Raw genomic sequence first — 71390 nt, 5'->3', positions numbered from 1 at the left:
GCGACGCTTCTCACAGGAGAGAATGAAAAAAAATCTTTTTCAGGGACGCTGATTTTTCTCCTTGGGGGAATTAAAAGCACTTATGGGGAGTGACCTTGTGGTGCAACGGTAGTGCATCTGATACCACATCAGAAGGTTGTGTGTTCAAATCATGTAGAGATTGGCTGATGTATGTTCAGGTTCAGCTGGTGCCGAACCCGGAAATTATACCATGCAGTTTGGTTTTATCTGTACACCACATAGATAATCTAAATGAAATAACAGAGCAGTACAGAACACGCATTCAGGAAATTACACAGCAAGTCATTTTGAACACGACAAGAGAAAGGGCACACTACACATCCGTGAAACATCACGTCTGACTTTAGAGACAGTTACATCACAGAATGGAAGTTTCAGGCCCCTTTTTCATTACAGGTTCAAACTAACCTGAAAGTTACAGAGTTTTAGGTCACTTTTGTATTAAAAAGTGTCTGAAGCCTGTAAATATAATTTGCCCTTTTTTAAATTGTGGATGAAATCCAATCCCATGTACCAAGACCTTACAGTATATTCATGTTAATTAAAATGACTAACGCTATTGGACATTAGCTGGTGCTTTTTGTAACGATTTGCTATTTCATGCTGGAAAGAAGGAAACCCGACCAACGTTTGCTTTCAGGTGCGGTTCATTCACATAATGGACATCTATTTCTGAGTAGCCTGATTTAAAAACACACGAACCCGGTAGAAGTCGAACCTACAATCTCACGATGCAAAATCAGACGCGTTATCCATTAAACCACTGGCCAATCATGTAACTGAATTGCACCATGGTAAGTTCAGCGCTGCAACTAGTAATACACCATCCCATCTAAAATTTCTAAGTGAGAAACGTGTTTTCTACATTTTTATCAGTTTTAAAATATCATCTCTTTAATACAGACAAAGGGTTTGTGTGTCACTTTGAAATTCTGAAGAATTTAGAATTCAAAAAAAAGATGTTTTCTTGAACAACGCAGTGAAATTATCACATCTTTCACTCTACTTCTCTCTTGTAGTAAAGCAGACCTTGCAGTGTGAGCATTTACTCCAGTAAATTAGGTCATGTATCATGTTAAATCACTTCTTCAAAACAAAACATTTCCTGGTGCACGTTTTCTCCATGAAAAAAAATACATTTTTCCCTTACATGATTTCTCGTTTTTTTTTTTACATCAGAGTACAGAAAGAAGAAAAAAGGGAAAAGCAGTGTCGCAAAAAAACTCCATCGCCCTTGGGAGATGTCAAGCTCATCGGATATGAAAAGTGCCCAATAAAAGCAATTTCTCTTCATTTATCTTAGCTTCAGGGCTGCTATTGTGTGTAGAGGAGGCAACTTGCTCAGCCAGCAGACTCAGCGCTTACTGAATACAGGTATGTTTTGAGTGTCATGCTGATCGTCTTATAAATGCAAAAGAAACTTTTAAAGCTGATAAAGTAATTTGCATGTGGCTACAACATCCCTGGAAGAGAGATTTTATCAGTTGCACATAATCGATATTTTTTACTTTTTGTTCAGCACTGGAAATCTATTTTTTTAAGTTTTCTTAAGAAGATCTCATGAAGTATTGCCAGGACCTACCTTTAGCACTCAATAGCGATATTAATGGAGTAGAAATGTAAGATAAATTGATGATCTGAGCTAAAATAGTCCTTACGCGCCTCCTGTAACAGTGTTCGTATTCATAGCAAGTAATATTCTTTTTCAACCCCAAACGTTGCTATTGCATTAAGCTTTGTGCGACCATTGGAGGTTTCGGTAGCTTCTGGAGAGCGCACTTTTCCAAACTGAAACCTATAAGAACATTATTCAAGGTACACCATGTCCCAGAATCGTTCATCGGGACTAGGATTAATATCAATGGAAAGTACTTCAAGATTTAACTGAAATATTAAAAGAGTAGGAAAGCATTTAAAATAGAAAAAATCAGTTCAGATGATATTTAATTTTTGAGAAATGGGCACATACTGTACATCAGCTCAGTGAGCAGTGCGAGGTGCTCTCCTGGAGATGATGTTAAATTAGTTAAAATCATGTGATAGTTGAAAAAGCTTAATACTTAGTGAAACAGCCAGCACAAATGGTTGCGTTTGTGATTATGTCACTTCTCTACTATAGCAGCGTTGATAAAAGACCCTCTGAAAGCAGTAAAGCACTGCACAACTGAATTCGTTGCTATTTGGAGAAATCCACAAACTCGTGTTTTTCATGTGCTTTAAAAGACAGCCATACTCACCGACAAAATAACGACACTGCAGCTGATTTTTTCCGAAGCACAGTTGACCTTTCTGAGCCAAATGATGAAGCTCACCCAGTGAATACTATAGCAGAAGGTGGAGGAAAGTGCAACTTTGTAACTACTGCAACCACAGGGACAACTGCAAGAAGCAGAATCAACTTCCCATCGAATGGTGTTGTTGTCTGAGGTACGCGATGTGAACGTGTGCAGAGAATCCCACAATCTCTTCAAAACTTGGACAAAGTATTTCTGATGGAGTGCTGTGCGCAAAGATTGAATAAGCTTTGCTCCTGCCGATGATTCTGCGTGAAAAAGCACAGCATTCAAGTTTCACAGAAAAATGCACCATGCCTACAAAACCAATTTAAAAAACAATTGCGGCACACTACGATTCACACTGACTCAAAAGTGATCATGGCAGATGTTGTTCCCTGCATAATGCTGAAGGGACCAAAGAGCATTGCTGTTGGGAACACAAAATGAGGCTTTTTTATGCCTTGATGTTAAGCTGACAAAGACTATCTTGAAACACCTAGTTCAGTCTCTTGACAGACTGTCAAGCAAAGCTTTTACCCATTGAACTCGCAATAGAAGGAAGGTCTTAACCCACCAACACTTAGCAGCGGCAAGATTCAAACCTAACCCAGCGAAGAAAATGGAGCACAAACCCAGCACTTAGACCACCCAGCCACACTCCCAACACCTTACTCTTTTGGAGAACGTCGGGTGGGTTCAGCTCTTGTTGTGCGATGCTTGGAAATGACTGCACCTTCGTTTTCCGAGATGTTTCCTATCACTTCTTTGTCAGCTCTGAATATAGTGCTTCTTTGGAGCAGGCTTCAGACCTTTTATTTTATTTATAAAGGAGGGCGCATTCAGAAACGTGTAATTCCTGTTTTAGAAATACTTTGGGCGGTGTGTTTTATATAACGCACAAACAGTATTCTGATTGTATACTGTAGACCTGTGTAGCAATCATACTGGACGTGACTGGGATTCTGAAATGTTTCTTGAAAAGGTATTCATGGCTGCTTGAATCTATAATAAAAAAGTGACCCGAAACTTCCTACCTTCCAATCACTGATGTAGCTCTCCCTAAACCTGTATGTGATGTTTTGCAGATGTGCAATGTGCCTTTACTCCTGTATTAAAACTGACCTCTGTTGTTGGGCGGAGTTGAAGGAGAACTAACTGCACAGAAAAAGTATGTAACAATAAAATGTTTCTACACTTCAAAATGTCCCTTTAAATCCCTGCTCACACACGTCGGTGTGGGGAGCGGGCAGGTAGAGAGCTTTTACAGATGCTCATGATGTTTCTCATGGGGTGTTACCTGCAGTAGCATCTCTCTCCACGCCTTTGGAAAGAAAAGAGTGGCTCCAGTGCAAGGTATGGTCAGAACAGCTGGTCTGATTGTCTTAGAAAACAAGAAATTAAAATCAACAGGGAAATTGAACAATACAGAAATCAGTGCAGTATACAATAGGAAGCAGTCAAACAAAATGCTCAGCAAAAATCGTAGTTGAGTAAATTGGTGGAAAAAAATATTTGTAAGCAAAGGAGAGCCCGCGCTGCGCGTGAAACACATCAATCGTTCAGCATTTCTGAAACATTTCATTGAATTGACAAAGAAGAGCCTTTAATGAACTATTCTTTACCCCTCTGTTCCTACTGTATTTAATACCACCATCTATTGTCTCCTCTAACTGTGTATTCTCATCCTGCTTATCTTGTGTATTTTTTTAACTTTATTGGTTTCATTCTGTAAAGCGCTTTGGAAAGCCACCTTGAAAGGCACTACAGTATATAATGTAAAGATTATTATTATTATGATTAATAATAATGAACAGTGCATTTAACACTGAGCACATGCGGTCCTTCTTTGCAAAGGATTGCAAAGGTTGGGAATTAGCCTTTCACTCGTGTTGTTGAAGATCGTATCCTGGCTTTGTTGCAGGAAATGTCTGGATGCCATCACCGGATCAAGGAGAGGATCAGGGTTTTGGGAAGTCTTTTTGATGCCTGACACTGTGTGTTGTAACGGGTGTCATTCTGGACCTAAACAACAGAGAACACTGTTGAAATCGCTGAACTGCCTAGCGGACACTTTGTCACCTTCTTCTGACCTGTATTTAATGCGATTCTCTGAAAACTTGGCACGTTATATCTGCTACCTTTATGGAGGGCACACTCATAAGAATCATAGATTCGATCACAAGCATCTAAAAATGAGCATGAGAAAATGACATCACGCTATAAGGCTGAATGGCACAAATTCTCCTGTTACTTCTGCAGCAAATGTGTGTTTTTTGCTTCTTAACACTGAGATAGTTGGAGATATTTGGCAGCAGTGGGATTCCAACTCACACCCCCAAAGAGACTAGAGCTTTAATCCAGCTCTAAATTAAAAACTGGGTGACTTGTAAGGGCTGGTAGGAGAGGAAAGGTATAAATGCTTCTTTTTTGGACAAAGTCTTTATCTTTACTAAAAGAAGGAAAGAAATATTTGATTATTATTTTTTCACCAGTTGTTTTGATCAAATTATTGTAACGCAGTGCCATATTAAGGTATAATATGTACATGAACGTCATGTCTGAGTCGATGATGGCAGCTGAGTATCACTGGAGGACAGTTCATCATGAGTGGGTAAGCCTGCATAATGAGGGAGAAGAGATCGGCCTCTCTGACGCAGTGTCCAGTGACACTAACCTTCTGTCCTACTGTTCTCTACTTATGTAGAGGGTGAATGTTTATTTAGGTGAATGTTAGGTTTCATTCTTGTAAAATATTTCCGAGCACTTTTTTTGTTGCTGAAAATTAATCTTGTGCATTTGAATTAATTCCGATATTGTCACCTAATTCTATACATTGTTTCATCAGACTAGAACATTTAGAGGAGCTCAATTGCATTTATGAATTGCATAGTGATATTATTTCTTTCCATTTAAATACTTTAGTCAAAAATGTAGAGAAGGTGCTCCTGTTTTCACCATTATAAGAACTGTGGTGCACCAGTAATATTTACTCTCACAAAAGTATTGTAATTGTATTGTTCTGTTCTGTAACAATCTTGAGTGACACAAACCTTCTGTTTTACAGCACTACACTTCTCCAGAGGCCAGTTCAGCACACAAGGATCCTCAGTCAAACAAACACTGCAATCGCTTGATAAACGCCATTTCTCATCCTTTCTCTTAGTGTCGGTGCTACTATTGTATGCAAAGGAGGCGACTTGACAATTAAATCTTAAAGAGAGTCTTCATGGAGGTGTGCGTCGGCAAGCTGGGCAATTGACTGGGCTTGTGAAGAAACCAATCTCATTCAACAACCATACAAATTGCACAGCTTAAGGCACATGAAGCGAAATCTGTGAGCTGATTGACACATAACAATGTCACTTCACATTATTTGCAAAGTTGTTTTGCTTGTCTGACCACCTCTTCCTACTTCACAGTGAGCACATATATTTCAGTTTCTTTCCCCCATGTGGAGATGTATCCACTGCCAAAACTGCTGTCTGATTATTTAAATTATCTGTAAAACTGTTACATGACTTCATCTAATTGTAAATTTATAAGACGGTCTATGAGACATTTGTTAGAGTAGCTGAATCCCAGGGCTCGTATGGAATCACACACAGACGGGTCTTCTGTGTGATCTGAGTCCCACTGCCCAGAGCTACAGACTGGTCAAATGGTCACTATTGTAGACACGACCATCGGACCATCGGCTACAAATAATCAATATACTGATCATAGTGTCACTACTGGTGTTTATTACATAAATACTATATATAAATAATAAGATAATTCCACACTCATATGTGTTATAAAACATTTATAAACATTTTGGGAGGCTGACATACAGTAAAGAAAGTAATACTGAAGGGCTGGAAGTCCTGGAAAGCGTTAATAGAACCTTCTTGCTTTCAACCTGGAACAGAGCCCACAACTGCCAGATCAGTGACCCCTGAGCCCAGTTCACAGAGAGGAGAACCAGGAGCTCTTTTATGTCTCTAAGAGGGCTGGGAGGAAGGAAAAAAGGGGGAAATGTGACATGAGTCCAGGCTGTTCTGTCTGATATTGTTCATGTAGCAGCACTGATTGTCTGAATATCTTCTAGTTCTGGATTGTGAGGATAGAGAGCAGTACGGAGTTGAGCTTCTGTCTGAGTGTGAGTCTGAGTTGTGAATCTGACTGAGAAGAGAATTATGATTTTTTATTCTGCCTGAGAATTTTTCCTGAGAATTTTTCTTCTTTTCCAAGTGGTGTTACATCCCCTTCAGATACTCTACACAGACTGCCAGAGAGAAGAGGAGAGAGAGATGGACAGATAAGAGCACACACAGCAAGAGACACATACGTCTTGATTTACTTTGAAGCAAGTGTTCATTTCTTTTCTGGAACAAGTTGTTTCTGAACTTCAAGAAATTCATACAACTTCTGAAAGATAAAATACAAATCTTGCTTCTCAGGACAGAAGAAATGCTGCAAAAAAATGCCAGTGATTTGTGAAAAGCAATGGGAATGTGTCCCTGTGCAGCTGTTATACAAAGGGCTGCTGGGTCAAACGCACTCAGGGACGTGCTTCAGATTGTGATGATGTAAACATAATCTCTGCTAAAAATTGAAGGGATTTGTTCGCAAACCCTCTTGAATGTTGCAGGAAATCTTCGTGTTTTACTCGTGTGCAACTACAACAAGTAAACAATTAAGTACCTAAGTCAATGTCCAAGAAACCATCCTCACGTGTGGAATTTTTCTTTAACTGGCTGTTGGGAGAATTCATTTATACACCCGTTGTATCCTTAGCAAAAATATTTTAAAATTAGAACACAGATTTGTTGGAGAACTTGACAATCCTTGACAATCATTATTAAATTAGCATTATACAAATGTGCGTTGATATTTTTAATATGTACCTTAATTGTAATGTATATATATAATTGCTTTGATATGGATGTTCATTTGAAGGAATTGAGGAAACTATGAAGGATCGCAGAACAACCAAAGATACATTTGGGCATCTGCTATTGGTAAAGATTAACGAATACAGTAAGTGTGAAGCTTGCACACACACGAGAGAAAAAAAATCAGCTTAAATTCACTTCATTAGACTGACGGTGTGTATAGCAGAGGATGGTTTCGATCCATCGACCTCTGGGTTATGGGCCCAGCACGCTTCCGCTGCGCCACTCTGCTGACAGCTGTCATAGTGTGATTCAACACAACTGCTCTATCTTTGCTTTCTAAAAGTGCGCCCGAGATGAAAAGTCTAAACGGTAAACGCAGACGTCACTTTGAGCACTTGGTCTTTTATAGTACAAATATCACACGCTGCACTACATGGGCGTGTCTTCAAGATCGTTGAGAACCAAACCTTCTGCTTTCCCAAGCTACTGATTTTTCCTCCTTAATTCACAAATCTTCAATGAGAATCAGTGAAACGAAAACCAAACACATGTGCACACTCGCGTCCTAGTGTGAAAGAAAAATGATGGAAGCATTTGAGAAATAAGAAGAGTAGTCTGAACAGCTCCAGTCTATCAACTGCTCTACAAAGTGATCGCTACTTCCACACCCAGTTTATAACACTGAAAATGATTCAGGAAGCACAGCAAAGTTCTAAAAGCAGTGGTTGAAAAGCGTCTAGATACATAAAATGACAATTTCTCAAAAGTAAAATCTTCAGCTTTTAAATATTGTCATCCACATATTTTCGTTTTTCTCTTTTTTACATAACACGCTTTCGAGAAATAGACTGTCTTGTAATGAAGGCTGCATTAGAAAATGTGTGTCTAAATTAAAATAGGGTTTATGACTTCTGCGTTTTTCAGCTTTCTTAGCGCTTGGGTCTCGATTCAGATATTGCAATGAAAGCAACAGGGGAGTAAGTTTTCCTTTTCTAAATCAAAGGTGATCTGCTCACAAGGAAGTATAAAAACTTCAGCGTTTACTTTTTGAAGACCGCAAATTGTCGAAACACTATTGCTTCATAAGCTAATAAGTAAGGTTTCTGAGCACGCATTGTATTACTAATGCTGTTATTAATAAAAAAAAAGCTTAAATTCACATAATGGAATTTGGACTAAGTAACTTAGAATTGCGACTTAGTAACTCACAACTCCGACTTTATATCTCACATTTGCAACTTCGAAATAGCCCATATTTCATTGTCTGTCCTTTTGTTATTGTAACGGATTCGGGTTCTAGCTAGCAAGACCTGGGTTCAAGCCAATACAGTGAGGCACGAAGCAGGGTGGGAGCGGCGAGGGCACAAGCCCTAGAACCCGAATTCGTTACAATAACAAGGACAGACAATGAAATATGGGCTTTTCGAAGTCGCAAATGTGAGAGATAAAGTCAAAATTCTGAGTTTTTATGTCGCAATTCTATGATTCTAAGTCACAATTCTGAGATACCATAGTGCGTTTTTTTTACTCCCTGGCGGAAACGGGCTTCCATAGGTTCTCAGTGCTGCGAAGCAAAAGCAATCTCTGGAAAATCAGACAAATTATTATCAGATCATGTCGAAAGCTGATCAGTATTTCTTTACTGGGAAGCAAAGAAATGCTTGTATTACACATTTTAATATGACATGCAATTACACATGAAAAATAGTAAAATTATTTTCATTGCGGTACGTGTTGATAGAACAGCCCCCTCGATAAAAGAAAGTGTGGACGGACGTGTCGCATGTTCCGTACTCTGTCTGACAGCGAGTTTAACACACTTTCCTCGGAAATTAGAAACTAATTGAACAATAAATTAATCTGAGCAAATTTTACACGTGTGGGTGATTTAATTCTGTCGAAATTGCGTGGAACTCCTCCGCTGAGGTCAGATACACACGGGAAAATGTTCAGACCGGGGTAAAGTTAGCTTGAAGTTCGAAAACGATTTTGGCACGCCTGTAGCGCTTTCACGAAATCTCTTAGAGTTACAAAAACACTTGCTTTGTGTATAAAATACATTGTGGATGATTTCTCAGCCTTTACCTTTTCGTTTTTATGACATTTTTTTGACCAAGCACGAATATGCTTTTGTCCATATCTCCGCAATGGAAGCACAGAACGCCTTCAAACCAAAAGCATTTTAAAGACCACGACTTGTGGATATTTCCACAGCCTTTACATCAATCTATCAGTGAGCTAATTATCTTTTTTTAAACCTCCGGTTTTTCATCGATGCGTAATTACGCACGAACTGGAACCCGGGGGACCGCTGTGTGCACACGTTCACAAAGCGAGAAATACTGTTCAATACGGCTTCATGCGAAAAACCCGTATATGACCATAGGAAGCAGAACAGCGCGGTCTCCAATTACCCAGACTGTAAGCACGGGAATAAAGCTTTGTTTGATTTCTGAAACCCTTCCTTTACGTCCTGTTTTCATTCAGGTAAGGGTCAACTATATTGAAAATACTACTGACAGCAGGAAGATTAAAATATTCTTTACTCAGCAGCTTATTAAAAACAGCTCCCATGATGTTCAAACCGATTTTTTACACAGAACACTGACACAGCTTTGTGTTCTGAATCTCTTTTTCTCTTGCTTTTATTTAATGTGGCACAATGCACTGGGATAGGGGTATTCTGTTCACAAACCAATAGCATTTAAACCACAGCACCCACAATGCTGCAGGTAAGTGTTTTGCACACTAAGCAGGTCATCTGACTATTCCCAGCTTTGTTTTGGGTTATGGAACCTTTATTTTTTTATGATTTTCTGAAGATAACACTACAGGTGGGACGGGTGGGTCGTCTTCATGGCTCAATAGCATTTCAAATACAGCACCCACTCTGCTGAAACCAAGTGTTTTACACACCAGACAGGCCCCCGGACCTCGTACAACCTTGCTGTGGCTGTGGCCCCTTTCTTTAATTTTTTTATGATTTTCTGAAGATTACACTACAGGTAATACACTGGGACAGATGGGTCGTCTTCATGGCTCAATAGCATTTCAAATACAGCACCCACTCTGCTGAAACCAAGTGTTTTACACACCAGACAGGCCCCCGAACCTCGTACAACCTTGCTGTGGCTGTGGCCCCTTTCTTTATTTTTTAATGAGTTTCTGAAGATAACACTACAGGTAATACACTGGGACAGGTGGGTCGTCTTCATGGCTCAATAGCATTTCAAATACAGCACCCACTCTGCTGAAACCAAGTGTTTTACACACCAGACAGGCCCCCGAACCTCGTACAACCTTGCTGTGGCTGTGGCCCCTTTCTTTATTTTTTAATGAGTTTCTGAAGATAACACTACAGGTAATACACTGGGACAGGTGGGTCGTCTTCATGGCTCAATAGCATTTCAACTACAGCACCCACTCTGCTGAAACCAAGTGTTTTACACACCAGACAGGCCCCCGAACCTCGTACAACCTTGCTGTGGCTGTGGCCCCTTTCTTTATTTTTTAATGAGTTTCTGAAGATAACACTACAGGTAATACACTGGGACAGGTGGGTCGGCTTCATGGCTCAATAGCATTTCAAATACAGCACCCACTCTGCTGAAACCAAGTGTTTTACACACCAGACAGGCCCCCAAACCTCATACAACCTTACTGTGGCTGTGGCCCCTTTCTTTATTTTGTAATGATTTTCTGAAGATAGCACTACAGGTAATACACTGGGACAGGTGGGTCGTCTGCATGGCTCAATAGCATTTCAAATACAGCACCCACACTGCTGAAACCAAGTGTTTTACACACCAGACAGGCCCCCTAACTTTATATAACCTTGCTGTGGCTGTGGCCCCTTTCTTTATTTTTTTATGATTTTCTGAAGATAACACTACATGTAATACACTGGGACAGGTGGGTCATCTTCATGGCTCAATAGCATTTCAAATACAACAGCCACACTGCTGAAACCAGGTGTTTTACACACCAGACAGCCCCCAGAACCTTATACAACCTTGCTGTGGTTGTGGCCCCTTTCTTTATTTTTTTATGAGTTTTTCAATATGGCACCATTAGACAGGCGGTACATGGGGATAGTACATCGTGCTCTTCACGAGTCGATAGCTCTTCAAGCACAACAGCCACAGTGCTGCAACCAGGTGTTTTACACACCAGACAGCTCCCCTAACCTTATACAACCTCGCTTTGAGTTGTTTAACATTTCTTTCAAATCACTTGGGTTCATCAATCATTTGATCATTTTTCAGCGTGGAATAAACCTATTACTTGTTCCTTGGAGCTGTTAAGATATGATCGCTATATTGACCATATACAATTTCTTGCATAAGGAATTCATATTTTGCATACACCGATCCCCCCGGAGTCCCAAGTGATTCTGGTTTTGGAAAGCTAAAGGACAATGAGCTTCACGATACCAGGGGGACAGTGGGTGGTCAAGTCTCCCCTAAACAATGGATCTTGTCAGATTATGATGTCAGTGCATTTAATAAATGTTGTTGAACTCTCTTTAGCCCAAATACAGAGGAGCCCAGACCCAGAATGTTACACATACTGACAGAGAGTGATCTCATTATGTGTGTTTGGATTTTAACAACTATTTTTATTGTTTGCTAGAACCAAAACAATCTATGTTAGACATTTTCATCTTCAGCCAAAAATACAAACCTGTGTACGTAGTGTGGTGCAGGTTCTTGTCCCATCCTGCTCTTGGTCCAGGTTGGAGGGTTGCACCGATTCTGAATCTTGTTAGCTGGAATGGATGGGTTTGGGGGTGTTGATACCAGAGTGGTCCAGGAGGGGGATTCAGGTGTCTCGGGGGCATTCTTGTTTTTCTATGAGTTCAGGTTGATTCTGTTGGTTCTGTCATGAATCTCCCTCACGCAGGCAAGCGCTCCCGCATTCCCTCGAGCTCTCCCCGTACCAAACGTGCACGCGTCTATCAGTCCTCTACTTAAACCCTCATCTGTCCTCCGGTCATTGCTCACGATTGAGATTCTCTCCCGGAGCTTACCTACTAACTACGCCTTTACCTTACTTTGACTTCTCCCCTGGACCTCGACCCCGCTTTTCCGACAACTGCTTTAGCCACTCGATTTTGTACCTTCGCCTGTTTTACACTTTCTCGGATCCTGACCCCAGCCTGTCTCTTCATTTACGCCTCTGCCTACCGACGCAACTTCTACGCCTTCCCGGACTCCGACCCCTGCCAGTCCCTCGACTACGCCTTCGCCTGTCGATTCTGTGCCTACGCCTGTACTACGCCTTCCCGGACTCGGGCCCCTGCCTGTTTACTCCGACTACGCCTGCGTCTCGCGCCAACCCTACCAAGGGCACCGCATTGGATCCCTATCCTCAGCAGTCAGCCCCTGCGTGACAGGTTCTGAGTGTCTTGGTTACATCCGTTTGTGTGTATAGATGAAAAAGCTATTGAAGAGCACCCCCACACCCCCCACCCGTCTCGGTGGAAGTTGCCATGTTCAAAAAATCCTAAAAAGATAATTAAAGTTGCACACAACAAAGCATGACTGTGAAAGGTCAGGAGGCCTGCCTAGTGAGCACAACACTTGATTACAGTCAAAAAAACAATTAAAAAATAAATAAATGTTCCACAACTCAAAGCGAGGTTGTATAAGGTTAGGAGAAATGTCTGGTGTAAAACACCTGGTTGCAGCACTGTGGCTGTTGTGCTTGAAGAGCTATTGACTCATGAATAGCACCCCCCAATCCCCATGTACCCGCCTGTCTAATGGTGCCATATTGAAAAACTAAAATTCTTATTAAAAAAATAAAGAAAGGGGCCACAACCACAGAAAGGTTGTATAAGGTTCTGGGGGCTGTCTGGTGTGTAAAACACTTGGTTTCAGCAGTGTGGGTGCTGTATTTGAAATGCTATTGAGCCATGAAGACGACCCACCTATCCCAGTGTATTACCTGTAGTGTTATCTTCAAAAAATCTTAAAAAATTAAAGAAAGGGGCCACAGCCACAGCAAGGTTAGATAAAGTTAGGGGGGCTGTCTGGTGTGCAAAACACTTGGTTTCAGCAGTGTGGGTGCTGTATTTGAAATGCTATTGAGCCATGAAGACAACCCACCCATCCCACCTGTAGTGTTATCTTCAGAAAATCATAAAAAAATAAAGGTTCCATAACCCAAAACAAAGCTGGGAATAGTCAGATGACCTGCTTAGTGTGCAAAACACTTACCTGCAGCATTGTGGGTGCTGTGGTTTTAATGCTATTGGTTTGTGAACAGAATACCCCTATCCCAGTGCATTGTGCCACATTAAATAAAAGCAAGAGAAAAAGAGATTCAGAACACAAAGCTGTGTCAGTGTTCTGTGTAAAAAATCGGTTTGAACATCATGGGAGCTGTTTTTAATAAGCTGCTGAGTAAAGAATATTTTAATCTTCCTGCTGTCAGTAGTATTTTCAATATAGTTGACCCTTACCTGAATGAAAACAGGGCGTAAAGGAAGGGTTTCAGAAATCAAACAAAGCTTTATTCCCGTGCTTACAGTCTGGGTAATGGGAGACTGCGCTGTTCTGCTTCCTATGGTCATATACGGGTTTTTTGCACGAAGCCGTATTGAACAGTATTTCTCGCGTTGTGAACGTGTGCACACAGCGGTCCCCCGGGTTCCAGTTCGTGCGTAATTACGCATCGATGAAAAACCGGAGGTTTAAAAAAAGATAATTAGCTCACTGATAGTTTGATGTAAAGAGTGTGGAAATATCCACAAGTCGTGGTCTTTAAAATGCATTTGGTTTGACGGCGTTCTGTGCTTCCATTGCGAAGATATGGACAAAAGAATATTCGTGCTTGGTCAAAAAAATGTCATAAAAACGAAAAAGTAAAGGCTGAGAAAGCATCCACAATGTATTTTATACACAAAACAAGCATTCTCGCAACTCTAAGAGGTTTCGTGAAAGCGCTACAGGCGTGCCAAAATCGTTTTCGAACTTCGAGCTAACTTTACCCCGGTAATGTTCAGGCGGCTTCACGGAGTCCCGCCTCAGACTGGAATCAGGTTCTAATTAGACGCTGAGAACAATCCGGGTCTCTGTATGTAATTGATTGTGTTGATTGAGCGGTAGTGTGATCAGGTGTGCGGTAGCAGGTCCTGCCAGTATAAAAACCTAGTCACCGCGTTCACATTTTATGCTCTCTTGCTTCAACACAGTTTTGTGGTTTACTTATTTTACTCCTGTAGCAATTGAGCGGGACGTTAATTTGGCGATGCGCTCGTTTCTCTTTATGCTGTGCCTGTACACAGGGGCCGGGCTCCCCGCACTGGTCTCCGCCGGGCCGGCTGGCTGGGACTCTCGGGAATTGGCGCTCCAGGCCGACCTCCCGGCTCCTGAAGACGCAGCCCAGTTGGAGGACTTGAACCTGGCAGATGCGTCCTCCGAAGACCTGTCTGCAAGCGAGAACGACTCGCAGTCCTTGGCTCCCGACTTTCGCCGTCTTCCCGTGTCCAGAGACGCGTACTCGCCCTACTTCGACAAGGAGAAGATGAAGACCGAAGCCAGCAGCCGCCCCTTACCCGCTTACATCAAGAGCGTCCTGTTTCCTCCCCAGCGAGGGCGGCAGCCGGCTCGCCCGGCCATCGGGGGCACCCGAGGAGTGGCTGTGTGGTGTGACTCCAGCAGGATGTATGTGAGGGTCAGTCGGCTCCTGTTCGGCTTCAGCTGTCGGCCATCGGAGGTGACCTTGGGCAACTGCAGCGTCAGCCGAACCACACGCAGTTACTTCTACTTCATCTATGGGCTTCACGAGTGCGGGACCGAGCGATCGGTAAGCGGGTCTTCATCTACAGGCAGTGTATCGATGTGAGCTGTAGGGCCAGTGTCGGGGTTGCCTTTCCTGGGAATATCCCTTCCTCTGTGACCCTGCAGGTTGTCCAGGGCCGCCTGGTGTACTCCAAAACTCTCCGCTATGCCCCGCCCTCCTCCAGTGCACCTGTGCATCGCTTCATTCCCTTCTCTGTGCCGGTGAAGTGCTCCTACAACAGGTAGGCAGGGCTCTGCTGCTGAGAAGCCGCTAGGAAAGTGTCCAGATGCCCCTCATCTCCTCTGTCCTGCAGGTTCCACTACTCCTACAAGGTTGGCTATGTCCCCACGTGGGCCAGGAGAAGGACCTGAAAAAACAAGCATGGCTTTGTGCTGCTCACCACCAACTGTAAGCTCCTTGAGCAAGTGGCTCCTCCTGCCTGCAGGGGGTGCTGTGTGCAGGTGTAATGCTGCCTCTCTTTCCAGCCCGCTGGGTCAGGCTCTCTCCTAAGGATGAGTACTTCCTGGGTCAGCCCATGTACTTCCAGGCCACTGCCTACTTTGCCACAGCAGAGCAGAGGCTGTACATCCACTCGTGTTATGTAACGGAGAAACCGGACCAGCACTCCCAGCCCCGTTTCCCTGTGATCGACAACTTGGGGTACGGCCCCTTCTGGGAGAAGAGGTGGGCAGGAGCCCCGAGAGCCTGCAGGGGTTCATCCTTGTCCCCAGGTGCATGGTGGACAGCAAGGCAGATGGCTGCCTGTCCAGGTTTGTCCCCTCCAAGCAGAAGGATGTGCTCCGCTTCACAATTGATGCCTTCCTCTTCCAGAAGAAGCTGTCCAGGAAGGTACTGCTCTCAAAGGCTGCTCAGCCTTCCTGCTCTACTGATCCATGGTCTGCTTTTCCATCCATGATCTAGATGTGAACCAGACTGTGGCAGCTGTAGTGCCTAGAGCTGCCAGCTTGCCTTCACTGATGGCAGAAGGTCCTTCTCTGTCCCTCTATTGGCCTTGATCCCTTAATGCTGTGACTTTCCCTCTTGCAGCATGAAGTGACTGAGCTGTACATGCGCTGTGGCTCCTGCTAAAGCAACACCAGGGACCAAGTCCTGCACCTACAACAGGGAGGCGAAGAGGTACTTCTGCAAGAAGCTTGCTGAGGGTGCTCTTGGACATGCCAGGTGGAGGCCTCACCTGTCCTCCTCTCCTCCAGGTGGGAGGAGCTGTATGGTGACCATGCGGTCTGTGCCTGCTGTGAGTCCAGGTGTGCTGGCAGTCGGAATGAAGGTGGGTCTGGTTCTCTATCCCTTGTGGATGCATCTCTGCTCAAGAGACAACCATGCTTGGACAACTGAGGAATGATCCCATGCTGGACAAAGAGACTGTTTAGATGAGTAGCATCACTGTGGGACTCTGGGTATAGCAGATCCCTCACTCCTGGGTGTTGCTTGTCCACAGGTACCAGGAGCCTGGTGACCAGTAGTCGGGTGGCTTTGGCACCAGTAGGGGGTCCTCTGGATGTGGGAGCTGACTGGACTGGTGATGAGGAGGGAGACCCTCAGAGCTCCAGTGAAGATGCTGAGAGCACCAGTGAGGATGTGGAGGGAGCAGAGGACTTTGGAGATGTTGGCCAGTGGACAGGTAGGGTCTGGCAGGAGGAGCTCCTGTAGGGGTGGTGTCCTGCAGTTCAGCTGGATTGTTCTCCTTCTTCCTCCCCAGGTGCCTGAATGAAGGCTCCAGCCTGGCCCTTGTGACTCTCCTGCCTCCACTTGCCTTGTAATGGCAACATCTCAATAAAGCTGTGAAAGACCCTTCTGCCTGCCCTTGTTTCTTTATGGTTTATAGGTTTGAATGGGGTGGAGTAATTCAAGGGAAGTGAGACCCATTAATCAATGGAAGTATTTGTGGGGGTTCCCCTTTCAAGAATGCTTCCCGTATTGCTGCCAATGAGGACTGAAAATGACTGGAGTAATAAAGCGTTGTAGTGGGGGAAGATGGCCGCACTATTCCTTGGGCAGGGCATTGTGGCTTTTTTTTTACTGAGAGAGAGACGGAGGTGTTCAATATACTGGAAATCCTCCTGTTTCCGAGATGGGTAGTGCTTATGGAGTGTGAGTTGCTACTGTAGTGCCCAGTAAGAGTGAGATCTGGTGTCCCATTCTAGGCTGCACAAACTGACTAAAAGAAACGCAAGGAAGGAGTTGTCAACAGGGGCTTGGTATAAAGTAGGCCTTCCCATCCTTAGCAGAGGAACAATACTGGTGCAAAAACATCAGTGAATAATTGTGCAGTTAGAATCTCTGAGGTCTTGTCTTATGGGTGTTGGTTTCACAGTAGTGGTATTGGACAGTCATGGGGAAGTATTAGGATTGAGACTGGAGATCCCAGTACTTGACTGGGAAGGCGGGTGTTCACAACCACCTCTACCACCAGCACAGACTGTGTAGATTGAGACTGAACGCTTACTACACAAAGCCTCTCCCCTGTTTCAGTGTCCCATGTCATGAATTTCAAGTGAATCCTAGTCTTCCTTTGTGACTACCTATAATTTGCACAAATCCTGCTGGCCCACTAACACTTAATTTTTAGCCCTACTGCACTGCCCTATTAAAGCTTCAAGGATTTAGGCTAAACTATTTTATATAATGGTTCCAAAGGTGGCTTCTCAAAGCACTTGACAGAATTACAATAAGAATACACAGGATAAAACAATTCCAATAGACAGAGGAGACCATGGATGGTGGTACTAAGGAAAGTAGAAGCAGAGGGGTAAAGAATGGAACCAGTTCAGTAAAGGCTCTTCTACAGAAGAAGGTGTTGAGTCTGAATTTGAAGGAGTTTAGGGAAGGTGACTCTGCTATCCTTGGGCAGAGAGTTCCAGAGCCTGGGGGCATAACAGGAGAAGGCCCTGTCACCCATACAGTGTAGACGGGCTTGGGGGACAGTTAGGAGACCAGAATTAGAGTGAAGGTTATGAAGTGGGGAGTAGGGTGATAATAGATTAAACTGCAACTGAAATGTGAAGGCACGTTCTAGAGTTTATGCAAGAAAGGGTAATGTTAAGCTTTTATGGGACGGGGGTACTGGCAGCACTTTTGAGGACTGTTGGTACAACAGCAGTGCTCAAGGATTCATTTCTAATACTGAGGACAATGGGTTATATACCCATCGTTATTACCAAAGGCTCAGAGACCTTTTGCTATATAAAAAGACTCCTTTCCACCACTAATTTATTCAGGTTTGGTTCATTTGGGTTTTATCAGTTAAACATTTAATGTTGTATGTCAGTTTGTTGATGCCTGTATATCACAGTGATCTGCACACACACCTTTGACTAAATATAGGCTGCCAAACCTCTCCAGCAAACTTCTGTATCACGGTAGGTACACAAGAAGTTTATTTGTAATAACAGGGTTGTTGTTGCCAGTAGTCAGATTGGGACAAGTGCAAGGTAAGAACAGCATCGCATTAACTGGAGATGATCCAGAGATTAGCATGCAGCTTTGTACGCCAGATTAATACCGATTTGCAACTCGCTCGTCTGCTGACTTTAGTCCCCTGCTCAGTAATCACAATGTTCCCAATTGCAATGAGCCCAAGGAAACAGCTGCTGCTCTCTAGAGGACACTACAGGACAGGACTAAGTACAATTCCTGCAATAGACTAAGCAGTTTAGTGCCAAACTAATGGAACACTGAATCCTATGGGACAGTTCCGAATGTAGTAACAGCTTAATACTGAAATAATATCGTAAACACCTCGTGATCTTAAGAATCTGTCGCTGTTAAAAAGTGTTATAATAATAAGCTAAAATTGTACTGCAGCCACAACACTTTGGACTTGCAGCTCCTGTCCTGATCATACAGAAAGATGTCATCACTATAATACCTGTTAACAAACATAGCGCCTGCAGTCTGTGAAAGAGAGCTCTGAGGTGAATATTCCTTGCAGGGAAGTTAACTGTAAACAAGGCAAATACATCACTCAGATGAGGAGTAACGACTGTCGCTAAAGAAAGTGAGCGAGGGTACACCTATAGTAGTTCATCCACAGAAATTCAAACATAAATTTGTGACGCACCAGAGTACCGCAAAGCTAGAAGCGTGCCTTCAACTGGAGTACTGTAGCACGACTGTTTATTTTTTAAAGTAATATTAACTTATTCCAGGCGTTCATCTGGTTTAAGAATACAAATCGATGCCTTCAAATAGACCTTTAACAGTCCTTTGATGTAGAATTAAGAAAATGGGGAATTATTTGATCCAATTCTCAATCCAGTAGTTTATGGACAGGCGCTCTCAGCGGACTGTGCGCAGGAGTGATGGGTGATGTGGAATTCTATGGGCTCAGTGGGACTCCGGGAGTCAACTCAGGGCTCTGCTGTAGATTCCTGTAGAACCGGTGTGAAATGATAATGTATCGTTGGCTGGTATTGTTAATGTAAAGTTTACTGGTACGTTTCGGCCAAAACATATTTTCTTTCTTCTTTTTTTCAGCATGGAATAAACCTATTACTTGTTCTTTTGCAGCCCACGCATGCTGACGCAGCTACCCACCTGAACTACAAATTGTATGTTGGCCGTTCCGTTACACTATATTGATGAATCGTACAAGATCATAGGATCTATAAGCCTGAAGACTTGTCTTGTACAGTGCCCTGATAAAAATCAAATTAATTACACTAATTTTTATGGAATCCCATTTCCGGTAGTGAGGCTTCCATAGTACACGGATGGAATAGTGGATGGTGGGCTTTTAAATTCTTTTTTTATTTAAACACCAGAAATACAAAAACGAAGAACGAATATGAAATAAGATACAGAAATAGACACTTCACATCCAGAAGAATTCACAATTATAAAAGCTGAAACTTATACTTTTTAAATATTTCCATTGTATGTCGTTTTTTACTTAAAAAAGAAACTCTTCTTTAGCTCAGCTGGCAAGGCCTGGGTTCGAGCCAATGCAGTGAGGCACGAACTAGGGTGGGAGCGGCGAGGGCACAAGCCCTGGAACCCGAATCCGTTACAATAACAAAAGGACAGACAATGAAATATGGGTTATTTCGAAGTCCCAAATGTGAGGTAGTCGTAATTACGAGATATAAAGTCGGAATTCTGAGTTTTTAAGTCGCAATTCTCAGTTACTAAGTCGGAATTCTGAGATACCATAGCGCGTTTTTATTTTTACTCCCTGGCGGAAACGGGCTTCCATAGAAATGGTCAGATTCAGAGCCATTGCAGTTCGTGCTAATTAGAACAACGCCAGAACTGAACCCTCAGCACCGTACTGACTACTGAGCACAAGATCAGCTGCTCGCCAGCTTTGTTTCGCACAGTTTTGCATTGCTATTGAGCTCAGAGCAGGAGCTGATCTTCAGACAGTCAGATGCGTTATACATTACGTCACTGGCCCTAATCTTATGGTGCTCAACTGCACCATAGTGACCTCAGCGCCACTACTAGTAATGCATCGCCCCCGGCCAAAATTGCTTAGTAAAAAAAAAATGGTTTCTATACTGTCTGTTTAAAAATATTATATCTTTAAAAATGACAAAGGGTTTGTGTGTCACGCTAAAGTTTCGATTCATTTCGAATGCAAAGAAAAAACATTTTCTTCCAAGAAATCATAAATTTGTCTCATCCTCCATACTATAATTCTCTCTTGTAGTAGTAAAGCATTTTGAGTCAAACCGAACAATATATTAAAGGAACAAGTAAAAGGTTTATTCCATGCTGAAAAGAGAAGAGAGAAAACACAACGTTTCAGCTGTGAAATCTTCTTCAGGTTTGTTTTCTCTCTTCTCTTTTCAGCATGGAATAAACCTACAATATTACTTGTTCCTTTGCAGATACACATGCTGACGTAGCTACCCACCTGAATATATTAAACGTTTCATCTATATGATTAACATAATGTTCTCCTGAATAACTACAGTAAATGACAAAGCCTTAGAGCCACAGAGAAAAACAAATTGCATTTAAAGTAATTTTAAAGGCTCGAGATAACATTGTACTATAAACGCAAATGTCTGTCTTCTTTGTGGCGCTTACTTTTTGTTACTTTAGCAAATTTCATGCAGTTTATTTCTGACACAAGACATAACAAGCTTGTGTATTTATGACAAAAAAGCAGGGCAACAATTTATATCGGCCTTGAAATTGAAATTGTTAAAAAGTGAGTTAAATGCAGATATAGTAAATATATTTTCTCATATAATGGTGTGTTTTTTTGTCTAAAAATCCTTCATGAATGGTTTAACAGACACTTTGCATAATAAAAAAATATATATTTACGAATTTTAACTTTTTATACAGTAAGGTTTTGTTGTGAACATGAGCCCTGTTTATCGATATCACCAACACAGTTCTGGATTTTATTCTGCCTTCCTATGGACGTTGAAATTTTCTTTCACACAACAGCTCCCATGTGTGGTAGCTTATTAGCGCCAGGGAGAAAAAGAATATTGTTGGCTTTTAAATGAGAAACCATTTGCGTTTATACAAAATCACAATGCGTTGTCCCAGACATTGGGACATCCTCTGTTTAAACACCTGTCGTTTTCTCTAATATTGGCTCCTGTGCTTCGGTCCATTTGAGAGAGAAGACACTGAAAAAGTCGTGTGAAAGTGGATTTTGCACCTGCGGTAGTGCTGTAGTGGTATCATACAGACACCCATACAAATCCATCACACGTTGGAAGCTCTGGAAGGCAACGTAAAATATTGCTCTGTCCGTTGGTGGATTAGGTATGCATGCTACATTTCAACGTAAAATGCAATGTAAAAAGATCAAATTTGTTTCAAAGTCGATTAATGTAAAAACCGATAAAGCTCATGTTTTTTATCTAGTTTTATCTATATCTATATCTAGTTTTTCAAAGGTCTTAAAAAAATGTTTATCGCAATTGTGAAAGTTAGAGAAGGTGTACCAGCGCGTGCCTTTATATCGCCAGCTTCAGTCTCGCCTGTAGCTGCGAGAAGGTTAAAAGCGTACAAGTGATCTGTCTTTCGTCAAAATAATTGCTGGAGCAGCAGGACGTAGAGTACCATCCAGCAGCTGTAGATGGTGCTCGGGTAAGCGCTAATTCTGTTTTCAGCACAGGGAGCAAGAATGAGCTCAGTCCGGCTCCCAGCAGAATCCATTCTGGTTTGGTTGCTGTCAGACTGTGCATCTGAGGCTTTTCGGATTGCAACGTGAAAAAAAAAGAACAAAAAACAATTGCTCACATCGTGTTACTTACACCAGAGGAAGGGAAGATATCACTTAAAAAAAATCAGAACTGAATATTTGGATCCGGGGCCTCATACTTATCAAATTATTAAAATAAGAATTATTTAACTATCAGATTGTGTTTCAGCAACATTTCATGCACAGTATGCCGTATTCAACAATAAAACAACAGTCACAACGAGGCCTTTACACCCAGTCTGGGGTATTTTCCCCTTTTATATTTTTGCCACTTTATATCGAACCTGTTATACTCCCAGAAGTGCGCAGTAGCTTCTACTTAATAAAAATATACAATTCACCACTGGTATAAACAGATGTGTGCCATGTCTGCCTTTGTAAGCATTTGTTTAAAAAATAAGTTCACAATATGTTAAAAACACAAAAAGCACAAACTTAATAATACAACGATACAAAATCAAATCCAAATCATAAAGCCAATTAAGTACCTATCCTTTGAAAACAGAGAACACCTTTATATCTAAAATAAAAATGTGACATTTGTATCTACTTTTGAATTACTGTACAAAGCAGACAGAGTAGTCCCTGAATTCAAAGATCAGATCTTGGCCAAAACAAGACAATCAGACGTGAGCTGAATTCGGAACAAGAGCCTCTGCTTCGTCGTTTATTGAGCTTTTGATCAAAGTCTGAGTGAAAAAAGATCAGCTCTTTTAACAAAATACACAAAGGGCACCTTCCTTCAAGCCGGAGTCAAACTGGTGACCTAAGGATTCCCTCTTGTTTCAACTACAGTCCTCCATTCTACCAACTGAGCTATCAACAGATGTCAGGAGCTGCTCTCTGGCACATACTGCCCAATGTAGTGAAATGTTCCAGATGATTTAAATCCCAGATCGACATCGTTTCCAACTCGTTTCCTTAGTCTTGTTTACCTTGAATTTAAGCCACAAACCAGGATTCTACTGTATAAACTTCCGGAGATATTACAAAATGTTTGATGGAGCATCAATCATTCCAGGCGGAAATTGACTCCTTTTTCTTTCTCGAGGGATCATATTAAACATTTAATTTGGATTGAGAAGAGGATCACCATGAGACACAAAACAAACAGTTTCATTCTGTCTTTATTAGAATCTGTATCACAGCTAATGCATGTAAAGCCTTTAGTATGCGAGAGTGAGAGTTCAGTTATGCCAGGGAGTGTGAGAAAAGAGAACTGAAATTTAGTAAATTAATATTTAAATAGAGTGTAAATCTTCAAAGTGTCACTGCAAAATTATTACAGGGGTCTACCAGCTGCCGGACGTACTTGTTTTGGGACTATTTCCAATAAGTACCGCATTAGTAGTTGTGTGTCCTTACTGGTATCTTTTAAACATTCGGTTATATACAAACGGGACAGAGACACAGTAATAATCCGATTTTAACGTGTCCTGCATTTTAACTTACTGAACAGATAAATTGAAATGTTCTGATTCAGAGCCCCTGCAGTTCGTGCTAATTAGAACCACAACAATACTCCTGAGTCCTGAGCACCACACTGAGCAAAGGTTCAGCTGAACTCTGACTTTGTTCAGCACGACTTGTTGTTGCAGTTGAGCTCAGAGCTGGAGATGATCTCCATATTCTACCACACTAACTAGTCCTAAACGTAGTACACAGTACACACTTTTTTAAAACAATTTAAAATATTACACAAAGGCTGTAAAGCACACTCTAAATCGATCCGAATATTTGATTTCCGCGATCCGTTTAGGCAACATTAGGCAACGTGGCGCTTCTCCAGCAAAGCATTTCTCAGTTTTGTGAACTACTGGTGCTTTTAACACACCAACATACGTATCTTGTTAGGATGGCCGAGTGGTCTAAGGCGCCAGACTCAAGTACTCCTGTCTTTCTATTGCTTGGGTGTTCCGGTCTTTGAATAGAGGCGTGGGTTCAAATCCCACTCCTGACAGCTCTTCCCTCTCTTGCATTTTTCCTGTCTTCTTGTGCTCGCTGACAACGACAGAAAGAAGAAAACGAAGAAACCGGCTTGCGGGCACATGATGGGCAGGGTAATGCTTCGTGAACACTTCAATGTGATTAGCAGAAAGTCAAATAGGCTTCGATTTCTCCCTTAAGAACTGTTTGGGGTGCCTGTAATCGAGTAAAGATTTACGGTCAAGGTATGCATTCAAAGGTGAAAGACCGAAATATAAATCCAGAAGAAGATGTATTAAAACATATTGTAACGCTTACGGCCGACAGGCACTGTGTAAGAGCCGGCGTACCAGAGCAGGTGATGTCACCGCCCTTCCCTGTGATAGCAGGACTACAGCTACTGGGCTGTAGAGAGATCTCTCTTCAGCTCACGGGGCTGGGTCGCTGCAGAGAGACGCGGGAGTCCCGGGTTCGAGCCTCAGTCGGGATGGGGCCAACCTAATGCGGCAAGGGCGCCTGCCTGAGCCCCCGTTGCGTTACAATATCGGTTTCCCCTGTATTTCATTAAATGTGGCATTGTGAAATCAGCCTGTAGCCCTACGGAATGCAGCCACTCTCCCGGTGACAGCGGCAGGAGCCGAGAGGATTAAATCAGAGCTCGATCCGAGAGTTTAAAAAATATGGGCAACTAGAACATAGATCATAGAACATTTTTATTAAACTTTCCTATCTGCTCGGCCTTACTGAAGTATTTTAGCTGCATTTTAGCTTCTATTTATATACTTTACAGTAGATAGTGTTTAGTAAGAGAAGAGAGATACAAGCGCTAAACCCCCACAATAGCCAAACCTTAACTAAAGCAGGAAGATCAGTTTCTGCTCGAGACAGCCGTTTTCTGAACTGTAAACCTTCAACACTGGCTGGAGACGCTGTGTCCGGACTCAGAGGTTGTATAAGAAAAGACTCGGAGAGCTGCAGTCGCGGCTCATTGCTCTGCGCTCCCCGTGCGGAATGCGCGTGTCCTCACTCCTTCATTACCTTCATACACTCCTCTCAAACCACAGCAAACTCATGAAATATTTCGGTGAACAGATACTGGGTCTTTCTTTCCGAGATATCATAGGCAGAAACAATAAACACGGTGAAAACAGGAAGGTATTCTGATCGTATAGAGAAATGCGCAAAAATACATTTCCTAAAATCCAATAAAATCTAGTTACATTCTGATGCTAATCTGATGTATCTGAATAGTTTTGGCACAGTTGTTACAGCAAAGAGACAAATAAACTTTTTTTTTTAATTTCATTCGAGCTGTAGTTTTGAAAATGTTTTTTTTCAATTCTCTAAATAATACAAACACCCGTTGTAAGCGTCTGACCATTGATATTCTTGAATTACAGTATAAGCCCGTACACACGCTGGCAGGCAGTTCAGCGAATATGATGCACCTGCAGGGGCCGAATATTAGACAGACGTACACATACAGTCATCGTGTGGAGTTTATTCCTCCTCTGCCGCAGTCTTTGCCTCTTGTCACATTTGTGCTTAATTGTCGATTTTTTGTATAGAACACCGAATATCTTGAGGAAGCCTGTCAAGCGAAGACTGATGGATTCTTGAGGTGCAAACACTGGTTCAAAATCAACAACCTCTGCTATTGCCGTTGTTTCTTTGATAGTTTCTTCAAATTCCTCATCTGACCTTCAATATCGAGGGATATTGAGCATAATACCATACAAATTGTAACTTTCTTTGATTGCCAGTTTTATTAAAATGCCATCCCCTTTTACAGTTATTTTAGATGTTTGGCAAGGCGTAATATCCCCCCACTCACTCTCAGCTAAAATATTTTAAAAGTACAACAACATTACAGTATATTGAACAGCGTTTATGTTAACATTTATATTCAAATTAAGGTAAATATACGAAAATATTAAAATAGAGCTCCGGCGATCTGTTGTTTTTGCTTGTCAAGTTCTCGAACAATTTTGCATTGTTTTTTAAATTACTTTAGCTGAAGATGCAACGGGAGCAAAAGTGAATTCTCCCGCCACTCACTGGAACATATAATTCCATGGGTGAATACTTACTGCTTGCAAGTTGCCAATGTCGGTAATTATTGGAAATTCCCGGTAATGTTGACTCTGGTACTCAATTGTTTACTACTGCAAATATCAAAATAGTTCAGGTTTTGCGGAACAATTAAATTTTTGCGGTGATGATGTTTACTATAGGAAGAAGTGAGTCCCTGGGTGGGATCAAAAAACCCACCTGGGGGTTAATAGCCGAAAACGCTAACCGATTGCACCACAGAAATGCTTACACCTTGCTTTTTTCCATTTACATACTTTTGGTGAACAAAAAAATTCGCTCGCATTTCATCTTTCGCAAGCTGTATGATTTAAAAAAAACAAGTTGTTCTGCAAAGGAAATTAATAAACGCATTAAACCAAATCAAGACCTCTTTGAGTTTCCCAAATTACATGTTCTGTAAAACAAGACAGGAAAAAAAAGGTACCGCTGGAATTCGGATCCAGGATTTCCTCTTTATGAAACAGGTGTTTTAACCAGCTTTACCACAGCACCGGCAGAATACTATTCTTACACAGGTGGGTACCCACCCTCAAACCTTTGTTCTCTCGCTATTTTACCTTTGCCTACTGCCCTGTCTCTCTCACACCTGAAGAAGGTTCCACGGTCGAAACGTTGTGTTCTCGTTCTTCTTTTTTCAGCATGGAATAAACCTATTACCTATTCTTATACAGCCTCTTGGACACACTGCTCTGAGACTTCTGAGGTCGATGTGCGCTGAGCCTGGTCGCCGAGCAAAATCATGCCCAAGGGGGATGGCTCTCGTGACGAGGTGGCCGAGTGGTTAAGGCGATGGACTGCTAATCCATTGTGCTTTACACGCGTGGGTTCGAATCCCATCCTCGTCGGTTTATGTTTTCGACTTGTGATCCGTTTCTAAGTCGGACTTGCTTTCTTTAGCTACTGTAGTAGAGCAGTAATATTTCTAGCGTTGGCTGAATATGGCTTACAGCAGTAGCTGACAGATATAGTCTCTTAATATTTAGGTTAAATTTATGCTTTGTACTGCTTTCACCTGATATTAATAGTAGTCCTGATGAACGATTTAGGGACATGGCGCATCTTGAAAATGTTCTTGTTAATTTCAGTTTGGAAAAGATGAACTCACCAGAAGCAGAAACTGGTCGTATCTGCAAAATGCGCAATGCAATAGCAATGTCTTGCTATGAGTCCTTACCTGTTACAGGAGGCGTTGTAGGACTTTTTTAGTTCAGAAAAAGCTATCAATTCATTTTATATTTCTACTCCATCAATATTAGCAATGCTATCTTTACTAAGCTCTAAATATAGCTCTAAATAAATGCAAATTTTAAAATACATTTTAAAATAAATGCTATTCCATATGTTGTAACTTTGTGGTATTTAGAAATTTTATCTGAGGATGCAAGGGAAAGTATTATACAACTATGAAAGAGGCTTGTATTTTAATACAATTTTCGATCAAAAGAAAACAAAGTCCCTATGATATTACTGTCAATATCCCTTGATATCAACGTTCAGTTGACAGATTTGAAGAAACTCTCAAACAAACAACTGCAGTAGCAGAGAGTTTTGATTTAAACCGATGCTTGCAGCTCAATACTCCATTCATCCTTGCAAGAAGCAAAGACAGGGATATTTTGAGTGTCTCCATGATCCTCTTCTCAATCCAAAAGAAAGGTTTTATATGATCCTGATCCCACTAGAAAAAGGGTCAATTTCAGCCTGCACTGATGTCCCTTCAAACGTTTTATAAGAACTCTGGACGTTTATACAGTGGAAGCCTGGTCCATTTCTTCTTCTGAACGAGACTATGGGAGTGAGTATTTTGACGTCGAACTGGGATTTAAATAGAGGAACACTACACTACATTGGGCTACACGTGTGACAAAGCATTTACTTTCTGACCTCTCGACAGCTCAATTGCTAGATCTTAAGACTATAGACAAAAACAGTGGGCATTTCCTATGTCCCTGGTTTGAATCCAGCTCGAAAGATGGTGTTTTCTTGTTCCTTAATCAAAAAGTGAAAATTGCGAATTTGTCTTTCACTTTGACGTTCACCCGAAAGCTCAGTATATAAAGAAGTAAAGGCTCCTGTTCTGGATCCTAATCCTAATCCTCACGTCTGATTGTTTTGCTTAGACCTTTAAAATGTACACTGTGGACTGTTTGCTCTTCCTAACACAATTAAAAAGCCGCCGACAAACTTACCGATCGGGAGTTTAGTTCAGTGATAGCGCGCACTTAAGACGCTCCGTTTTCTATCGCCGGCATCTCTGTATTCTTTTTAAAACGCGATATTTTTTATTCTTCGTGTGTGAATTTCAGGGAGACTCATAAACCCTTTGTCTGTTTTAAAGATACATTATTTTAAACCAGACATAATGAGAGACGTAGTAACTAGACACACATACAAGACACATGAATAGTAGCGGCTCTGAATGCAATACAAACGCCAATGGCGCAATGGATAACGTGTCTGATTACGGATCGGAAGACTTTAGGTTTGTACTCCTTCCTGGTTCGTGAAGAAGCTTTTAAACCTCACTACTCAACACTGACATCGTAGGGTGTGCGGTCCTACACAACCTTACTATCGACTGGATGAGTCTTCTGTTCAATCTCCGATACTTTCCGCACATTCCTGCTATTTCACCACCGTTATTGTAGGATAACAGCCACAGACACGAGAAGATATTCTATTCCGAACAAATGTCTTAAAAAATCACGTTGAAAAAGGTGACAATACGTTTTTGTTTCTTTAACGTAACCTTACTTTTGCCTGTAAAGTTCACATTATTTTCTGTAGCCGCAAATCCCCAATATTTCTGCTGTCTCCCGAGAAACACAAGCGTGGAGTCAAATCATATTAAATAACACAACACATCTATTAATTTAACACCCAGATGTGACAGAACACATGTAAGACTTACACACAGCTTTTAATATGCTCTAGTGAATCTGCAGGTGTCCTGGGGAGGGAAGAGAACTGATATTAAGGAAATACATATTTAAAGGGGATGTAAGTCTTAAATGTGTTTTGTAACATCTGGGTGTTAACTGAATAATTTTTTAGCATTATTTATTGTGGTTTGACTCTATACTTGTGTTTCTCAGGAGACAGCAGAAATATTGATGTTTACATTTCTATTCACAATCCCGGTGATATTGACTGAGGTAATGCAGAAGCATGTTCTCTATAACAATAAACGGTGCGAGAAGAAAGAAAGAAAGGCACCGCTAGGATTTGAACCCTGGATCTTCTGTTTAATAGACAGGGGCGTTAACTAACTAAGCCACGACGCCGGAAACATTCTTCTCTTTTACTGCCGCTTGGACACACCGCTCCGAGACACCTGCGTTCAGTAAGCCCTGAGTCTGCTGGCTGAGCAAGCTGCCTCCTTTACATTCAATAGGAGCCCTGACACTAAGAGAAACGTATAGAAATGGGTTTTATCCGGCACTTTTCGGCACTTTTCATGTCCAATGCACTTGACAGCACGGGCGACAAAGTTCATTTACGACACCTTTCTTTCTTTCTTTCTTCTTTCAGCAGGAGTACAATAATGGCAACAACATGTTTGGAGTTCGGCATTTCATTTATTCTGCGGAAACATCGTATCGGAATGAACTGCCCAAGATAAAAGAGTAATTGCGGCTTCAGATCGTTTTTACAGAGCATTGCGTTGTTCTGTTCATGCTGACTACACGCTTTAGATATGTCATTTACTGCAAGCGTTGCTTTTCCAGGTTTTTCTGAAATTCCTCGTATTTGAGCCAGCACTAAAATATTTCATTCCCGTCGCTGAATACATCGTGGAAACGGTATTTGCAACGGAATGCTGTCACACATGAAACTTCTTTGTTATTCGGTTCTGAAGTTCGAAAATGAAAATAAAACGGGGGTCACCTCATAGGCTTGAAATAAGTCCAAGCAGCATAAAAACCAGTGAATTCTCACAAATTGCATTGTGCTGCACCTTTCTTCTGCTGCTGTTATAAATCTGCCTTAAACATTTGAATGCATACCTTACCGGTGCTAATCACATTCACGTGTTTACGAAGCTATTTTCTGTCCGTTATGTTTTTGCTAAGCAGTTTCTCCGTTTTCCTCGTACTGTGATTGTCAGCGAGCACAAGACTGAAACATTGTAAAGGCAGGTAAAGAAGACAGGGTAAAACGCCTGACTGTCGGGAGTGGGATTTGAACTCGTGCCTCTATTTGGAGAGTGAAACACAAAGCTTAAAAGACACAAATCTGTGAATTTGCTGTTTTAAACCTCTCGACTATCCTGAAAAAATGTGTGCTGATTGCACCAGTCGCATCCGATTTTCTGTAACTTTAGGACGATTGATACGACTGGACAAACACAATTTGTGGCGTTTAGCATGACATGGAAAACGGTACCGGAGCATTCGGGCCCGGACCATCAGACTCAGAGACAGTTTTTACCCCCGCACTATCAAACTATTAAACTCCCAGCCTCTCTCACTCTCACCTCACCTCTCACCTATGATCTGAACCTCACGGTGCCTTCTTTCTTACCAAAAACCCAAACACACATTGAAAATCTACCTCTACCATACATGTCAAAAGCTCACTCCCCATCATTTCTATCCCTTTATTTCATTCTTTTGATGCATGTTTTTGCACATAACCTGTTACCTTTTTGTTGTTTTGCACACTACCTGTTGTTTTTTGCACATCGGCTGTTGTCTCTGTCTTTCTTTTATTATACAATTGTATTGTTGTTGTGTTTTTTTCTTTGTACTACTTATGTCCGAGAGCTAGCTAAATAGCATTCCGTTATACCATATACCTGCGCATGAGTATAATGACAATAAACTTGAACTTGACCTTTAAACTTGAACTTGAACTTGACATAGTCTTGCAGGCAGTATATTATTTTATCATTTACTCGGTTAAAAAAATACGGTCTTCTCGTTCCTAAGTCAGATTTTTAGTGCTTTCGAATGTTTCTTCCAACCTGGACTGACAGCTCACCAGATCTGTTTGTGATCAGACCAAGGAGTGGGGGGCTGTACCAAGCGCACGTTCCTTCCCAATGCTGAGGCGATCATTCGGAAGATGGGTGTGAAGAGAGACAAGCTTTGTCGACTAAAAAGCAAGGCAGGATATGCACGAATACTAATCACTGGCGATAGTTATGTTCTCTTACTATTGAGACTCCTACATTGCAAGCTTTTTTGAAGACTTTGAAACAGGCGGGGTTTGAAACCACAATCTTCAATTTACGAGACTGACGCCTTACCACTTGGCCACTGCACCTTTGCAGAAACATGGGAATAATGTTGTCCAAATTATTTTTTTTCTGAATCTGGCTTACATCGCCTGGAGGTAGCAACAACAATTAAAGGGATACTTAACAAGGAGATACGCTGTAGCAGTGCGACTCCAACAGATGCTCCTCAAGAGGCTGGAGGTTTAAGCCAGCTCCTTAGAGCACTCGGCCGTGTTACTATCAACAGCGGCTCTTCAGCTCTTGTTGTTTGACTTAGTGGTTTTATAAGGCGTGGAAACGACCGCAACTTCGTTTTCTGAGATGCTTTCTCTCACGTGGTGAAATCTCTACCTCTTTGGCATCTCTGGCTATAGTTCTTCTGTAGAGCACCTCTGCTTATAGTGCCCTTGAAGTCATTTTATTTTTACAGGAAGACGCATTCCCTAACGATCTCTCCTGTTTTAGAAATGCTTCATAAGGTGTATTTGATTCAACGGACAAACAGTATACTAATTGTACAATGCAAATCTATGCGGCATTCGTACTGGATTTGACTGGGATTCTGAAATACTTCTTGAAAAGGTATTCAGATTTTCTTGAACCTATAATAAAAACACAGACCTGAAACTCCCTAGCTTCCAATCTCTGATGTTGCTGTCCTTAAACTCGGACGTGATGTTCTGCAGACGTGCAGTGTCCCTTTACTCTCGTTGTTTTCAAAACAACCTCCGTTGTCGGTCGCAGTTAAAGTGGAACTGGCCTGACTGCACAGGAAAGTACAGAATGATAAAATGTTTCTACGGCTCAAAATGTCCCTTTAGACCCTCGTCATGTCTCTGTGAGGAACGGGTAGGTAGAGAGGTTTAACAGATGCTCATGATGTTTCACATGGGGTGTTACCTGTTGTAGTGTTTCAAAAGATGTATTAGCGGACCACAGATTATCTTGAAAAGATTTGGGTTTGCACTGGCTGGGATTCAAACCTGACTCATTTATTTGGAAGGCGCCTGTACCACCAACGCACTTCCGAGAAGCACCTGCAAATTATCACAATCCTCTCTCTCACCTACAAAGTTATGGAGACACAGACGTCCAATGAAAGCTCAAGGCTCCACTCAAGGCTTTATTCACTCAAGCCTCCACTCTTTTGTTGTGATGTCATTTTAATTAATATTAGCTTTGATAAGGTGTCATTTTTGCCTCTTAAAGGTAAAGTCTGCTCCTTTCTTCCTGGTATAGAAAGAACGTGTTCCATCTTTGTTTAAAAACACCACTAAAAGTAAATTATTCAGCTCTACCGCCTGTGTGCATTGACAAGACATCTCAAAAGGACATATTAAATAAGAACACGATCCTTCCTGTTACCATTCTTGTGGATTGGGCGTCGTTTCACCCTTTTACGTTAAATCATCAGCACTGCTGTTTTTCTATGCATAGTTTAATCAAGAGCACTTAAAAGATGCAAAAAGCTTTCAAATAAAATAGAATTGAAAGACAGTTGAGTAAGGAGGTAGAAAAAAAGCACTCCCCCGTCTGGGAATCAACCACTGTCGCCCATGTAACTGGATGCAAAAATAACAGATTAATTTGTGCCCAGTCTCTTGAAGCTTCGATGCGATTATTTTTCCTTCCTTATTTTTTCATTCCTATGAATTTACTCTGTAGTAGAAGAAAAGCGAAAGTGGGAAACTGCAGGCATTCTTCATGAGTGGTGTGATCAGTGAGCATTTGCACATCTCTAAGTCTGTTCCATTGGGGATGTAGCTCAGTGATAGAGTGCATGCTTTGCATGTATGAGGTCCTGGGTTCAATCCCTGGCATCTCCAGATGCTTTATATTACAGTACTCCCATCGCAATCTTCTGGTGAGTGAGAACTCTTTGCTTGTGTTCAGAGAGAGCCAGGTTTACACAATTAAATGCAGGCACACTCGACATGCTGCAGAGTTGCGCTGCTGTTTTAAATGTACCTCTTTTAGTTCTGTTAAATCCTAAATTATTTGAACTAATAATTTAGTTCAAATTCAGGAAATCCTGAGATTGCTTCACACTTGTCATGGCTGTTGCAGAAAACACCTGTTGAATCTCACCCGGGATTTCCTGAGAGATCATTCAGCGAGCGAATCCTCCTTCTGAACTCCGCACTAAACTGAAAGCTTCACGAACTCCTCACTGCGTGTCCTGTACTGTTACAAGTGCTGTTGTGTAGATGTGAAGCACAGCCATAAACACACTTTGAACTTTTTCTGTTTGTTAAGGAAAATGCAAAATAGCATGACAAGTATTGAACGTATAAAATATCCATGGCACAACTCGAGAAAGTACTGAAGGACTACTTTTGATGATTACAAGAGATTCAAGAAACACAATCGTCCGCAGCTGGGTCTGGATCCTGAACTCTAGAGTTAAAAGAACATAAGCGACGGATATGACCTATAAACTCTCGGAATTGTCTTATATTTTATGAAATAAAAAAATTTCTTAATAAATTCTAACTGTTGATAGACGATTTATTGAATTTTAACAAAATCACAATTACAAACTTTTTCGGTTAAACTGTTATTCACATACTCTAACGTAAATAAACGTTAGTGTCTTCTGGTCTGTGAGCCATTTCTCCAAAAAATATTTGTTAGTCTGTCGGGAGGCTGTGCAAGGTGTTAAGAAATAGAATTTCTAAAAGACAGGCTCCCTAAGCTTAACATCAAGGCTGTTTTCTCTACAGAAATGCTCTTTAAATTTCAGCACTGTTGCAACTCCCTTTATAAAGGGTGTGCACACGTATACAACCAAGGCATTGAAATATTTTTTTTAATTATTGTTCCAAAAAACGTTCCATTTGTTTTCTTTTTAATGTTGTTGATTAAAAGATTTTATTAAATGAGAAAAAAATCTGAATGTGAAAAAAGGTCAAAATGCTATTGAAAAAAATCAGTAATGTGAGGAAAGATGGATTGTGAGAGCCCCTTAACTACCCATGTAATGCTGTATTTCTCACTCATTCTACTGGGAGTGGTGCCGTCGCTTCATGATAAAGTCTGCCAGTGGTCATTCCAGACGGGTCAGGTATGACTGCTCTTCGGCACAAGAGACACGTGACTTGCGAGGATCCCGACAGTGTCAACTTTCTTTCAGAGCCCGGATAGCTCAGTCGGTAGAGCATCAGACTTTTAATCTGAGGGCCCAGGGATCAAGTCCCTGTTCGGGCAGTCGTGCTGTTCTTAAGTATGTTGTGAATGTCATTCTAAATAGTCTTTTATCTTTCACTCTTCTAGCTGTACTGTGGTTATTTTAAATGTCCATTACTTGTATTTACAGTAGTGTATTTAGTGTTTCATTTCACAAACCGAAAACGTTCAAGTAGATCTTGTCACTCTACTCCACGTAATCATCTAAATTAAATCACAGTAGAGTACAGAACACGCAGTGAGGAGCTCACACAGTGAGTACTCTTGAATACGACAAGAGGAAAGGCACACTGCACATCTGCAGAACATCACGTCCGAGTTTACAGTGACAGCAGAGGTTGGAAGCGAAGTAGTTTTTATTACTCGCTCGCTGAACGATCTCTCAAGAAACCTCGGTTGAGATTTAACGGGTGTCTAATAATCACGTTCAAAAAGGTGACGATACTTTTTTTTAACTAGGTAGCCTTAATGGCAACACGGTGTGAGTAGATCTTAAAGCAGCTGCAGACAGAGTACCCGTAATGGCAACACATTTCTGCTTTGAGTTCGGCTTTTCTTATTTCTTCTGCAGAACCAGTGGTATCGGAATATACTGATCCGCATAAGAAGCGCTTTCGGGTTCTGATCATTTTTATTGAGCGCTGCTCTAAGTACCACAGGCAAGATGGCTGGTGGTCTAAGGCGTTGCGTTCAGGTCGCAGTTAACCCTGGAGACGTTTGTTAAAATCTCACTTCTAATAAAGAGGTCTTTCTCGTTAGAGTAGAAACGATAGAAGCCTTAAGCGGGAAAAAAATCACAACATCTCGCATTTCACGTGTTTAATGTTAACTGTCTCAGTGGTTGCCTCGGTGATTGATGGCTCTTCTCCCTCGCAGGGTAACGGCAAACTTCTTCAGAGATGGAGTCTCCCACGCACGGCTTTTCTTTATCAAGAGCTGAGACAACAGAAACAGACTTCCAACTGACATGAATTACTTCTTGAGCGTTTATGACCGTCTTTAAAAGCTGAGAGCAGGTGAAAAAGTCTTTGGAAATGAGGCAATGACTGCTGACAGTAAACAGAGCTGACGCTCAGCTGCAGATAAGCGCTCCTCGTTAGCATAGTGCTGAGTACCCCCGCTTGTTGCGCGGGAGACTGGGGTACGTTTCTGTGACAGGGCGCTAGTTAAATTTTTTAACAACCTGAGTTCACTTAAAAAGTGTGTACTGTGTACTACGTTTCGGACTAGTTACGGCGGTAGAATATGGAGATCATCTCCAGCTTTGAGCTCAACTGCAACAAGAAGTCATGCTAAATGTAGTATAGTGAGTAGACATCGCGAGACAACAGAACGAGAGAGTAGAAGGCAGGAATATATGGTGTCAGGGCGTGATCTGTGTAGTTAATAAAATAGTTAAAATAATATGAAAACGTTTCTTTATTAAGATACACAACATTTATGGCGACGAGACATGAGTGGTTAACGGACTCAAAGCGAGCAGAACACTGCAGATTTTAGTTCTCTTGCTGGTAGGAACGAACTTTTGAATTTTCGGACTTTTCGTTTAGCTTGCGCCATGGAAGATATGGCAGCCGCGCCGAGAAGCTTTGCTTATGCCCAGCTTTTTCCACCGCTTCTACTGAACCTCGGAGCCCCGGATTTGTATACGGAATACAAGATATGGATGGAGTCGTACAGATTTTTTTTTAAATAGCCAGTGGATCTACAGAAGCTCAGGATGCCGTGAGACGTGCTACACTACTGCACTGTATCGGGGCTCCTGTGCAGTGGATTTTCGCCAACCTCCCTGGAGAAAAAGACTGTAGCTGCCTTAGACGCTTACTTTACACCGCGGAGAAATGTGGTTTTGGAACGGCATAAATTTAGGCAGAGAACTTAGTTTCAGGACGAATCTGTTGATGCTTTTGTGACTGCACTAAGAGAACTGGCTAAATCTTGTGACTTTGGAGTATTGGAAACTGACATGTTAAGAGATCAACTTGTGGAAAAATGTGCACATAAGAGACTATAAATTGCTGCAGGAGGAAGGGCTGACTTTAGAAAGAGCTCTTACAGTCGCTAGAATTCATGAAGCAGCTCAAGCAGAATCAAGAATGCTTTCTGACCACAGCGACAAAGTGACACTGAACGGGGCGCTCGCTCAAACTTTACAAACAAAAGCCGAGCAGCAGGACGCAGTCATGCTAGAGAAATAGAAGAACAGGGGACGGCTGACATTACATGTTACAGGTGCGGACTAACAATGGTCAAAGCAGATGAATGCGGAGCGTGAACAGCAAAATGTCTACACTGCAAGAAAACAGGACATTGTGCACATGTCTGCAGAACATCACGTCCGAGTTTAAGGACAAGTATCCCTTTTATTGTTGTTGCTGCCTCCGGTTTACATTTGGCGATGTAAACCAGATTCAGAAAAAAATAATTTCAACAACCTTATTCCCATGCTTACTCGAAGGCGCGGTGGCCAAGTGGTAAGGCGTCGGTCTCGTAAACCGAAGAGCGTGGGTTCAAGCCCCACCTGTGCCAGTTTCACTTGGCATCGCTTTCCTTTAGTTTCAAAGGTAAAAAAACTCGCAATGTAGGGATCTCAATAGTAAGAGATCATAACTGTCGCAAGTGATTAGTATTCTTGCATATCGTGCCTTGTTTTTTAGTCGACAAAGCTTGTTTCTCTTCACACCCATCTTCTGAATGATCGCCTCAGCATTGGGAAGGAACGTGCGCTTGGTACAGCCCCCGACTCCATGGTCTGATCACAAACAGATCAGGTGAGCTGTCAATCCAGGTTGGAAGTAACGTTCGAAAGCACTAAAAATCTGACTTAGGAACGAGAAGACCGTGTTTTTTTAAACGAGTAAACGATAAAATAATATACTGCCTGCAAGACTATATCAAGTTCAAGTTCAAAGTTCAAGTTTATTGTCATTATACTCATACACAGGTATATGGTATAACGAAATGCTATTTAGCTAGCTCTCGGACATAAGTAGTACAAAGAAAAAAACACAACAACAATACCATTGTATAACAAAAGAAAGACAGAGACAACAGCCGATGTCCAAAAAACAACAGGCAGCGTGCAAAACAACAAAAATGTAACAGGTTATGTGCAAAAACACGCATCAAAATAATGAAATAAAGGGATAGAAATGATGGGGAGTGAGCTTTTGACATGTATGGTAGAGGTAGATTTTCAATGTGTGTTTGGGTTTTTGGTAAGAAAGAAGGCACTGTGAGGTTCAGATCATAGGTGAGAGGTCAGGTGAGAGTGAGAGAGGCTGGGAGTTTAATAGTTTGATAGTGCGGGGGTAAAAACTGTTTCTGAGTCTAGTAGTCCGGACCGGAATGCTCCGGTACCGTTTTCCATGTCATGCTAAACGCCACAAATTGTGTTTGTCCAGTCGTATCAATCGTCCTAAAATTACGGAAAATCGGATGCGACTGGTGCAGGCAGCATCTATTTCTTCAGGATAGTCGAGCGGTTTAAAACAGCAAATTCACAGCTTCGTGTCCTTTAAGCTTTGTGTTTCACTCTCCAAATAGAGGCACGGGTTCAAATCCCAGTCCCGACAATCAGGCGTTTTACCCTGTCTTTTTTACCTGCCTTTACACTGTTTCAGTCTTCTTGTGCTCGCTGACAATCACAGTACGAGGAAAACGGAGACACTGTTTGGCAAAAACATAACGGACAGAAAAAAGCTTCGTAAACACGTGAATGTGATTAGCAGCAGTAAGGTATGTATTCAAATGTTTAAGGCTGATTTATAACAGCAGCAGAAGAAAGGTGCAGCCTTTGTGAGAATTCGCGGGTTTTTATGCTGCTTGGACTTCTTTCAAGCCTATGAAGTGACCCCCGTTTTATTTTCATTTTCAAACTTCAGAACCGAATAACAAAGAGGTTTCATGAGTGACAGCATTCCGTTCCAAATACCGTTTCCACGATGTATTCAGCGACGGTTATGAAATATTTTAGTGCTGGCTCAAATGCGAGGAATTTCAGAAAAACCTGGAAAAGCAACGCTTGCAGTAAATGACAAATGTAATGCGTGTAGTCAGCATGAACAGAACAACGCAATGCTCTGTAAAAACGATCTGAAGCCGCAATTACTCTTTTATCTCGGGCAGTTCATTCCGATACGTTTCCGCAGAATAAATGAAATGCCGAGCTCCAAACATGTTGTTGCCATTATTGTTACTCCTGCTGCTGTAGTTTTAAGCTTTAATCAGTGGGTATGTAATGTTGTAAAGGGGCTGGACTACTTTGTTCAGTCCAAATTCCACTATGTGAATTTATGCTTTTTTAATATAAGCATTAACAATACAATGCGTGCTAAAAAACCCTTACTTATTAGCTTAAGAAACGGCAGTGTTTTGACAAAGTGTGGTATTCGAACAGAAAATGCTGAAGTGTTTAATACTTGCTTGTGAGCAGATCTCCCTCGATTTAGACAAACTCTTGTTCGGCTGATGATTTCAGATCAAAATCTGAATCAAGTGGAAAGAAAGCTGAATTACACTGGGTACTGGGTATCACTGTTACGCCATCAGGTCATGCTAGGAGGATTGGGGGGATGAAATTGACACAGAGGGACCCAATGTGGGGGCTGAACCCACAGTTCTGAGATTAAGAGATTCTTGCTCTATGGACTGCTCCTATATAACTCTTGTGCTCCAGCAGTAATGTTTCTGGGTGTGGATGAACATGACATTATAGACTGACAGCAGGAACACGTGGCCCACAGGCAGTGACAGTTTCGCTATATTTGGCTGCAGTCTATTGTGTTGAGAGCAGCATTAACTTTCCTGCAGAGATGGGAGTGCCTTTAATACAGCTCTTTCAATCGGACAGAGTAACAGGAACTGACCTAAAGTTTCGGCTGTGGATCCATCTCCACATGGGGGACAGTAAAATAGCGATGAAGTAATGTTTCTGGGTGTGGATGAACATGACATAATAGACTGCCAGCAGGAACACGTGGCCCACAGGCAGTGACAGTATCGCTATATTTGGCTGCAGTATATTGTGTTGAGAGCAGCAATAACTTTCCTGCAGAGATGGGAGTGCCTTTAATACAGCTCTTTCAATCGGACAGAGTAACAGGAACTGACCTAAAGTTTCAGCTGTGGATCTATCTCCACATGGGGGAAAGAGACAGTAAAATTGCGATGAAGAAACAGAAAGATTTGTGCTCGCTGCAAAGTAGGAAAGAGGTGGTCAGACACATGAAACAGCTTGGTGATAATTTGCAGTGACAATTTTATGTTATTTAGTACATGGATTTCTCTTCATGTTCCTTAAGATGTGTAATTTGTATGTTGGTTGTATGAGAACAGTTTCTCCTAAAGTCCTGTCAATTGACAGTGGAGAGCTAGCTGGTGCACATCTTCAAGAAGACTCTCTTTAAGGCGATTACAAGTTTCTCGAACAAATTTGTGTCATATTTTTAAAATAGTTTAGCTAATGAGCAACGAGAGTACAAATAAATTCTCCCACCCTCCATTTGAAGATAAAACTCCATGTGCGAGTCAAAGTTTCCTTGAAGCTACTGACGTTCGTCATTATTGGACATTCCCGATGATATTGACTAAGAAGCTCAATTTTTACATGTTGTAGTTCAACATGTGCAAAACATTCGTATCCCCTGCAAATATCGGCAAGGTCAGTGATATTCTCAACAATTTGTGCCATTGCAATTCGTGCGATTGGTGCCATACTTTTTCGAAATGTATACTGACATGCCAGGATCAGAGGGTCATATTTAAAAAACTGGTGCATTAAAATTTCTTGTACTTCAGGATTTTGATAGTCTGTTACATTGTCTTTCACACGTTGGTGTCAGAACTGTGAGACATTTTCATAATCGGGGGGAAGGCCGTAGCAATAAGCAGAAAGTGCAGTCACCTTTTCCCAGTGTAAGTCCGTGTTGTGGTGAGTTTTTAAAATTGGTTTGCGATTTTCTGAAATATATTCCATACAAAAATATAATTTGGACAGTCGCTATTTATTTGGATATTCCTTTTCAGTGAAGATGTCTACAGTATTCCAGCCGGATTAGTACTGATCGAAGAGAGCCATCTACAGGCGAAAGGCGACATAACATCACAGCAGCACCATTTCAGGTGGAACGAAAAACACGCATAAGAAGCTGGCGAATAAGAAGCCAACTTAAGCCTCGTAGCAGACCCTTGGAGGCACGCTCAAAATAATCATCTTTCCAAGTACTTAAGAGTCATATTTAGATCGCTTTACTGCAATTTTATGTGATTGATGGGAGATGTGAAGCCATCGAGCCTGTACTGCACTTTCACATTGAAACTGAAGCCATTTCTCATGCTTTCTCTCAGTTTCGGGGCTGCAATTGAGTGTAAAGGAGGCGACTTGAAATTGAAACGTGTAATCACCTTACAGAGGGTCTTCACGACGGGGTGCGTCAGCTAGTTCTCCATTATTGTCAGTTTACTGGACTTCTGAAGAAACCTATCTACAGCGAAGATACAAACTGCACAGTTTAAGGCACATGAAGAGAAATCTGTTTGCTGCTTGACTCAAAAAATGTCGATACAAATAATCTGCCAGGCTGATTTACTTGTCTGACCACCTCCCTCAGTTCCCCTTTGCTGTTAGCACAATTCTTTCAGTTTCTTTTCTTGTATTTTCCTTGCTATTTTAGTGTTCCCCATGTATAGATGGATCCACAACCGAAACCGTTTTCACCCTTGATTTCTGCAGCGTCAGTCTGTATGAGGAGCACGACTTGCACAGCTCCAGTGGCGCAATCGGTCAGCGCGCGGTACTTATACAGCAGTGCACAGCGGAGGCATGCCGAGGTTGTGAGTTCAAGCCTCACCTGGAGCAGTGTCTTTAGCTACTGAGAGCAACTGTCGAGTTTAGATACTGTTAGGTATTTGATGGAGATAAATTAACATCAAACGAACAAGTAAAGATTTATTTCGAGTCACAATCAAAGAAGGCTCCACAGCTGAAACGTTGTGTTTACTTCTATTTTCAGCATGGAAAACCCACGCATGCTGTGATGCAGCTCCCTACTTAAATTTCTATCAGCTGTGTACCTCCAGTTGACCTGTACACAAATATATGAGAGAGGTCTACTGAGACAAGAGGAGCACTGAAGACTTGATAAAGCTCTCGCATTAGATTCTGTGTTTATGTTGTTCCCCAGATTTGTTTTTAATGTTCTTTTTCTTTTGAAGTTGTTGTGTTTGGTTTTTTTTCTGATTGGTAGCTACAACGGGTCAGTTGCAACAAACTGGCTGCTGAAATTTGTCAGCAGCTCTGTAGCAAACCTGTTCTCAATTGCAACAAACCTAAAATAACAGCTGCTCCCCATTAGATGTTACTAAAGTAGGAGACTAAGCAGACGAAGTGGAACAATAGATTACATTGGAACTGTCCTGAATGTAGTGGAAATAATATCGTCATTAAGTAATGAACAATTGCTTTCCAGACACTACAATTATTCACAAGGAATTTTATCAATACTTATTTTATTAATAAAAGTGTAATATCTTAATAATCAACTTTAATGTTATCTTTATTAGTAGCTGTATTACAGGTAATGCATGCACAGACTTTATTATACTATAATGAATTTTCAGATATCCCGGGGAGAGAACTGAAATGAAGGAAATACATATTTAAAAGGGGTGTAAGTCTTAAATGTGTTCTGTCACATAGGGGTGTTAATTGAATATATTTGTTGTAATATTATTTGACTCTACACTTGTGTTTCTCAGGAGACAGCATTAATATTGGGGATTTGCGGATACAGATAATAAGTTGTACTATACAGGCAAATGTATGGTTACCTTAATGAAAAAAAACTCTTATCATTACCCTTTTCAACATTATTATTTAAGACAGTCTTTCAGAACAGTATTCTCATATTAGTGGCTATAGTCTAATGATAATGGTGGTGAAACAGGCGAAATGTGCGGAAAGAATTGGAGATGGAACAGGAGACTCATCCAGTCGATAGAAAGCTTGGGTAGGACTGCACAAACACCGTGCCAGTGCTTAGTAGCGTCATTTAAAAATAATACGTGGTTTAACAATATCAACTGCTCTTCTGTGAGCTCAGCTCCACTACTAGTAATACATTGCCCAAATTTTCAAATTAGATACATGTGTTTTCTACGTGTATGTAATTGGTACTTTTTTGTTTTAACTGATTTAAAATATAATGTTTATAAAACAGACAAAGGGTTTATGTGTCGCGCTGAAATTCACACACAAGTAAGGAAAGATATCGCGCTTAGGAAGAAATCCAGAGTGGAGACGCCGGCGATTGAAAACAACCACATACAGCCTGTATGTGCTCTACCACTGAACGAAACTTCCGACAACTACTGTATCTTTATCTGCAGCACTTTCTTTTAGGAAGAGTGAGGAGTCTACAAGCCTAGAAAATAAGACAACTAAGTGAACGACAAATTTTCACTTTTTGATTAAAGAACATAAAAAACACCTTTCTTCCAGCCAAATTCAAACCAGAGAACAAAGAGTTCCCAGCTGTTTCCACTATATTCCTCCGCTCTTACAACTGAGTTATCGAAAACACAGGAAGCCCACCTTTTGTCTTACATAAAGCACAATGTAGTGCAGCGGTCCTATTTATTTAAAACCCAGTTCGAAATCAAATCTCATTCCCATAGTCCTGTTTAGTTTGAATTTAAGCAGTTGTAGCAGCAATGCTTGGTAATAAGACAGAATTAAGCATTGCTGTGCTTTCCTTAATGAGGCCCCATCTCACTCTCCATCTCTGTGGTTCAGCCACAGAGAAAGTATTCATGCAGGCTGATTTAAGATGTTTTCTTTTGATAAGGGACAGCTCCCAAACGGGGATGCACTTAGATAAGCCTGGCTATCATGATCAATGGTCATCCATTGGCGCCTATCTGTCTAGGGAGTGCCAAATGGACATCTGGACTGCATTCCTAAGTGTCAGGAGTATGTGACTCGTATCTCACCTTGATCAACCAATTAGAGACTGGCAGGGTGTGGTAACACCATGTGGGTCTCCAATGCCCGCCAAACTCTCAACCAATCAGAACACATCTGTGTCTTGGTCAAAAAGGGAGCGCAAGCTCAGATCAGGGCTCTCCTTGGCCATTTTCGCGCATCCTCAGAGACAATCACGTGACAAAGGCTGTTGTCTGCAAAGGGACTTGGACTTTGTTCTAAGCGCGGGGCCGAGGATCCCGTACGTACTCAGAATTCTACCAACGTGAACGCTCCGCTTAATCAACGGCAGCCCACAGTTGGACCCTCGTCGACAACCTGAATAGCTTATTCAGAAGCAGCGCTGGACCGGGAACGAACCAGCTTCTTCCTGGGCAAAAGAGTGACTTGTGAGGACTAGCCGTCACACTGCATAGAGTGCATAGTGCATAGAGACTTTCTACTAGCCAGCCGGACTGCTGGTAGATCCCCTCGGAGCAACGACTGCCCTGCGCGCCGCAGTCAGATTCCTCCGCCCGTCCTACTCCGAGCTGCACCTCGACTGGTTGGCCAGTAGCCAGAGGACGCCGGGACAACGCCCATTGGACAACCGCTGGGACCGAGGCTGCAACAGAGCCTGTCAGCTGGTTTGGTGTTCGTGCCGGGAAATTCCAAATCAATACACAGTGGATAAGTAAACCCCATGTTCTACATTGCGTCTCGAGAATTCAATTGTACCTCAACACAAGTTGTTATCAATTTAATTCGTGAGTAATGTATTTACTTCCGAGTTTAGAGTAACAGTGGGTAATAAACTGATTAGCGATTTGGTAACCGAACGATATATATTGACATATATTCTCTGTTGTGTATCTCTTTGTGTTTGCATCTCTTCGAGATTATATACTTTGTATATTGATAACCCTCACAGTAAGGTCTGCTGCTCGTATCCAGGCAGACTAGTATATGTTTGGTGCACAATTTATATGAATAAATGTATCTCGTGTATTGAACCCGTGTGTGTGCGTTGTTAGTTGTTCTGACGATTGATTTTCTAAAAACCACAACGAACAACCTCGTGATTACTGCTACAATTAATAATTGTCTCAGTAAACCCATCAAACCTCTACACTTGTATAGTATAATTTATTATCTGTACCCGCAAATCCCCAATATTACTGCTGTCTCCTGAGAAACACAAGTGTAGAGTCAAATCATATGAAATAATACAACAAATCTATTCAATTAACACCCAGATGTGACAGAACACTTTTAAGACTTTAAGACCCCTTTAAATAAGTATTTCCTTAATTTTAGTTCTCTTCCCTCCATGGGATACCTGAAAATTCACTATAGCATAATAAAGGCTGTGCATGCATTACCTGTAATACAGCTACTAATAAAGATAACATTAAAGTTGATTATTAAGAAATCACGCTTTTATTAATAAAATATGTTTTGATAAAAGAAGTCTTAATAGAACCTAGGTAAATCCCTGTAGTAGTCTAACACCTACAAAAAAGAAAAAAAAAAAACAGAACAACTTCAAAACAAAGAGAAAAAGAACATTAAAAACAAATCTGGGTAACAACAAAAACACAGAAAAGTGAGTGGTTTTTCAAGTCTTTGGTACTCCATCGTGCTCCTCTCGTTTCAATAGACCTCTCTCATATATTTGTGTATAGGTCTGCTGGAGGTCCATTGCTGATGGTAATTTAAGTAGGGAGCTGTGTCAGCATGTGTGGACTGCATAGGAACAAGTAAAATTTTATTCCATGCTGAAAAGAGAAGCAAACAACGTTTGAGCTTTGGAGCCTTCTTCAGGTCTGACAAGGAACAAACCTTTACTTGTTCCTTTCATGTTAATTTAGACCTGATCTCCAGCAAATACTTAACAGGACCTAAACTGGTCAGTTAGTTTAAATAGTTGAAAATATAGGCCACACTGCTCCAGGTGAGGCTTGAACTCAATCTCAGCATGAGTTTGATCGCACCACTGGAGCTGCAGAAGTATTTTTTTACACAGACTAATGCAATTGCAATTAGTCACGAAACAAACGAGAACTGCAGCTGTACACTTGAGACAGGACGCTACTGTATTAATTTTGTTTAACACTCCAGTCGAACAAGCCGACATGTCACTATTGCTAAATCATTACAAAAGACGCCAACTAATGACCAGTTTTATTTTTAACAGAACTTTACTGAAAGTTAAACTTATAAAACTACCTGAGCAAATAAATACAACAATTATTGTTCCTCTGACCTCAGTATTTCTTTTTTTAAATTAATACATTTATTTATCCACAGTGTGCCTTGTGCTTACTTTTCAGAACTCTCTCTCCTGTGTCAGTAGGAGCTTACATTTCAAGTTAAGTTCTTTAATCAGTTCCAATATCTTCCTTTCAAAGTAGGGAAGAGCAAGCTGGCATGTTGTTTTGCCTGTGGTTATTCTTTATGACTATATCTTCTGACACCTGTGCACAATCCTACAACATTACAAGAGAAGCACTATAACAGGAGTCATAAAAATGCAAGAAGCCACTTTGAACAATCTTTCGGAATTGTAAAACAACTAACGCTTTGCTTGGCTGTCATTTGGTTTGTATACCAGTCCATCAAGAGCCAGCACCATCATCATCAGGTCATGTGCAGTCCTACACAACCTTGCGATTGACTGGGATAAGCTACCTTTTCCATCTCCATGGCATGCAGCACACTCTGGCTGTTTCAACACAGTCATTATTGGACCACAGTGCACTGTCTCTTCTGTCCTGTGGCTATCATAATCACTTTTAAGAAGCCAAGTTTTTTTCTTTAACATATGCTTGGGTGCCACCCATTTCCTTATTATCCCTGCTTTCCACTGATAACCACAAATACAGAGACCCATCACAATAAAATACTTAGCAAATCTATTCAGTTGACTCCCAAATTTTATAGAACATATTAAAGGCTCCCACTCCATTTATATAACCATTTGCTCTGTTCTGTTCTCTTCACTCCCTAGCATATCTTAAAACTCACAGCTACTAGTAATGATTGACATTAAACATAAATAGCAAATGACACTTCTGTAAATACACACATTAATAAACTTCATTATTAATAAATATGGTATGAGTGTAAAGCAATTTTAATTAATATTCCAATACATTTCCAAGCAACAGATTATTTCCACTATATTTGGGAGCCTTCTAATGCAATCCTGCGTTACACCTAGTACGGTACTAAGCCATATGAAGACATAATTTAAATTAGTCCGCTACTTTAGTTACTCTGGAGTGCTGCAGTTGTTACTTTGTTTTCATTGCAATTGAGAACAGGTTTAGCTCGGCACTGCGTACTAAGCACAGCAGCAAAGTTTGTTGCAATTGGACTTAAGGTGGAGCACAAGTTTAGACGGCATCTGCGTTCTAAGCACGGGTTGAACTCCTGTTAGTATGCTACTTTCAGTTCGAATGAAGGTCTGAATGAAGCTTAAGCAGAGCCAACCCATTGCTTTTATAACTTCCATTAATCTCCACCCATCTTCCCTCGCTCACTTTTGATCTTTCTAAGCCAAGCATTTAACTGGAGTTCAGCCCAATGATACTGCTGAGAACCAGAGAAAAAATATATATATATTGTAACGCCCTCGCCTGGTGGTGAGGAGGAAGCGCCCCTAGGCGTGCATAGTACCGCTGGGCATGCTGGGAGTTGTAGACGGGGAGAGTCTGAGGGTCAGCACGATGACCAGTGGCTGACCCTACCTGTGTAAATAATGTCCTAGTAGTTCTAGTGGCCTGTGTAGTCCTGTAAAAGTATAGTGTGTTGTTAGGTAATTACCACCCTAAAGATGTGTACGTGTTCTGTCAGTCTCCTCATGTGCATGTATATGCTGTGTTTGGTTTTGTGGTTGTTAAAGAATAAAGCTATTGCTGGTTTGTTAATCGTGTCTCCACTGGTACTTTGTTCTGAGAAAAACCTGTAAACGCTACATTGGTGTCAGAAGCGGGCAGGATGGACAAATCTTGGCAGACATTAGCCGATTCTGTCAAGTGCTGTCTGACTCTAAAAGAGACAGAACCCATCGGCAGCGCACATAGGGAGCCTGAGCAACTCCTGGGTGCAACAGGTGGCCACAGCCCTTACCAGGGCTATCCAGTAGTGGTCCTGCCGGTAGAATTGGGGCGACTGCCTGCTACTCCCGCCCAGTGGATGCCCCAAAGAGAAGATACCCTCCCTGCCGAAGCTGACCAGCGATTCCCACACCCATCAGCGCGGGTGCAACCCGGTCGCTACGACGGGGCAGCGCCTTGGGAAACCTACGAGGCGCAGTTCCAGCTCGCGGCCCGGACGAACAGCTGGTGCCGGGCGGAGATGGCCGGCCACCTGGCGGCGGCGCTGGAAGGAGTGGCCTGCCAGGTGCTCCTGGATGTCCCGAAGGAGGACTGAGGCAAATACGCGGCGCTGGCAGCAGCTCTCCAGCTGCGCTTCGGTGTGGAGGAGGAGCCGGACCTGATGCGGGAGAGGCTGGCCCTGCGGCGCCACTGACCAGGAGAGCGACTGGGCCCGGTCGCCGCGGATGTCTTGTTCCTCGCCCGCCGAGGATACCCAACTTTTCCCCGGGAGGCGCAGCGGGAGATGGCTCTCCAGGCCTTTCTCAAGGCCCTCTCACACGAGGAGCTGCGGCGCCATGTGCAGCTGGCCGCGCCGGCATTGCCTGTGGTCTGCGCCAGCTGTACTGGTCCGAAAAAAAGACAGCTCATGGAAGTTCTGCGTAAAGTACTGCAAGCAGAATGAGGTCACCCGGAAAGACTCCCACCCCTTGCCGAGGATAGACGATGCCTTGGACTACATCACTGGGTCGACCTGGTTCAGCTCCCTCTGGCTCCTTTTCCCCAGGGCCTCTGGCAGTTTACTGTCATGCCTTTTGGCCTGTGCAATGCCCCGGCGACTTTCGAGAGGCTGATGGAGAGGGTGCTGGCATCGGTCCCGTGGAACCAGTGTGTGCTGTATCTGGACGATTTGCTGGTTCATGCCCGGTGTTTCAACCAGGCCTTGACGAACCTCCAGTTCCAGAACCGTGCTGGCCTGAGGCTCAACCCCTGCAAGTGCGAGCTCCTGCGGCGGGAGGTGACCTTCCTGGGACATGTTGTTGGACCGCGATGGGTGGCTACAGACCCAGGTAAGGTCGCTGCAGTGAGGGGTTGGCTGACTCCCCGCACCGTTGCAGAGCTGCGCAGCTTTCTGGGGTTGGCTTCGTATTACTGGAAGTTCGTCCGGGACTTTGCCAGCATCGCAAGGGCTGCCGTTTCGACTGGGACTCAAGCTGTGAGATAGCGTTCGGCTGGTTACGTGAAGATTACATGCTGGCCTACCCCGACTCGCGGTTACCGTATGTCCTAGATACTGACGCGAGTAACTCGGAGGTGGGTGCGGTGTTGGCGCAGGAGAGGCCAGATGGAGAGCTTGTAGTTGCCTACTATAGTCGGGCTTTGACTAGGGCTGAACGGAACTACTGCGTGACCCGTCACGAGCTGCTGGTGGTGATGGCAGCGGTCCGCCACTTCAGGCCGTACCTGTTCAGGACCCGGTTCCAGCTGAGGACCGACCATGCATCCCTCACCTGGCTGCTCCACTTTAAGGAGCCGGAGGGGCAGATGGTGCGATGGATAGAGGTCCTGCAGGAATATGACTTCACTGTTGTGCACCGTGCGGGGTCTCACCATCTCAATGCCGACACTCTCTCGCGGCACCCCTGCGAGGCCGCGGAACGCCACCACTGCGCCCGGCAGGAGCAGCGTGAGGAGGCTGTCCGCACCGTGGCAGAGGCGAGCACCGCGGCCATGGCCCTGGAGGGGCCGCTGGGGGTGGGCCTGCCAGACCTGGCGCAGCGTCAGGCAGCTGAACCTGACGTGGGGCCGGTGCTCCGCTGGAAGGCAGCAGGAGTGCGGCCTATGCAAGAGGAGCTTGCCCCACACCCAAAGTCCGTCGAGTCCCTCTGCGCCCTGTGGGAGGCCTTGGAGGTAAAGGACGGGGTGCTGCGCCAGGGGTGGCGGGTACCCTCCAGTGGCGAGATACGGTGACAGCTGGTGGTGCCACAGTCGCTCCGCGCGGCTGTGCTCAGAGCGGTGCACGGCCAGCCGGGCGTGGGGCATTTCGGCTGTAAAAAAACAGTAGACGAGTAGCGTCTCCGAGGCCATTTTTATTGGGGTCTTTGCCACCGGGACGTGGAGCGGTGTGCATGGCGCAGAAAGGTCCCCTCTCCAACAACACCAGGTAGGGGCTCCTATGGGGCGGGTGTGGGTGGACGTTTTGGGCCGAGCCCAGAAACCGCTATGTCCTGGTAGCAATGGACTATTTCACGAAGTGGCCGGAGGCCTATGCCCTCCTGGACCAGATTGCCCCCACGGTGGCCGATGCACTACTGGAGGGGATGTTTGCCAGGCTGGGGGTGCCGGAGGAGTTACACAGTGACCAGGGGCATATCTTGAAGTCCCAGGTCTTCGCCAGAGTGTGCCAGTGCCTGGGGATCTCTAAGACTCAGACCACCCCGCCATCCCCAGAGCGACGGGTCTGTGGAGCGGTTTAATCGGATTCTCGCCACCCAGCTGGCCTCCCTGGTGTCCTGGCATCAACGGGACTGGGACCGCCACCTCCCCCTCGAGCTCTAGGCTTATCCAGGAATCTACCGGGTGTACCCTGGCCTCACTCATGCTGGGCCGGGAAATGCAAACCCTGGTGGACCTGGTCTTCGGCCCGCCGCCCAGAGACGAGTCGGCACCACCAGCTGGACTGGACTACGAGTAGGACCTGCAGCAGAGGATGCGGCGGGTGCACAGCTTTACCCGGACCCATCTGACTCAGGCGGGAGTCCGGCAGAACTACGACCTGCGCTGCAGGGGGCCTGCCTTCCAGCCCTGGGACTTGGTTTGGGTGTACAGCCCGCTCCGCCGCAAAGGCCTCAGCCCTAAGCTGGCGCCTTTGTGGGAGGGGGCCGCTGAGGTCCTCGGGGTGGTAGGCAAGGTCTGCTACTGGGGGAGAGTGATGGTTCTGCACCGAGACCGCCTGGCCCCCTACCGGGACCGGGAGGAGGAGCCCCGCGGGGAGGCTCCGGAGGAGCAGCCAGGGCCAGAGCCAGCCGACAATGGGGTGACCGCGGGCCGCCGGCAACCACCGCTTCGTAACAGCCGCTCACGCAGAGTTCCACAGCCTTTAGCAGAGTATGAGTATAGCCTGAGGGGGGTGTTCGATGTCGGCGGGACGCCAGACGCTTCAGGTGGGGACAGTGTAACCCCCCTGGCCCGGTGGTGAGGAGGAAGTGCACCTAGGCACTCATGGTACCATGTAGCCTTATAAGTGTATAGCCTGTTGTTAAGTAATTACCACCCTAACGATGTGAACATGCTCCATCAGTCTCCTCGTGTGTGTATGTCCTGTGTTTGGTTTTGTGTGGTTTAAAAGAATGAAGCTGTCGCTTGGTTAACTATCACGTCGCCACTTGACCTTTTCCTGAGGGAACCTGAAAACAGTACAATATTATAGCATGAACCCTTGACGATTTTCTTGATACGTTTTATGTGCTCGTTTGTATTATATGTATTTTTGTTGTTCAAATTAAAAGTAAAAGACACAACTTTCCGGATGCGGCTGCTGTAAAAATAAAATGACATCAAGGGTGCTGTACGCAGAGGTCTGAAACCTGCTCCACAGAAGATCTTTATCCAGAGGTGTTAAAGAAGTCGAAATCTTGCCATGAGAGGGGAAGCATCTCAGAAAAAGCAGGTGCAGTCGGTTCCACTGTCATAACGCCACTAAGTCGGGCAACAACAGCAAAACCCACCCGGCTTCCTCCGGGCAAGTAATGAGACAAATAAACAGCACACAGCGGCTAGTGTGGCTGAGCGGTCTAAGGCACTGGAGTAAAGCTCCAGTCTCTTCTGGGGGCGTGGGTTCGAATCCCACCGCTGCCAGGTGCTTCTATCGAGACCCCCTTTCAACTGGCTTCAGACGAAAGGGAGGGAACTGCTTTTTGGCAGTCTCTCGAGAAACTAAGCAAAGTGTTTAAAGATACTTTCTCAGCTTGACGTCAAGGCACAAAACAAAAACCTTCTTGCGTCCTCTCAACCCAAAAGCGCTTTGCCACTTTTTGCATTATGCAGGGAACGACGTCTGCCCAGATCACTTTTGTGTCAATGCAAATCGTAGTGTGCCCTCCGTTGGCTGTGCTGGCGTGCTGCTTCTGTCTGTGAAACTTGAATGTTCTGCTTCTTCACACCAAATCGTCGGCGGGGGTTGAGCTTGTTAAATCTTTGCGCATAGCGCTCCTTTGGAAGTACTTTGTCCACGTTCAAAAGCGATCGTGGGATTTACTTCATGCGTGCAAAAAGCATGCCTCGCACGACAGATTTAAATGGGGAACGGAGCCTGCTTCTTGCTGTTTTTCCTGTGGTTGCAGTTACAAAGTTGATCGTGCTTTCACATTCTGTTAACAGTATTCACTGGCTGAGCTTCATCAGTTGGTTCGTAAAGGAATCTCTGCTTCGGTTCCAGAAAAGTCATCTGTGGTGTGTTTTTTTCCGTGCCCATGGCAGTCTTTAAAAACCGGTAGTAGTGGCGGCGAAGTTAATTTTTTATCCTCTTTAAAAGAATAAGGACGGGCTGGGGCGAGCTCCATTTACCACTCTTTCAGCTAACCGCCGAACTCCCGAACTGATTACACTGCAGAGCCACAGGCGCCTCGCTTTTCTCCATTCTCTGGGTCAGGGTGAAAAAAAACTTGCTGGTATTAGCTGGCCTGCTGGGAGCACCTCTTCTTCACTGATAAGCAAGATTTGTGTTTCATCTTTCTCAAGCTGTATAGATTTCTTTCAAAACAAGTTGTTCCAGAAAGGAAACGAACACTTGCATTCACCTGAATTAAAAGGCATGGGATTTGCCCATAAGGATAAATTCTGTACAGTAAGACAGGAAGAAAGGCACCGCTGGGAATCGGACCCAGGATCTCCTGTTTACTAGACAGGCGCTTTAGCCAACTAAGCCACGGTGCCGGCAAAGTGCTGTCCTTTGACAGGCACTTGGACACGTCTCAACTGCTCTGAGACATCTGCGTTCGGTGTGCACCGAGCCTGCTCGCCTTGCAAGTTGCCTCATTTACATGCGATAGCTCCACCACTAAGAGAAAGGATGAGAAATGGCTTTTATCTGGCACTTTTCATGTCAGAGGATCTCAATCTGCTTTCTGTGTACAAGAGGATGTCCAACTCATGTAGCTAAAGACGTAGACGACAGTGCTCCACTGAAATCTTGATCTCACAACCCTCGGCATGACTCCGCTGTGTTCTGCTTTAGACACAGGGGGGAAAAGACTTCTTTCATCACACGTTTTGCACTGTTTACGGTGTTTGCAGTGCTCTTTCTTAAATGAAAACCAGGAATCGGCACCATATGAGTTGAGACTAGATAATATTGGATCAAGAAGCCTCGCCATTCCATGCGTGACGTGAGCAAAGTGTAATTCCTGTCTTTATAGTGTGCTTGTTAGAGACTTAGCTGGGACCCAGAGCGCTTTAAATCCGGGAGTCAGCAGCCCAAGACAATAGAGCTTCCTTCGTCTATGTTTTTTGCGTGAAGGGGGAAACCATGCGTGTGCTGCAAACGATCTTAGTATCGAAGTGCCGTCCCACATAACCGATCCGAACAATCTGCTTTACAGAGGAGCACTGCCGGAGCTTATCGTTGGCAAACTGAAGACCAGGCTGACCTCTTCTGTGACTCTTGAACACTGAGTCTCAAGGTTGTGAATTCAAGCTCCACACTGGCGGGAAATTCCATAGGTAAAATCACATTTTCTTGCATGCTAATCAAAAGAAATATTAAGAAACTTTTCCCAGTACCAGTTTTTTAAAAAAGTAAAGGCACACGGCACATGTGTGCCACATCACGTCCGAGTTTAGTGACAACTACCTCAGAGATTGTAAGCTGGCTAGTTTCAGATCAGATCACTTTTTGTATCAAAGGTTCAAGCAAACCCGAATACTTTTGCAAGAGACATTTCAGAATCCCAGTCAAATCCAGTACGATTGCTGGATCCTTTGAATTCGACTGAACTATAGCACAGATCTGCAGTCCACCATTAGAATACTGTGGGTGTGCTGTATAAGCCATACCGCCCAAAATAGTTCTAAAACAGGAGAAGCATCCTCGTTTAGGAATGTGGTATAAAGTGAAATGGCCTGGGAAGAGTCCTACGTTTGAACAGTTCAAAATAGACGTAAAGGGGTATTTACGGACTCTTTCGAAATGTAAGAACAAGCTGTGCGGACCTTATCTTTATTTACCTTGTGTAATCGTTTTTCATAAAGTGTAATTGTATTATAGCATGTGCCCCTGACGATTTTCTTGATACGTTATATGTGCTCTTGTTTGTATTGTATGTAGTTTTGTTGTTCAAATAAAACGTAAAAGACACAACTTTCCGGATGCGGCTGCTGTAAAAATAAAATGACATCAAGGGTGCTGTACGCAGAGGTCTGAAACCTGCTCCACAGAAGATCTTTATCCAGAGGTGTTAAAGAAGTCGAGATCTCGCCATGAGAGGGGAAGCATCTCAGAAAAAGCAGGTGCAGTCGGTTCCACGGTCATAACGCCACTAAGTCGGGCGACAAGAGCAAAACCGACCTGGCTTCCTCCGGGCAAGTAATGAGACAAAGAGACAGTGCACAGCGGGTATCGTGGCTGAGCGGTCTAAGGCGCTGGATTAAGGTTCCAGTCTCTTCGGGGGCATGGGTTCGAATCCCACCGCTGCCAGGTGCTTCTGTCGAGACCCCCTTTCAGCTGGCTTCAGACGAAAGGGAGGGAACTGCTTTTTGGCAGTCTCTCGAGAAACTGAGCAAAGTGTTTAAAGATACTTTCTCAGCTTGACATCAAGGCACAAAACAAAAACCTTCTTGCGTCCTCTCAACCCAAAAGCGCCTTGCCACTTTTTGCGTTATGCAGGGAACGACGTCTGCCCAGATCACTTTTGTGTCAATGCAAATCGTAGTGTGCCCTCCGTTTTAATGTTGGCTGTGCTGGCGTGCTGCTTCTGTCTGTGAAACTTGAATGTTCTGCTTCTTCACACCAAATCATCGGCGGGGGTTGAGCTTGTTAAATCTTTGCGCATAGCGCTCCTTTGGAAGTACTTTGTCCAAGTTCAAAAGCGATCGTGGGATTTACTTCATGCGTGCAAAAAGCATGCCTCGCACGACAGATTTAAATGGGGAATGGAGCCTGCTTCTTGCTGTTTTTCCTGTGGTTGCAGTTACAAAGTAGATCGTGCTTTCACATTCTGTTAACAGTATTCACTGGCTGAGCTTTATCAGTTGGTTCGTAAAGGAATCTCTGCTTCGGTTCCAGAAAAGTCATCTGTGGTGTGTTTTTTTCCATGCCCATGGCAGTCTTTTAAAGCTGGTAGTAGTGGCGGCGAAGTTAATTTTTTATCCTCTTTAAAAGAATAAGGACGGGCTGGGGCGAGCTCCATTTACCACTCTTTCAGCTAACCGCCGAACTCCCGAACTGATTACACTGCAGAGCCACAGGCGCCTCACTTTTTTCCATTCTCTGGGTCAGGGTGAAAAAAAACTTGCTGGTATTAGCTGGCCTGCTGGGAGCACCTCTTCTTCACTGATAAGCAAGATTTGTGTTTCATCTTTCTCAAGCTGTATAGATTTCTTTCAAAACAAGTTGTTCCAGAAAGGAAACGAACACTTGCATTCACCTGAATTAAAAGGCATGGGATTTGCCCATAAGGACAAATTCTGTACAGTAAGACAGGAAGAAAGGCACCGCTGGGATTCGGACCCAGGATCTCCTGTTTACTAGGCAGGCGCTTTAGCCAACTAAGCCACGGTGCCGGCAAAGTGCTGTCCTTTGACAGCCACTTGGACACGTCTCAACTGCTCTGAGACATCTGCGTTCGGTGTGCACCGAGCCTGCTCGCCTTGCAAGTTGCCTCATTTACATGCGATAGCTCCACCACTAAGGGAAAGGATGAGAAGTGGCTTTTATCTGGCACTTTTCATGTCAGAGGATCTCAATCTGCTTTCTGTGTACAAGAGGATGTCCAACTCATGTAGCTAAAGACGTAGACGACAGTGCTCCACTGAAATCTTGATCTCACAACCCTCGGCATTACTCCGCTGTGTTCTACTTTAGACAAAGGGGGGGAAATACTTCTTTCATCACACGTTTTGCACTGTTTACGGTGTTTGCAGTGCTCTTTCTTAAATGAAAACCAGGAATCAGCACCATATGAGGTGAGACTAGATAATATTGGATCAAGAAGCCTCGCCATTCCATGCGTGACGTGAGCAAAGTGTAATTCCTGTCTTTATAGTGTGCTTGTTAGAGACTTAGCTGGCACCCAGAGCACTTTAAATCCGGGAGTCAGCAGCCCAAGACAATAGAGCTTCCTTCGTCTATGTTTTTTGCGTGAAGGGGGAAACCATGCGTGTGCTGCAAACGATCTTAGTATCGAAGTACCGTCCCACATAACCGATCCGAACAATCTGCTTTACAGAGGAGCACTGCCGGAGCTTATCGTTGGCAAACTGAAGACCAGGCTGACCTCTTCTGTGACTCTTGAACACTGAGTCTCAAGGTTGTGAATTCAAGCTCCACACTGGCGGGAAATTCCATAGGTAAAATCACATTTTCTTGCATGCTAATCAAAAGAAATATTAAGAAACTTTTCCCGATACCAGTTTTTTACAAAAGTAAAGGCACACGGCACATGTGTGCCACATCACGTCCGAGTTTAGTGACAACTACCTCAGAGATTGTAAGCTGGCTAGTTTCAGATCAGATCACTTTTTGTATCAAAGGTTCAAGCAAACCCGAATACTTTTGCAAGAGACATTTTAGAATCCCAGTCAAATCCAGTACGATTGCTGGATCCTTTGAATTCGACTGAACTATAGCACAGATCTGCAGTCCACCATTAGAATACTGTGGGTGTGCTGTATAAGCCATACCGCCCAAAATAGTTCTAAAACAGGAGAAGCATCCTCGTTTAGGAATGTGGTATAAAGTGAAATGGTCTGGGAAGAGTCCTACGTTTGAACAGTTCAAAATAGACGTAAAGGGGTATTTATGGACTCTTTCGAAATGTAAGAACAAGCTGTGCGGACCTTATCTTTATTTACCTTGTGTAATCGTTTTTCATAAAGTGTAATTGTATTATAGCATGTGCCCCTGACGATTTTCTTGATACGTTATATGTGCTCTTGTTTGTATTGTATGTAGTTTTGTTGTTCAAATAAAACGTAAAAGACACAACTTTCCGGATGCGGCTGCTGTAAAAATAAAATGACATCAAGGGTGCTGTACGCAGAGGTCTGAAACCTGCTCCACAGAAGATCTTTATCCAGAGGTGTTAAAGAAGTCGAGATCTCGCCATGAGAGGGGAAGCATCTCAGAAAAAGCAGGTGCAGTCGGTTCCACGGTCATAACGCCACTAAGTCGGGTGACAAGAGCAAAACCCACCCGGCTTCCTCCGGGCAAGTAATGCGACAAAGAGACAGCGAACAGCGGGTAGCGTGGCCGAGCGGTCTAAGGCGCTGGATTAAGGCTCCAGTCTCTTCGGGGGTGTGGGTTTGAATCCCACCACTGCCAGGTCCTTCTGTCGAAACCCCCTTTCAGCTGGCTTCAGACGAAAGGGTGAGAACTGCTTTTTGGCAGTCTCTTGAGAAACTAAGCAAAGTGTTTAAAGATACTTTCTCAGCTTGACGTCAAGGCACAAAACAAAAACCTTCTTGCGTCCTCTCAACCCAAAAGCGCTTTGCCACTTTTTGCGTTATGCAGGGAACGACGTCTGCCCAGATCACTTTTGTGTCAATGCAAATCGTAGTGTGCCCTCCGTTTTAATGTTGGCTGTGCTGGCGTGCTGCTTCTGTCTGTGAAACTTGAATGTTCTGCTTCTTCATACCAAATCGTCGGCGGGGGTTGAGCTTGTTAAATCTTTGCGCATAGCGCTCCTTTGGAAGGACTTTGTCCAAGTTCAAAAGCGATCGTGGGATTTACTTCATGCGTGCAAAAAGCATGCCTCGCTCGACACCTCTACATACCTGACCACCACTGCATCACACAGCTGCCAGCGCACCTCACCGTGCCACATAGCTGCAAGCGCACCTCACCGTGCCAGGCCACCACTGCATCATACAGCTGCCAGGGCACCTCACCGTGTCAGGCCACCACTGCGTCACACATATTTCAGCGCCATATATTTCATGGATATTATGGAATATAATGGATGGATATCTTAGTTATCTTTCTAGTTCACAGGTTTGCATGCATAATTTAATTTTGAAAGCCACTGAGACATCAGGTACTACTGTTGTTTTAGAAACAAAACAAAAAACATACTAACAACTGTGCCATCCTACTCCTTAGTTAATACATTTTATTATTCATCAACAGTTAACATTGTTAGCAAAATATTTTGAATTATATTTAACCCTATTTTTTCTTTAGTTTTGTATTTAACTTATTATATGATAGTCAGACTTAATGTATATTTGAACAATGAAAATATATTTTTACAAGATTTTACATTAAGCACTTAAAATTAATATGGTTAATAATAGTAAACTGTAACATGCTGTAACAAGATCGGTTAAACTGCGAAGAAAATGCTTTCAGAGAAAATGTTTCAGGTGTGAAGAACATAGATCTCCAATGCAATTTCAACCAAACCTGTTCCCACACACCCTGCCCCCACTACCATTAGAATATACACAAACATTTTAGCGTTTCATTCTGAGCAGAAGACCCTCACACCTGAAGAGTGCTGGCTGTGGCGAATTAAACCGGTTTTACAGGTTTCAATCACAGACCATGTGACATGGGAGTCAGGAAACTAACACACAGCGCCACTGGATTTGATAACGCTATAAAAACGCTATAAAATAATGTGACTTTAACAGAACAAGTTTACAGCACAGTACAAAAATAAATGCTGACCATGACTTTAGAAGCATAAATTGCCTTACACTCAATTTAAACACAAGCTGTCTTTAGCCCTCTAAGCTGGTTCATACAGAAATGTAGAGATCCAGGCTCAGAACACACAGCTTCATTAGCGAATACATATGCAGGACAACTAGAGAAGACGTTTTACAGAGGATGGATTTTTAGAAACATCCCATCAGTGACATCACTGAAGTCAACTCCTAGGTACTGTAACTGTCGTGTGGATAGTTTCACAAGAATCAGACAAAGGTTTAAGCATCGCTTGTTCTAGATAAAACTGCAAAAAAAAACAACAACCAATAATGTACTTCTTTGCGGCTCTGTTTGCCCAAATCATATATTCACAACGTGAAATCTAGAAAATAATATTACGTAACCAAAATCCGCAATATGGAAACAGAACCTGTGTAATTGTTGATAGATGATGTACTCGTAACATTTTTTCAAGACGAACTACAACATTTAAAAAATGACTTGTATGTACTTGATATCTCTAATCAATCCACGGGTCCCAGCACAAAATGAAACTTAAACAGATACCGTTTCGCGCTTCTTATTAGTTGCTCAAAAAGTAATTTGACCATATGAAATGCATAATATAAACCTAGAAACATATACGTGAGCAGTACTTAAGCACTGTAGTATCGGTGTTAAGACATACCTTTCAAATACTGTAAATCAAGTTAAAAATATCTCAAGACCGATTCTGGTCATAATGAAACCATGTTTCGTGTATGTTTTCTTTTTCATCTTGAAATAACTCATTTCTAAATACCTTTTTCACTGTTAACATCTTGTAGCAACTCTGCGACAAAATATACACTCTGACAGTTCATCCTGCTACCAACATTAAATAAAACAAATCTTAAGATTTCTATATTTATGTCTTTATTTAGTGGTTTCATTAGTGACAAAGGCTAAACTTTCTTGGAAAAATGTATTTTATGTGTTGCGGAAAAAACTGACTTGCTTTAACAAAATATGTTTACAAATCCTTTCACCTGGCATTTTCGTAGTTAGAAATTATGGAACGCTCTGTTAAAAGCAAGGGAGTTTTTATGTCCGTTGCAGTTCTTTTGCAACATGAATATAATTATATCGTTATTAATTTCTTGAGATACGCGATTCCATATTATATTCCCTTTTAATCAAATTCTAAAAGTATGCTTGTTGACTCCGGTATCGCGTTAGTTAAAGACTTCGAAGCTTACAATGTTTATGAAGAAATGAAATACTGGTGTGTATTTTTTTCTTTAAAGTACCGAGACCAGCCATATACTGTATGTTTATGTTCCAAAATTAATATCGTTTATGGCCTTCACAGGCGTTACAGTATGCTCCTATTCTTTTTATGCTCAGAAGAGCCCACACACTCAGCTCTTAACCCCAGTGTGCAGAAAGGGTCAAAACGTGTTTCTCAGCAGAAATAAACATGTTTCTGCAAGTTTGGTCAACCCCATGTAAGTTATGGGGCAGTAACAGCACACTTTTCAAAACGTGTTTTTCAGCCCGAAATAAACGCGTTTTTTCAGACAACTGAATCCCCATGTAATAATATTTCCCTTCAGTGGTAAAATTAGATATGAATATTCAATACTTAAATGGGCACAGTTAAGACATTAAATATACATATTCATACTGTATACAGTTTGCATACGGTAATATGTTTATGTTACGTGATTAAAAAATAAATAAATAAAAATGAAAAGTCCAGCACCAGCTGGATTCGAACACACAACCTGCCAGTTGGTAGTCACGCACCTAGACCAGTGGGCTAAAAGAGAGCTCACATGAATACATAGGCGAAACAGCCCTACAGAGCCCTGTCGCAGTACATGGATATAATCATACCGTTATTAAATTCTTGAGATACGCGATTCCATATTATATTCCCTTTTAATCAAATTCTAAAAGTATGCTTGTTGACTCCGGTATCACGTTAGTTAAAGACTTCGAAGTTTACAATGTTTAGGGAGAAATGGAATACTGGTGTGTATTTTTTTCTTTAAAGTACCAAGACCAGCTATATACTGTATGTTTATGTTCCAAAATTAATATCGTTTATGGCCTTCACACGCATTACAGTATGCTCCTATTCTTTTTATGCTCAGCTACTCAGATTTCCCTTCAGTGGTCAAATTCAATATCTACAACGGGCACAGTAAAGACGTTTACAGTAAGTCTTTCTATGACAGACCAACGGACCACGAGTGCCCCTGTCGGTCAACCAATCACATACCGCGGTATTTTGCGTCATCGCACGACGCCGTAGCCAATTACCTCCGGTATGTGTCTGTACCGCGTACTTTGAATGGCTGCATCTGTAAGGAGATTGGAAAATATAAGAGCGTCTGAAACGTATAAGTACAGTACAGGTGGACGTAAAAGTAGTTAGATAAACAGTTTTTGTATTTTTATACAATTAGTTGCAATAGTGGAAACAATTTGGATTTTTTTGAATGTCTCGAAACCAGACATGCTGAAACGCTGTAGGTTTAGAATCGAGATTGGGGAGAATAACGTCTTGTGAGAAGATCTGTTACCTAACGATTAGATCCTGTAAATCCCTTGTAGCCTCCCTAAGTCTGTCCCAGTCCAGTGGATAAAAATGTATTGTTAATGGAGTGTTGGTTTCTCTGTTAGGGGATCCTGGAGCACTACTGTCATGCTTGTTTCACTCCTCTGTTCAACAGTGTGCTATAGAGTAATGTATATGGGGAGACGGCAGGAAGCCACAGGAGTATTGGGGCAGCAAGTTTTACTTGCCGAGTACCAGATTTTAATGGGTGGTTTTATCCCAGATCTATTGGGTTGGAATATTATGCATTACAAAGAATGACTATCCAGAACAGGGTATCACATGGCTTCAACTGACTGTGATCACTCAGTATGTTGATGGTATTCTGAGTTCTTCCCCTGACGAGGAAACCCACAAGTCTGAGTTGCTTCAGCTTTATAGTGTCTAATATTAAGCAGTTATAATAAGGACCTTTTGTGTCGAGCATTGTGGAATTTTAACAGGGCCTGGGTGCAATGTTTTTACGGGGTGAGCACAACTTTTAACAGATCTGCTTAAGGGGGGAGTGCAGTACAAGGACAAGATTGCCTTGGTTCCAGCAGCAAAAGCCGCCTGTAATAATTTGAAACAAGCTCTCTTACAGGTGCTGAGACTGGGGTTTCCTCAGATGGATCAACCATTCCTTTATATGTAAGTGTGGACAAAGGGTTACTGTATATGTATATAATGTATGTATTTGTTGCATGTAGGCCACAATTCTGGATGGCTATGGAGAAATAGGATTCTCTCACAACGGCAGGGACTCCAGTTAAGAATACTGGGCTTGTCTCTGAACTGATTTGTAGTTTTACAGCTGCCGACAGAAGCAGCTTGAGTAAGGTGTAAATAACACAATAAATAAAGAATTCCAGTAACTCAAGGTAACAACCATGCAGAAGCAGATGCCAGACGAGCGGCACTGGGAGAGCGGGAGTCTGAGACCCCTGTGAAACCTCTATTGGGGAAAGGGGAGAATTCAGTTTGAGGGCTTTAATAGATGTTTAATAGTGGTTAGAACAAATGTGTAACAATGTGGGGTTGTATAATGATGGGATGTGGGCTGGCACATACCCAAGTGTATGACAAAGATGATCCCATGGTACGGACTGCCCTTCCCCTTGGATACTGATCTAGGGGCATACTACACTGGGAAGGTGTGCCAGGCTGTAATTGCCTCACTAGGGGTAAGTTAGAAGTCACATTGCCCCTATCACCCACAGTCTGAAAGACCAACTAAGGAAATATCAACTGAAGGAACACCGTGGGTAGATGCTCTACCTGCAGTCCTGTGCGGTTTGCGGGCTGGAGCAAACAGAACTGTGAGACTGAGCCCATTTGAGATCATCACGGGCAGCCAAAGAAGCTCCCTGGAGGCCAAGGTTGGCTAACGCACTGATGAATTAACTAACTCTCTATTAAAGTATTGTAGGTTTGTTAACTGAAGCAGTGCACAGGGCTCGTGAACAGGTGCCGGACGCTTGGGGACCTCCAGTAGAGGGGAGACACGACCGGATACCTGGCGAGTGGGTGTAGGTGAAGAAGAGATACCCTGCCAGACGTTGCAATCCTGCTGGGAGGGACCATATCAAGTGCCTCCAACTACTGACTGTGCCATCTGAGTGACAGGATGAGATCGCTGGATCCGCGTATCGCACTTTCACCGACCCACGGCACCAGAGACTGAGTGAACAGAAAGAAGGATGTTGTTACCGTTTCTGTGTCTGATGTCTCCTAAGACCAACAGTGTGCTTGTTAGAACTGAGGAGCATTACTGGGGATATGGTATCAATACATTCCGGGTGTTGGCATATCTATAAGCCAAAAAATTATAATCGGAGTTGGGTCAGTATTGCTGTTCCAAGATCCTGACGATAGATCTCCACATGGCTGAGGTCTGCGTTTGGGTCCTGGAGTAGGACTTTATGTATTTGTAGGATTAGGGTTGTTTTATATGTATAATTGTAACTATCACTTGTACAAAAACATCAATAACATCTTGTTGTAACTGTGGAACACACAATGTGATGGTAATGCATGCCTGTACATCTAAAAAGGAAAGATCTGCCCTGACATTGTATGTGTAAAAATAGGCAGTCCTGACGTATGCCATATTTTATAAGGGGGGAATGAAGTAAGAGATAAGATGTAAAAAGGGTTAACTTAAGTCAGTTCTGCCTGAAAATTACAGGAAAGCAACAGGGGTTTATGGCAGGAAAGGGGGTTAACTGATAAGGATGCGAACAAGGAACCCCCTGGGGGCATAATCTTAAACTGACCATTTGGCCAGGGCCTCTTAACTGGCCAAATACCATGACCCCCCCCCCCTTACCATAACATTGAATGACGTCTGAAGCAGCAAGCAAGGACTATATAACCTAAAAGTTTGTACCGGCACATCGAACAATACTTCGGTTTTGTTGTTTCTTGCGGGAAACAAGACTTCGGCTTTATTGTTCCTTGCATGCAATAAACTCATCTGTTTTACTTCATCTTGGGATCAAGAACCTTATTCCTTCTGTTACAACAGTACCAAACGCACGTTTCTTCTGTAACCGGAGCCGATCATTTGCAATTGGGCTGTGCCGACAGACCAGGACGAGCTCTGTCGGCTCAAAAGCAGCGCAGGACCTGCAAGTACAACAGAAAGATTAGCATCCAGCGGGGGCCTCTTAGTGAGCCCAAGAGCTCATCAAGAATCGGCTCCAGCAACAGGGCTGGGCGCATTGTTCCATTCTCCGACCACTCTCGGTGTAAACAAGTCCCTCCGGGTCTCTGCTTGAATTGCACTTTCCTGCGTTTACTTTGGTGTAAGTGGCTTCCCCTGCATGGGCGAATGTGAAGAAGATCCTTAGTAAGTCATTGAAGAAAACCGAGAAGAGGTCGAAGTGGCCTCTGTTGTTCATCAACGATCCAGTCAGGCAGTACTCCTCTGTAAAGCGCCGTTCGTTCACATCGATTGGCTTTTTCTTGCCTTCATTCGTGCAAGTAGTAAAAGCAGACGCCCCTATTCTGCCGTGACCCGGATTCAAACCGGGGTTGTTGCGGCCACAACGCAAAGTACTGACCACTATACGATCACGGCGAATTACCGATACACATGTAGCAGGGCGGAAAAGGATGTGCTCTCTTTGTGTGACATAATTCGGAAAAGTCCTGACGTTGCATTTCAACTGAGCCCCAGTATACATCGACCCTTCGACACTCTGAGTGACAACTCTCTTGCGTGTTCTCATATTTATGTAGTTTGCTTGCATGATGCCCGGAACAACAGGGTTGTGTGCTCCCATATGGTTTCGCGGTTATGATTCCTGGTTTTCACCCAGGCAGCCCGGGTTCGACTCCCGGTATGGGAACCTGTCAGTTTTGCCTCCTGCTTTCCAAAAGATCAGCACCGTGTACGAAGGAGCCGCATTAAAACTACTCAAACGTGCGAGAAGAGGGGGCGCTTGTTTCCAGCCGAAACTTCTCGCGTGTGAGACGAGCTGATCATCGCTGCAGGAGGGTTACTCTGGTAGACAGGGCTGACCTTCGGCAATAGGATTTATAGTCTCCAAGATGAAATTTGCACTTTCTGGAGAGGCGATTTTCTCCACTTCAGTAGCCCGATTTCGTCGATTGCGTGGAGAGGGCTGTAGAATGTGGCGCCGCCTTTCCTGCTCCGTCCATGACAGGCGTGCTGGTCTCTGGAGAGAGAGCACGGTCCATCAGCGCACTCCAATAAAGGCACAGGAAGCAGCTGAATCGCATTGGCGAAGCTTAGCACTGGGCCGCTGGGCACGTCTTACCACCGTTTCCGTAGTGTAGTGGTTATCACGTTCGCCTCACACGCGAAAGGTTCCCGGTTCGAAACCGGGCGGAAACAGACATCTTTTGTCGCCAGGCACAAAAGGGGATTGGGGATTCGTCTAGCGCTGTGATCGAACAGACCCACTCACCTCTTAGTGTGGCGGGATCTGCACAGTGCATGTCACAGCGCATCCTGCTTTCACTTCAATGCGCGTCCTGATGTACCCCAGTCTCCCGCGTGACAGGTGGGGACAGGGGACAGGTCCTATACTAACGAGGAAGACATCGCTCTCTCCGACCTCCGGCATCGTGTCCCGACCCACCATGCTGGAAGCCGACGCGTGCTGTGATTCCTTTACGGAGCAGAAATGACAACCGAGGAGCCGAGAGATCATTTCAGCATTTCGCGTCTGAACGGAAAACACAAACGACCAACTCGGAATGACTTGCCTTTGACGCTTCTCAAAGCGTTCTTTGTGCATCGAACAGACCCACTCACCTCTTAGTGTGGCGGGATCTGCACAGTGCATGTCGCAGCGCTTCCTGCTTTCACTTCAATGTGCTTCCTGATGTCGAGTCGTGTGCCGTGCGGAGGCTCTGAAAGCGAGAGCAATGAAAAGGGGCACGACGCTGTGAAAGAAAACAGAGAAGTGAAAGGCAGTCATTTCTCTAAGGAGGTGAAAGAAAAGCTACTCCCCGTCGGGGAATCGAACCCCGGTCTCCCGCGTGACAGGTGGGGATACTTGCCACTATACTAACGAGGAAGACATCGCTCTCTCCAACCCCCGGCATCGTGTCCCGACCCAGCATGCTGGAAGCCGACGCGTGCTGTGATCCCTTTACGGAGCAGAAATGACAACCGAGGAGCCGAGAGATCATTTCAGCATTTCGCGTCTGAACGGAAAACACAAACGACCAACTCGGAATGACTTGCCTTTGACGCTTTTCAAAGCGTTCTTTGTGCACGATGACTGCGCCGCCTAGCAGATACAAATGGGTTGTACAACTTTGAACTAACAAATGGAAGAGGGCTGAAGTAAGAGACAAGATGTAAAAAGGGTTAACTTAAGTCAGTTCTGCCTGAAAATTAGACTTCTAAGCAACAGGGGTTTATGGCAGGAAAGGGGGTTAACTGATAAGGATTCCAGATGCGAGGGGGCATAATCTTAACTGGCCAAATACCATGACCCCCCCCTTACCATAACACCGAATGACGTCTGAAGCAGCAAGGAAGGACTATATAACCTAAAAGTTTGTACCGGCACATCTAACAATACTTCGGTTTTGTTGTTTCTTGTGGGAAACAAGACTTCGGCTTTATTGTTCCTTGCATGCAATACACTCATCTGTTTTACTTCATCTCGGGATCCAGAACCTTATTCCTTCTGTTACAACAAATTTGGCGTAGTCGGCGGATGCTCCAGAAGGCGCAGAGCTTCCCATCGGCAGGAGAGGCGGTCAGCGCTCACATTACTAAGAGGTAAGGAGTCCTCTTTTTAAAAAAAAAAAGTCCCGACTCTCTCTGATCGATTGGGAAATCCCTGCTCCCTGCGAGAATCGCCCGAGATGACGGAGTAAACGTGAGTTCCTGAATTCCTCTGGCCCGGGGAAGACACCGGTGTATGTAATGGGTGGTTTGCTGCAAGCCCAGAATTTGGTCTGGCAGGCGGTCCGCGGTATTGTGTACAGGCGTTCGAAGCTGGTGTAGGCGTCCCACACTGACAGATTGAAGAAACTGAGTCTCTTTAGTCTGAAGGGGGTGTCTCACACTGACAGATTGAAGAAACTGAGTCTCTTTAGTCTGAAGGGAGTGAACCCAGGTGCCCTGTGCTGAGCCAGGATCAGGGTGGAGTGGCGATTGCCATGATCAGGCGAGCACAAAGCTTCATCAGCTGCCCTTTGCCACAGGAGGTAAGAGGATGTCCAGTGATGACGTGCTTCCCTGTCCATCGTGGCAGTGAACAGGTCCTGGTTACAGGATCTCTAAAAAAGGAAATAAAGACTGAAATCAGATCCGACCCACCGTGCTGCCACGGCAATGGTGCACTGCCCAGTGAAAGTGGCAGCCTGTCCCTGGACTGTGGGTGGAAACTGGAGCACCTGGAGGAAACCCCCACAGACCAGGGAGAGAACATGCAAACTCCACACAGACAGCACCCACACCCCAGGTCCGGCACTGTGAAGCATGCCCGACGATGCGGAAGGGCTTTTACAAATGAGTGTGTAACTCACACTGGTGCCCAGGATGGCCTGCTACCGGAACGCAACCTAATTTTCTTAATGCAGTTTGTTCGAAGCGGTTCGCAGGAGCTGGAGGTGAGGACTGAGCTGGGGTCCAGTGTGCGAGAGTGACTGCTGATGTCGGTTGTGTGTGTGTGTGTGTGTCTGGATCATTGTGAGCGCCGTCAGGTTTGTGTATTTGTTTAAACAAGAGGACGTGTCTGTTCGGGTCTGACTCTGTGTGAGGGTGCAGCTCTAACTGTGCGCGCTGGCCTGTCTATCTCTCTACAATGCATAAGGGGCTAAATCTGCCTCCGAGAACCCGACTTTTCAGAAGAAAAATCTATGAAAAGGCACGGCCTGGCCCTCTTCTCTTGCTCCCGACGTATAACACACTGGGGGATGAAGCTGGTGTCTTCAGCTGTAACCCTAGCTATTTATGCAAACAGCTCTTTTATGAAAAGCAGCTCTAGGCCTAGACAAGAGGAACAGATAAAACAAATCTTGGACTTATGACTTATTCAAAGCAGACTGAGTGCTGCTATACTGTATGTAGGAGCCAGAGATGAAGAATAAGCTATTTAAGGAAATCAGGAGTGTGAGGGAGGGACTGTGTGCTTTTCCTCCCAAAAGAGAAGGCTTGTGGTTCTTTATGCTTTTCTGCACAGGCTGCCAACGTTTGGGTTCTTGGTTTGAATGCTCGAGTTGTCAGGCTGGCGTTTTTTGTTCCTGTTGGAGCCCATAATTGTGAACAAGGCGCTTGAGGACGTCTCTGTGCGGGTGTGTGTTTGTAATGACGTGTGTGTGCCTCTCTGTTTCAGTATAAAAAATGCATTTAAGACATTCAGCCTTTTCATGTTCCTAATATTCTTTCTTTCTCGACAATAATAACTAAGGTGGCTGCTGGAAGAGGTGTTAATGGGGCCAGCAGGGGGTGCTCACCCTGCGGTCTGTGTGGGTCCTAATGCCCCAGTCTAGTGATGTGGACACTGGACTGTAAACTGGCGCCGTCCTTCGGATGAGACGTAAAACCGAGGTCCTGACTCTCTGTGGTCATTAAAAATCCCAGGGTGTTTCTCGAAAAGAGTAGGGGTGTAACCCCGGTGTCCTGGCCAAATTTCCCATTGGCCCTTACCAATCATGGCCTCCTAATAACCCCCATTTATGAATTGGCTTCATTACTCTGCTCTCCTCCCCACTGATAGCTGGTGTGTGGGGAGCGTTCTGGTGCACTATGGCTGCCGTCGCATCATCCAGGTGGATGCTGCACATTGGTGGTGGTGGAGGGGAGTCCCCATGTCCTGGAAAGCGCTTTGAGTGGAGTGTCCAGAAAAGCACTATATAAGTGTAAGCAATTATTATTCATTATAATGTAATAAGTCAATTTTTTCTCATTCCTCCATTGCAAGGCATACACAGCACAAACACCAGGAACAATTATCTCAGAAGCCAGTTAACCTCCCAAAAGAAATAAAAGGTGTTAAAAGTAAGTATCTCCTTTAGGTGAGGACAGACTGGATCAAACAAAAACAACATTTGAAGTGAATTGCAAATGTATTGAGTTGTGATGCAACTGTAACTTGAACCTAACATGACTGGGGCGAGCATTTTTGAAATTGCATTTTCACAGCTGAAATACAAAATGAAGCTGATCGCAGTCCAAACTCAAGGTATTGTTGTAAAACTAAATATTCAACATGTTTCTACCTGTCCCTTTTCAGCTCACTCGGAAGTCCATAGCCTGCAGCCTGGTGCCTCTCTCTCTCTCCCTCTCCACACTGCTGGTCCAGTGGAGGTGCTGTTTGATCCTGCAGGATCTGTCCAGTCTCGTATAGTCTTACTGAGCAGCGCAGGGCTCCCTGGCCCCAGGTACGAACAGTGAGTGTCAGTGCAGAACAGCTCTCTGACACTCCGCTCTCTCACTCCAGCTGATCAGGGCAACTACACAGAGAGAGACCTTAAGGGAAGCAGTATCAGCACTGTGATCGTCACTGTGGGTGGTAAGCAGGTCTACAGTAGGGTCACTAGAGGGCTCTATATTCTTGACAGAGTGTGTTCTTATATCATCCTCTGTCCTGATCGTCTTTCAGCTCACAGAGACACTGTCACCCTGCAGCCTGAAGCCTCTCTGTCTGTCCCTCTGTTCACTGGAGAGCTAGTTGAGGTGCCGTTTGATCCTGCAGGAGGTGGAAACTGGACCTCAGTGTGTTCTGTCCAGAGCAGCACAGCCAGCTGTGTCCCCCAGTACAGTTTTTTATTTTTATTTTTGATGATTAGCCATATGTTGATTACAATATTGTACATAATGTATAATTTGAACTCGATATTTTTCAGGAGTGAATGATTGTATATTTTCAGAATAAATTTCGAAACCAAATTATTGTCCCTCGATCTCTGTCTCTCTCTCGCCCTGCTGTCTGTCTGTCCCTGCCTCTCTGTCTCTCTCTTTCAGCCCCGTCTGTCAGTCTGTCTGTCCCTCGATCTGTCTCTCTCTCTCTCCTTCCTCTCTCTCTCTCGGTTTGTTTGTCCCTCAATCTCAATCTTTCTCTTTGCCCGCTGTCTTTCTGTGCCTTCATCTCTGTCTCTCTCTCCTTCCTTTCTGTCTGTCTCTCTGTCTGTCCTGCGTTGTCCCAGCTGGGCCTGTCTCCCTGACTCTCTGCCTTCAGCTCTGTTCGCCGATGTCCCACCAGCCCGTCTCTCTCTCAGCCTGTCTCTTGACTTGCAGGAGGAAGAGGAGGTGGAGACAGCTCCTCCGGCAGGAGAGAGGAAGAAGGTCAGTGCTGGTCCCACCCTGCCTCCTGTCCTGTCTGTGGTGGAGTTTCGCCGTCTTGTCTGTCCCTGGGTCTCAGTGTCTCTCTCTCTTTCAGCCCTGTCTGTCAGTGTCTCTCTCCTCCTCCTCTCTGTCCTCAGTGTGTCTCTCTCCTCCTCCTCTCTGTCCTGTGGTGCCCAGTCAGTGTGTCTCTCTCCTCCTCCTTTCTGTCCTGTGGTGTCCAGTCAGTATGTCTCTCTCCTCCTCCTCTCTGTCCTGTGGTGTCCAGGCAGTGTGACTCTCTCCTCCTCCTCTCTGTCCTGTGGTGTCCAGGCAGTGTGTCTCTCTACTCCTCCTCCTCTCTGTCCTGTGGTGTCCAGTGGGTCAGTATTAGTGGGCTACACCCAGGCTCACTCACCGCGAGTGTGATCTCAGCAGAGTCTCTGTGCTCTTGGGACACTTGACTCACCTGTCTCTCTCTTCCTCTCCCTGTGCTGTCCCTCTCCTGCCCCCTCTCTCCCTCCTCGGACTCCAGCTGGAGGAGGTCCAATCAGCACCTCCTGTGAGACAGAAGAATTAGAAGGTGGGTAATGCTCTGATCCTCTCTTTACTCTTGTCCAGTGTCCAGTCAGTGTCCAGTCAGTGTGTCTGTATGAACCCCTCTCTCTCAGTGCAGTGTTCATGTCCTGGAGTGTCCAGTCAGTGTGTCTGTATGAACCCCTCTCTCTCTCTCTCAGTGCAGTGTTCATGTACTGGAGTTTCCAGTTGTGTGTCTGTATGAACCCCTCTCTCTGTCAGTGCAGTGTTCATGTACTGGAGTGTCCAGTCCGACTCTTAACGTGACTCTCCTGTCTCTGCTTCAGAAGCGCTGGTGCGTCTTTTTAAACTCCCTGAGCTTCGTGTCGGTGGAGAGCGATGATCAGGACGAGCTGATGGAGGCGGTGGAGACTGTAGGTCAGGAGAGGAAGAGCGAGGGAGAGGAGGAGCAGGCTGCCGGGAAGGACAAGAAGAAGAAGAGGAGGTGCAGGTGAGCAGACAGGGGGGCGCCGCCCGGTCGTGTCTGTGATTCAAGGAAGAGTCAAGCAAGTCTCCTCTTGCTGTTTGATGTCATGGTGACGTCTGTGTCTGTGTCCCTCACACCTGCAATAACAATATTCTTTCTAGGTTCCTTTCCTGGTTCTGTGCCAGCTAAGATCGGAGTCGCCTTCCCCACCAAGGACTGGACTGGACTGGACTGGAGCTGAGGGACACCAGACTGGACTGGACTGGAGCCAAGGGACACCAGACTGGACTGGACTGGAGCTGAGGGACACCAGACTGTGCTGGACCGAAGCTGAGAGACCCCAGACTGCACTGGACCGGAGCTGAGGGACCCCAGTCTGGACTGAAGCTGAGGGACCCCAGACTGTGCTGGACCGAAGCTGAGGGACCCCAGTCTGTGCTGGACTGAAGCTGAGGGACACCAGACTGGACTGGACTGTAGCTGAGGGACCCCAGACTGGACTGGACCGGAGCTGAGGGGCCCCAGACTGGACTGGACC

The 71390-nt window shown here is 43.8% G+C and overlaps 1 long non-coding RNA gene, 12 other non-coding genes and 1 pseudogene across 13 annotated transcripts; 11 read left to right on the top strand and 3 right to left on the bottom strand.

The window, feature by feature from the left end:
* Positions 1–7391: 7391 nt before the first annotated feature.
* On the bottom strand, positions 7392–7463 carry trnam-cau (transfer RNA methionine (anticodon CAU)). The gene has a single exon. It is a non-coding gene; the product is annotated as a tRNA-Met (tRNA).
* An 8571-nt stretch (positions 7464–16034) lies between these two features.
* LOC148665312 (uncharacterized) lies at positions 16035–16774 on the top strand. Its single transcript, XR_015936550.1, has 4 exons — positions 16035–16099; positions 16177–16250; positions 16422–16604; positions 16683–16774. It is a non-coding gene; the product is annotated as an uncharacterized LOC148665312 (long non-coding RNA).
* Positions 16775–24003: 7229 nt separating this feature from the next.
* On the top strand, positions 24004–24114 carry trnal-caa (transfer RNA leucine (anticodon CAA)). The gene is made up of 2 exons: positions 24004–24041; positions 24069–24114. It is a non-coding gene; the product is annotated as a tRNA-Leu (tRNA).
* Positions 24115–26937: 2823 nt separating this feature from the next.
* On the top strand, positions 26938–27019 carry trnas-gcu (transfer RNA serine (anticodon GCU)). Its single transcript has one exon. It is a non-coding gene; the product is annotated as a tRNA-Ser (tRNA).
* Positions 27020–33149: 6130 nt separating this feature from the next.
* trnaa-ugc (transfer RNA alanine (anticodon UGC)) lies at positions 33150–33221 on the top strand. The gene has a single exon. It is a non-coding gene; the product is annotated as a tRNA-Ala (tRNA).
* Positions 33222–34529: 1308 nt separating this feature from the next.
* Positions 34530–34602, top strand: trnak-uuu (transfer RNA lysine (anticodon UUU)). Its single transcript has one exon. It is a non-coding gene; the product is annotated as a tRNA-Lys (tRNA).
* A 2436-nt stretch (positions 34603–37038) lies between these two features.
* trnat-cgu (transfer RNA threonine (anticodon CGU)) lies at positions 37039–37110 on the top strand. The gene has a single exon. It is a non-coding gene; the product is annotated as a tRNA-Thr (tRNA).
* A 4236-nt stretch (positions 37111–41346) lies between these two features.
* trnai-uau (transfer RNA isoleucine (anticodon UAU)) lies at positions 41347–41440 on the top strand. The gene is made up of 2 exons: positions 41347–41384; positions 41405–41440. It is a non-coding gene; the product is annotated as a tRNA-Ile (tRNA).
* A 7478-nt stretch (positions 41441–48918) lies between these two features.
* LOC148665305 (uncharacterized) lies at positions 48919–49731 on the bottom strand (annotated as a pseudogene).
* A 1686-nt stretch (positions 49732–51417) lies between these two features.
* On the top strand, positions 51418–51501 carry trnaf-aaa (transfer RNA phenylalanine (anticodon AAA)). Its single transcript has one exon. It is a non-coding gene; the product is annotated as a tRNA-Phe (tRNA).
* Positions 51502–52504: 1003 nt separating this feature from the next.
* trnat-agu (transfer RNA threonine (anticodon AGU)) lies at positions 52505–52578 on the bottom strand. The gene has a single exon. It is a non-coding gene; the product is annotated as a tRNA-Thr (tRNA).
* A 1677-nt stretch (positions 52579–54255) lies between these two features.
* On the top strand, positions 54256–54337 carry trnal-aag (transfer RNA leucine (anticodon AAG)). Its single transcript has one exon. It is a non-coding gene; the product is annotated as a tRNA-Leu (tRNA).
* Positions 54338–57099: 2762 nt separating this feature from the next.
* On the top strand, positions 57100–57181 carry trnal-aag (transfer RNA leucine (anticodon AAG)). The gene has a single exon. It is a non-coding gene; the product is annotated as a tRNA-Leu (tRNA).
* A 7702-nt stretch (positions 57182–64883) lies between these two features.
* trnav-cac (transfer RNA valine (anticodon CAC)) lies at positions 64884–64956 on the top strand. Its single transcript has one exon. It is a non-coding gene; the product is annotated as a tRNA-Val (tRNA).
* Positions 64957–71390: the final 6434 nt, after the last annotated feature.

Source organism: Lepisosteus platostomus, chromosome 5 (assembly GCF_059453375.1).
Source record: "Lepisosteus platostomus isolate fLepPlt1 chromosome 5, fLepPlt1.hap1, whole genome shotgun sequence".
Taxonomy (NCBI): Eukaryota; Metazoa; Chordata; class Actinopteri; order Semionotiformes; family Lepisosteidae; genus Lepisosteus; species Lepisosteus platostomus.
This window is presented reverse-complemented; position numbering and strand designations above follow the sequence as displayed.